The following is a 68,871-nucleotide window of genomic DNA, read 5'->3' on the forward strand; positions in this document are numbered from 1 at the left end:
GAGCACCTGCTGTCTGGTTTACATCTGTGACGGTGCCTGTGCCTGACCATTTGTGGGCTGAGGAAGGGGCGATCAGGTGTGGCTACCCAGGACCTACTCTGCTGTGCTGACTCCCCCGTCCCCGATGCCAGGTCCCTCTAAGGCCTACCTCCAACTGACCCACACCACCCCAACTGCTCCCAGCCTCTCCCCTCCTCCCACCTTAGCTCTCCTCCCCCCACCTTCTTCTTCTCCGGAAGCTCCTTGTATTTCTTGGACAGAATCTTGGTTAGGTCCAGGTTGCTCATCTCAGGGTGGAGTTTCGCATATTTGGCCCGCTTCTCCATGAAGAAGCGGAAATAAGGGGTCAAGGGCTTCTTTGGGAAGTCTGGGTGTTTCTGGAAGGAGGGACAAGGACACAATGGAGGTCATGTACCATCTGTTCTTTGGACCTTTCCTCCCCTACCCCTCATGCGCCTCTTCCTGGTAACTCACCTTGAGTTTTTTGCCTTTGTAAGGATTTTTCACATGTTCCTGAGCATCAAGGATCAATTCTGTCAATGTACGGAACTTCCTCACCTGGAGGAAGAGGGGAGGAAAGGAGGGCAAGTTGAGAAAAGGAAAATGCCACCCAGTAGCATATCCCTATCTTACCACGGGTACCCCCACCTTGCAACGGGTCTCTTCTACTCTTCACTAGACTAAATTTACCAAAGAGCAGAGGCCAACAGCCAAATGAAGCAGGCAGCCTGACACCCAGGCACTGGCCCATGCCTACTGCAGAGGCCCAGGCAGTCAGTGCACACCAAAGGCCAGCAACAAGGGGACTACATGACCTCTACCTAGCTATCCATGCCAGCACCTCCTTCAATCTCGGCACAGCTCAGGCCATTCGGCTCAAGACCAATAGAAAGTGGCATAACTCTAAGCCAGTGCTGTCAAACACGCCACCTCCCAAAGTGCACAAGGGCAGGTAGACAGCTAACAGCGACCACATGAACACCTCTCCTGGTCTCTTTCCTTCCTGTTTACAGCTGGCTGTTTCACTTCCCCCCACCAGGGCTGAGGTGGGTGGACATGGAGATGTGTATATCTGTGTGTCAGGAAGGGGATCAGTTACCTCGTTAGAAATCTCCACCCATTTGAGCTTGCACATGTCTCCAGAAAAGTCCTTAAATGCTACTTTTTCCCAGTCCATATGTGATTCAGTGGTTTTGAACTTGGAGCTGTCATTGGATGGAAGGTTGTTCTTCATGCATTCCAGCAAAGTCAGCATGTCTTCCTGGGACCAGCGGTCTGGTGAAGGGTAACAGAGGCCGTTGTGCCTGGCTCATGCTATCCCCCTATTCTGTTCCCCAGTTATTGAGTGCTCAACCCTTTTTCCCTAGGAAATCCCAGCCCCTGGTTGCTTCCCATCTGAAGGCAGAGATAAAACATAACTCGGCTCTAAGGGAACCGTGGCCATATTGGATCAGGGCAGGGACTCCAGTCCAGAGCATGCCATACCTAGAAAAACCCTGTCTCTACTAAAAACCCAAAAATTAGCTAGGTGTGGTGGCACGTGCCTGTAATCTCAGCTACTTATGAGTCTGAGGCAGGAGAATCACTTGAACCTGGGAGGTATAGGTTGCAGTGAGTGGAGATGGTACCATTGCACTCCTGCTTGGGCAACAAGAATGAAACTCCATCTCAAAAAAAAAAAAAAAAGCAATCCTCGAACACAAGTCTGGCTTGCTTCAAAGCTATTATCATTTCTCCCGTGCCAGGCTGCTACCAGCAGCTATTTGTTGTAAGGGAAGTGGAAAGGAAGGTATAGTGATTCAGGGCTTTGTGGGAAACAGGTAGCTTGTCAAAGAAGGAGGGAAGCAGGGAGGCAAAATATCTAAACGTGTGGTCAAGTTCAAGTTCTGAGTTTAGGATACCCTAAATGTGCAAGGACTGAGAATGGGGTGTGGGCAGTAAGGAAAACCCATGCAGATGTCTCTCCTGTATGGATGGAAACCAATGTTAGAGACACCCTCCAGTCCCTGGACCTCAATGTAGATCAAGGAAGAATTTCTGGCAAACAAGAAAAAGGGAACAGAAACAGCAGCATACAGAACAGCTCTGAGGTAAGGTAGGCAGGTGCACAAAAGCTCTCAGGGCCCTGCTCCAGGGAGAACCCCCAGAATAACAAGCTGTCTGGTCAGCCCAACTCCCCAGGGAAGCAAGACCAGGTCTGGACTAGCTATTTTCAGTCACGGAAATGCAGCTCCAGAGAGAGCTCTGGGCTTCTGTGGATGGGCTGGGAGAATAGCCACCCGAGGCCAGAAGTCAAAAGGGCTCCTCTCCATTTTCATTTGCATCTCCTAACCTGGGCCAGGGTTTCTGCAGAGCAGGTCACATGGACCCATAATCCCCACTCCTCTCAATGTCCCACAAGCATGGCCAGCTGCTCAGCTTCATCCTACCCTCCACCCCCATACAGACGACCACTGCTGAATGAGGCAGAGGTCTAGGTGAGTACATAGAGCCCATGGCTTAGGGCCTTAAAACACCTTTTTTTCTCCACCTACCTCTATAAAAGCCTCATCGTCTTAAAAAGCCTGAGACGACTTCCCCAACCCCTTCCTCTACACTCATTCTTCCTCCCATTCCAGGACACTGGGCCGGGACACACTTCAGGCTGAATGGCAACCCTAGAAGGCATGCCTCCTCAAACATAGGGGGCGAGGGACAGGAGAGATGAACCATTCCAGGCCAAATAATATGGATTCGACCAGACCTCAAGTGTGGGAGATGCTTGATTCATAAATACTTAAGGCACTTTCTTGCCCAGTTCAGAGTATGGAGAAGCCCTTGAGACGGGAGTGACCCCGCAGCCATGAGAAATAGAGGATTTAACTCTCAGAAGGCTGGGGGTGAATGCCCCTACCTTGGCCTTTGGGGGCGGCCATTTCCAGGTCTGTGGGGCAGTCGGCTTCTCCGTTCATCCTCCAGCTGTCCAGCCACCTCCTTGGTCGTGCTGGCCGGGCAACCCGGGGTCAAAACCACCTCACCCTTTGGAAGACATACCAGTTCCCACTCAGGCAGGCTGAGAGATGAATGACTTTCTATCCCTCCCTACCCAGAGTGGAGGGGGACAGGTCCACACTCTGAGTCCCAACCATGACCTTACTGGACTTAAAAGGTCTGTGGGAGTGGGAGTGAGCCCCTCCTCTGCTTCCTGATCCCCTCCCCCAAACCCTGCAGCCCAGCTCCGCGGCGCGCGCCCTTCTCTGCCCACGCGAGAGCCTGCTCCAAGCTCCCGCGTACAGCAAGCGCCCGCCCTCCGCCCTCCTTCCCCAACCCCGGCCAAAAAAAAAAAAAAAAAAAAAAAAAAAACCACAAAACTCCTCCTCCTCTGAGCGCCCGCCCCGGGGAGGCCCCAGGCTGGAGGGCGGGGGAGGAGGAAGGGCGGGTAAAGGGCGCGCGCGGCCACGGAAGCGGGCACGCGCCCCAGTCTCCTCCTCCCACCTCCCCCCGGCCGGTTCCCCCCGCCTCCGCAACCCGGCGGGGACCCGGACGCAGCGCAGCCGCCGCCAGCCCCGGAGCGCAGCGGCCGCACCGCCCCCGGGGACCGGATCCGGATTCCCACTGCTCCCCCCTCCCGGGCTCTCATCGCCTTCCCCGCCCGCCCAGGCGGGCGAGCAGCTGGAAAGAAGCGGCCTAGCGTGCCCCCCGCCCCGAGCCACCTACCCCGGCCAGAGGCGCCGCCGCCGCCCAGCCACCCCGACTCGCACGGAGGAGCCCGGCGCAGAGGCGCGACCGCGGCGGGAACCGCCGCCTCCTCCCCCGAGCCTGCAGCCCAGCCCCGCCGGCGCCCCCGCCCTGGCCTCCGGGGAGCGGAGCCAAGCAGAGGGCGGGAGGACGGCGGCCGGGAGGCGGGGGCGCAGCGCTCACCGGCCCCGCCGCCCCCTCCGGCGGCCGGGGAGAACTGCGCCTGCCGGCTCCGAGAAGCGCGGGCTCCTCCGCCAGCGGCCGGGGCTCGGCTCGGGCCTCGCTTCCTGCCCTCCCCTCCCCCGGCTTTCGGCATCCTCCCCAGTGCCCTGGTCTGCTCGCGCCCGGTCCCCTGCTCGGAGGTCGCTCCGGGTCCCAGCCGGGCGCCCACCGCACCCTGCGGTTCGCTCCCTGCCGTCAGGCCCCGACCCCAGCGCGCGTCCTCAGCCGCCTCGGTTACCCGGCGCAGCGCGGCCTCCGGGCTTCCCGCTCCGGCGGCTCCCTCCCCGGCTCTGAGCGGCGGCGCCCTCCCCCGCTCGGCCGGGCACAGCCGCAGCTCCCTCCCGCGGCGGCAGCGGCTCCTCCTCCGGGCGAGGCGGCGGCGCTGGGGCGGCGGCTGCTGCTGCTGTGGCGGCGGCGGCGGCTGTGGCTGCTGCCTGCTGCTCCTCGCGGCGAAAAGCACAAAGCACAGCGCCCTCCGCCTGCAGGCAGCCCGCCCGCCGCCGGCCCCGGCCTCAGCTCGCACACCCCCCGCCGCCGCCGCAGCCTCAGCCACCGGAGCGGGGAGGAGGAGGGAGAAGGGAGGAGGAGGAGCGGGAGGGGGGGCGGGAGAAGCGGGGCAGCTAGCGCGTCCTTCCCCGTAGAGCGCACACCGACCCCCGGGGAGCGAGCGCCAGCCCGCCCGCCTCGCCGGCTCCGCTCCCTCCCACAGCCTGCCCGGGCGGGCTCCGCGGGGGGCAGCTGGGAGGAGGGGCGGGAGCTGGGGGGACCCGGGCGGCCGAGGCGGAGGGAAGGAAGGAGGGGAGGGGGGTGGTGGTGGTAGTGGTGGTGGCGGCGGCGGCGGCTGCTGCTGCTGCCGCCGCCGCCGCCGGGGAGAGGGGGGGCCGGGGCAGGGAGACACGCAGCCGCCCGGATGGCGGCGGGGCTCGGAGCCGAGGCGGGCGGGCGGGCGCCGAGAGCGACCTCGCCAGACCCGCGGGGGAACTAACATGCTCCGCCGGCACTGGAGGGAGGGCCGAGGTGCGGCGTCGGAGAGGGTGCCCAAAGGGGCCCCCGGCGGCTGGAGTGACTCGGGGGGCGCCCACAGCTCTGCTCCGGAGCTCTCCCCCAAATCCTCCCAGCTCAGACTAGGGCTTCCAGGCCAGCCTTCTCCCGCCTCCCGGAGCGAGCGATCCGCGCCCACCCTCATCCCCCGGAGCGTGGCCACTGGCTTGGGGCGCACGCACGCCGATCGCGGCGCCCGGCTTCAGTGCCTACCTCGCGGTCCTCTCACTGCCGAACGGCACATACGAAACTTAAAAAAACCCAAAAAAACTAAAACTAAAACCTCTGCATTAAAAAAAAAAAAAATCCCCATGCCCTTTACACCCCGGAAACGGCGAAGGAACGACGGGCTTCGGCTGAGGAGCCGCTCTGGGAGCCGGTTCAATCCAGCCCGGCATGGCTCCCCAGGCCTGCCCGGGCGCATGGAGATCGGCGTCGCCGCCACTCGTAGCGACCCCTCTCCCCCGAAATCCGCGGCGCCCGGGCTCACTTACCGAGCGTGTGTAGATGGGAGCGCAGGCCGGGGACACCTGGGGGCGCGGCGGGCCGAATAGCCGAGCCGCAGCTCTGCTGCAGCCGACTCCGGGGAAGCAAGTCGCCAGACAAAGCCCGAGATGGCGAAGCGGAGCGACGGCTAATGGCGAGCCCCACGCGCCGCGCTCCGCCCGCCCCGCTCCGCCCGCCCGCCCGCCCGCCTCGGCGCAGCGCAGCGCCGCTCCAAGCGCTTGCCCGTCAGAGCCGCCTCGGCGCCGCCGCCTCCCGGGCCACCGCGGCCTCGCCTGGCCCCTCCGCCTCCTCCGGGCTGCTCAGCCTCACCCCTTCCCTCCCACTGCTCTAGGGGTTGCACAGAAAAAAAAAATTTTTTTTTAAGAAAAATGCTTTTTTTCCTTTTTTTCTTTCTTTTTTTTTTTTTTTTTTTTTTCCTTTTTTGCAGGGCGGGCGTGTTGAGACTTTTGGATCTTTCTGCCCCCAGCTCGCACTCACCTGCGGAGCCGCCAGGAGGGCTAGGGGTGGGGGGGGTGCGCGGAGCTGGAGCCGGCGAGCGCGGGTTGAAAGCCAGCCAAGCTCTGCAGCGCCCGACCCGGGCGTGTACGCCGCCGCCAGTCCCCGCAGAGAAATCGTCCTCCTACCCCCGCCTCCATCGCTCTGCGTTTCTCTTCCAATCAGCCGGTCGCTTGGTGGCTCCTCCATTCTCCGGCCAAGCCCAGCTGCCTAGAGCGAGCTCCACTCCTCCATCTGTTCGCCCGGCTCCTCGCTCCCCTGCCGGGGCCGGCGAGACGGCGTGAGGCCGGAGGGGGATTTGCGAGAAAACCTGCCTGCTTCCCGCTCTCATTGCTCCATCCCCGCTGCCTCCTGCCTCCTGCTTCTCTCCTGCGTCTTTCCAACTCTCTCCCCTGTCGCCACTGGTGTGTGTCTGAGTGTGTGCGCGGTTTTTTTTTTTTTTTTTTTTTTTTATTGCTCTTTGCTTTTGCAACCCAGAAGCAAAAGGGGTGGGGGGAGTTACAGGAAAAAAAAAAAGCGAGAAAGAAGCTCTTAGATTTGCAACACATCGGAAAACCAGGGGAGCACCCCCGCCTTATCCGATCTCCGTGCTCTGCGAGGGCCTTCCGGGTTTTGGGACGAGCTTCTCAATGTTCCCCTCTTCGCTGGGTTTAGGATCCGAGGAGTCCGAGCAAAAAGTTCTCCCCCTGGGTCGTAGTGAGGGGTGTCAGGGTGGGAGTTTCGGGATTTTTCAAGAAGCAGCGGCTATCCTTCCTACCCCGGCATCGGCCACTGGGCGGGGGTGGGGGAAAGAGCAAAATCCCAGTGGGTTTGTGCGAGGAATCTTCTGGGGTTGGGGCGTAGGGTAGTCGGAACCGCGAGAGACACCGCTTCGCGAATCTCCTCCTCGGTCTCTACCTCCTGTCCTCTGCCAGCTCCCCCTTTAATTTTTTTCCTCTCCTTTAATCTAATTTCTTCCAACTCCACCTTTGTTGTTACCGGCGTCACGCCCGGACCAGCCAATCCCCGCCACGCAATCAGTTTGTCAAAAAGGTTTGGCCAGCCCTGGGAAAGCAGGCCGCAGGCGCTGCCCCCCCGGCGGCGGTGGCGGGCAGCCGCGAGGGGAGCTCGGCACCCCGGCCTCGCTGCCCGGGCGGCAGCGGGGCAGCCTCCACCGAGACCTCCCCCGGTTCGCTATCCTGCAGGCCGGTGATGAAAGGCCTGGACGGGGTCCACCGCCCACCCTTGCACTGCCAAGACCGTGGTTGTCTGTCTTTGCCTCCCCTTCTCAGAGGAAAGGTTATCAGGACAGGACGCAGAGAGCCAGAAGACCGTCTGAAGGAAGCTTGCTTCCAACAGGCCCAGCCTCCAGCCTGGGCCACAGCTCCTGGGGCAGCGCCATTGCTCCTGGCTCTCGGGCTACCAGGCTCCCACACCGACACTCTACTGGCCGAATCTCGGCCAGCTGGGTCACCCAGCCCCTTTCTATTCTCCCCTGGCACGCAGCCTTCTCCTTCACTCGGTCTGCCTCGCTGCTGCTGTAATTCCTCTTGTCTCCTGGGAGAAATGATATTCCTTTCCCAGGACTTCCACATCCCAATTCTGTCACGTTTCACAAACAGGAAGGAAACGCTGTGAAGATCTGGTGTGTCCTGTTCTGTTTTTTTGTTTTGTTTTGTTTTTTGTTTTTTGTGTGTGTGTGTTTTTTTTTTTTTTTTTTTTTTTTTTTTGAGGGCATTGGCATGTAGAAGAAGCGGATATACCACTAGATGCTAATGAAATTCGGCTTCTAGGCCCCTTACTTGCAGGGTCTGAGGAAGGCCCTGAACTTAATTTTGTTTTCATCATTTGGCATTTTTTTTTTGTCAAAGAGCCACCGACCACCTCCACCTCACCGAGGAATTGCACGTTTCTGGCCCTTCAAACCCAGATCGGCCCTTGGAACATACACAGGGCAATTTGTGCAGATTCACACTGGGCTAAAAGTGAGGCTTGGTGGGCCAGGCTCACACTTGTAATCCCAGCACTTTAGGAGACCAAGACGAGAGGATCACTTGAGGCCAGGAGTTTGACATCAGCTTAGACAACATAGCAATACCCTGCCTCTACAGATACACACACACACAATTATAATATGTTAAAAAAAAAAAAAAAAAAAGCAAAAGTGAGGCATAAAACTGATTTTATTATTTTGAGTAGGAAAGAGCAAAGGGTTTGGAATCAAAAGTCCCACCTTTCCCTCTTCTTAATAGTGTGTGAATCTGAGTGTCTTTTTTTTTTTTTTTTTTAAGATGGATTTCATCATGTTGGCCAGGCTAGTCTCAAACTCCAGACCTCAGGTGATCCCCCCCGCCTTGGCTTCCCAAAGCGCTGGCATTACAGGCATGAGCCACTGTGCCCCGCCTCTGAGTGTCTTATTAACCTTGCCTGATCTCAGTTTCCATATCTGCAAAGTTAGAATAGCAATCCTATTTATTTTGCTTCTCTCACCAAGGATGAAGGTCAAATGAGATGATGTATGTAAAACTGTGAAATCCTCTGCAAATGGCATTACAGAGAGAACCTGGGATCCCCCCAAGAACGTTCCAAATCTTCCACATGCAGATCTGGAGTCCGGGTGTCCTGGCTCCTAGCCCTGAGCTTTTTGTCTGGGCCAAGGGGCTTTTCGGTAAAGTGCTTTGGAATAAAACAGGATGAACATGAATCATAAGAATGAGTATTATTGATTCCTTGGGAAGCAAAAATTATGGCTGGCACCCTTCCCACTTGGACACCAATTGGCTTGTTTTACATCTATTTTGTCTGTGGTGAGGTCAGAAGTCCAAGAGTTGGGCGAAGGGCCAGAGTGTGAGGGAATCTGCCCTTGGCCCTTTTTCTTTGCCCCCTTTCCCAGTTCATCTCCCTCCCCAGCCTCCAGGCTTCTGGCATGTGCCTTGAAGCAGAGCACTGGCATTCAATAACCCCAGCCCAGGCTGGTGACAAAGCAGGATCCTAGCTACACAATTTCCACTTGGCCTCAGCATTTCTCCAGGTTGCCAGCATCCAAGCACCAGCTTATATAAAACCCCCAGAGTGCCTGGAATGCATTAACCAAAGTGTGGTACTTAAATTCTTGGTCTACAGGGAGTAATTTTAGATGATATACCAATATTTTCAGATTTATATATTTTAATGTATGTTGGAAATGTTCTGCTTTAAAATTTTTATTTAAGATGATATAAATTCACACATTTTGGGGGCAAGAATGTTACCGTCCCTTGTTATTTTTTTGTTGCTGCATAAGTTAGAGAGAGTAAAGTACACACTTTAAGTATACAACTTTTTTTTTTTTTTTTTTTTTTTTTGAGACATAGTTTCACTCTTGTCCAGGCTGGAGTGCAATGGCATGATCTTGGCTCACTGCAACCTCCACCTACCCAGTTCAAACAATTTATCTTGCCTCAGCCTTCTGAGTAGCTGGGATTACAAGCATGTGCCACTATGCCCAGCTAATTTTTTTTTTGTATTTTTATCTTATTTATTTATTTTTAGGTTTTTTTGTTGTTGTTTTTTTGGAGACAGAGTCTTGCTCTATTGCCTAGGCTGGAGTGCAGTGGCTCGATCATGGCTCATTGCAATTTCCACCTCCCGAGTTCAAGCAATTCATCTGCCTCAGCCTTCCCAGTAGCTGGGACTACAGGCACCCACCACCACTCTTGGCTAATTTTTTATATTTTAGTAGAGACAGAGTTTCACTATGTGTCCCAGTCTGGTCTTGAACTCCTGAGCTCAGGTAATCCACCTGCCTCAGCTTCCCAAAGTGCTAGATTACAGGTGTGAGCCACCGTGCCTGGCCTTTTATTTTTATTTATTTTTTGAGGGGGAGTCTCGCTCTGTTGCCCAGGCTGGAGTGCAGTGGCATGATCTTGGCTCACTGCAACCTCTGCCTCCCGGCTTCAGGAGATTTTCCTGCTTCAGCCTCCTGAGTAGCTGGGATTATTGGTGCCCATCATAATGCCCAGCTAATTAGTATTTTTAGCAGAGAGGGGGTTTCACCATGTTGGCCAGGATGGTCTTGAACTCCTGATCTCAGGTGATCCCCCTGCATTAGCCTCTGAAAGTGCTGGGATTACAGGCATAAGCCACCACACCCAGCCTAAGTATACAGCTTGATGAATTTTTAGGGATATTACATATGTGTTTACCATGTAACCAGCACCCAGATTAAAATACCAAATATTTCTAGCAAGTTTACTCAGTCAATATTCCCCTCCAAATACCATCAGTATTCTGAGCACTATCGCCATAGTTAAGTTTTGTCTGTTTTTGCAGTATACCCAATATAAAAATATACCACAATTTATCCATTCTACATCTATTTATGTATTTATTTATTTATCTTAAAGATGAGGTCTTGCTATGTTGCCCAGGCTGGTCTTGAACTCTTGAACTCCTGGGGTTTGTTTTGTTCTGTGTTTTTTTTTACTAGCCTGGCCAAGATGGTGAAACCCCATCTCTACTAAAAATACAAAAATTGGCTGGGCATGGTGTCACGTGCCTGTAATCCCAGCTACTCAGGAGGCTGAGGCCGGAGAATCGCTTGAATCCAGGAAGGGGGGGTTGTGGTGAGCAGAGATCATTCCATTGCACTCCAGCCTGGACAACAGAGCAAGACTTCATCTCAAAAAAAAAAAAAAAAAAAAAAAAAGAAGAGTTGATTTTTCAGTTTGTTCAGCTTTTTACTTGTTTGAATGTAGAAGTGATTTCCAAGCCCTTTACATGCTAGACTGAAACTCTTCTTTTTTTTTAAGAAACGAAGTCTTGCCCAGGCTGATCTTAAACTCCTGAGCTCATAATCCCAACTCCAAAGTGTTGGGATTATAGGTGTGAGCCACCATACCCAGTCAAAATCCTCTATTTCTTTTTGAGTGAGTTTGGCTGTTTGTGTCTTTCACTCTTTAAAAAATTATATGTGGGCTGGGTGTGGTGTGGTACCTCACACCTGTAATCCCAGCATTTTGGGGGGTTAAGGCAGAAGGATTGCTTGAGCCCAGGAGTTTGAGATCAGCCTGGGCAACATAGCAAGTCCCTGTCTCTACAAAAAATACAAAAATTAGCTGGGGCTGGTGCCCTCATACTGTGATCCCAGCTACTGAGGAGGCTGAGGCAGGAGGATCACTGGAACCCAGGAGGTTGAGGCTGCAGTGAGCCATGATTGCTCCACTGCACTCTAGCATGGGTACAGAGTGAGATCCTATCTCAAAAGAAAAGAAGAAGGAAAAAAAATTCCCACACAGCACGGAAGATAGAAATTTTTTAAAATCTTGATGTATAGGAATTTCACCTTTTAGTTTAATTAATTAATTATTTATTATTATTTTTTGAGACGAACTTTAGCTCTTGTTGCCCAGACTGGAGTGTAGTGGTGCAATCTCAGCTCACTGCAACCTCTGCCTCTCAAACTCAAGAGATTCTCCTGCCTCAGCCTCTTCAGTAGCTGGGATTACAGGGACGCGCCACCACGGCCAGCTAATTTTTGTACTTTTAGTAGAAAGAGGGTCTCGCCATGTTGGCCAGGCTGGTCTCAAACTTCCAGCCTCAAGTGATCTGCCTGCCTCAGCCTCCCAAAGTGCTGGGATTACAGGAGTGAGCCACCACGCCTGGCCAGTTGGAATTTAAAAATTTTATTTAAGTTGTCAAATGTGTGGGTATTTATGTTTGTAGTATTTCTTTGTTATTCTTTTAATGTTTTTACAGTCTATAGTGATGTCTTCCCATTTCTGTTATTTATAGTTTGTGTCTCTTCTCTGTTTTTCTCATCAGTCTGAGCAAAGGTTTATCAATTTTACTGATTTTTTTTCCTAAAGAACTAGATTTTGGCTTTTGGTTTCATTGATTTCCTCTATTGTTTGTTTTCAATTTAATCTCTCTCTCTATGTATCTATCTATCCATCTATCAGTCATCTGTCTATTTTTGAGTGACTCACTCAGTAACTCAGGCTGGAGTGCTGTCTCAGCTCACTTCAACCTCTGCTTCCCGGGTTCAAGTGGTTCCAACATCTCAGCCTCCCAAGTAGCCGGGACTACAGGCGTGTACCACCATGCCTTGCTAATTTTGTATTTTTTGTAGAGATGGGGTTTCACCATGTCGGCCAAGCTGGTCTCGAACTCCTGACCTCAAGTAACCCACTTGCCTTGGCCTCCCAAAGTGCTGGGAATTACAGGCGTGAGTCATTGCACCTGGCCAATTTCATTGATTTCTCTTCTATCTTTATTATTTCCTTCCTTTTGTCTGCTTTGGGTTTAATTTGCTCATTTTTTTTCTAGTTTTTTTTTTTTTTTTGGATGAAGTCTCTATCGCACAGGCTGGAGTGCAGTGCTGTGATCTCGGCTCACTGCAACTTCTGCTTCTCTGGTTCAAGCAGTCCTCCTGCCTCAGCTTTCTGAGTAGCTGGGACTACAGGCACCCACCACCACACCCAGCTAATTTTTTGTATTTTTAGTAGAGACGGGGTTTCACCATGTTAGCCAGGATGGTCTCAATCTCCTGACCTCGTGATCTGCCCTCCTTGGCCTCCCAAAGTGCTGGGATTACAGGCGTGAGCCACCACATCCGGCCTCTAGATTTTTATAGCAGGTGTTTAGGTTATTGATTTGAGATCTTTCTTCTTTTCTTTCCTTCTTTTTTTTTTTTTTTTTTGAGATGGAGTCTCACTATGCTGACCTCAAATGATCTGCCCACCTCAGCCTCCCAAAGTGCTGAGATTACAGGCATGAACCACTGTGCCTGGCCTCTATTTTCTAATCTAAAGTGTTTAATGCTCTGTTTCCCTCCAAGCACTGCTTCACTGTGTCTCACAAATTCTGATACGTTTTCATCTTCCTTTAGTTCAAAATATTTCCCAATTTCACTTATGACTTCAGCTTTGGTCCATGGGTTATTTAGAAGTGCATTGTTTTACTCTCTAAATACTTAGGGATTTGTGGCCGGGCATAGTGGCTCATGCCTGTAATCCCAGCACTTTGGGAAGCCAACGCAGGCAGATCACTTGAGGTCAGGAGTTTGAGACCACCTGGCCAACATGGTGAAACCTCATCATCTCTATCAAAAATACAAAAATTAGCTGGTCATGGTGGCGCGCGCCTGTAATCCTAGCTACTCCAGAGGCGGAGACAGAAGAATCACTTGAACCTGGGAGGCAGAGGTTGCAGTGAGCTGAGATTGTGCCATTGCACTCCAACCAGGGTGACAGAGTGAGACTCCATCTCAAAAAACAAAAACAAATATTTAGGGATTTGCCAAACGTCTTTCTTTTTTTTTTTTTTTTGAGACGGAGTTTCGCTCTTGTTACCCAGGCTGGAGTGTAATGGCGCGATCTCGGCTCACTGCAACCTCCGCCTCCCGGGCTCAGGCAATTCTCCTGCCTCAGCCTCCTGAGTAGCTGGGATTACAGGCACGCGCCACCACGCCCAGCTAGTTTTTTGTATTTTTAGTAGAGACGGGGTTTCACCATGTTGACCAGGATGGTCTCGATCTCTTGACCTCGTGATCCACCCGCCTCGGCCTCCCAAAGTGCTGGGATTACAGGCTTGAGCCACCGCGCCCGGCGCCAAATGTCTTTCTGTTACTGATTTCTAATTTAATAATATTGTGAACGTAGGCTATGTTTTCTGTGATTTCTATTCTTTTTTTTTTTTTTCACAGGGAGCAGAGGCCTTTATTGGGGGTCATGGGCTGGCTGGTTTCAGTCAAAGGCCACACACTTGATCTTGAAGTCACCGTCAGCTGCCATGTAGTTGATGGCCTCCAGGTTGAGGCGGTTGGGGAACTTGAATTCGTATCCATCTGGCAGCTTGATGGTCAGGTCTGCCTGGTCGAAGCTGATACACACCTCTGCGACACTCCCAGGCTGGAAGGGAAAGGTGGCCTCCCGCTGCTCGGCCCCCCAGGCACCGCCGTCCTTGCTGTTGCACACGATGGTGTTGGCGTCCCCGTGGGCGTTGAAGCGAGGGTTGAAGTGCAGGCACAAGTTGTTGCTGTCTTTGCCCAGGTTCAGCACGAAGCTCTTGGCGTCAGGGGCCACCTCGCCCCGCACTCGGAGGCACTCCCCAGGTTTGAGATTCAGGTTGCTGGCCTCGAGACCACAAGCCATGATTGAGGGCAGAAGGATGTTCGCGGGACAGGCGCACCAGCTCTCTGAAGGCTCCACCCGAGAGCGATTTCTATTCTTTTAAGTTTGTTAAGGTTTGTTTTGTGGCCCAGAATGTTGTTTATTTTAAGGTGAATGATCCATGGGCATTTGAAAAGCATATGTATTCTGCTGTTATTGGGTTGAGTGTCCCTGAAATATAAATCAGGGCAAGTTGGTTGCTAGTGCTGTTTAGGTGTTGTATTGCCTTCATGATTTTCTGTCTACTTGTTCTATTGATTATTGAGAGAGTAGTGGTAGTTTCCTGCTATAACGGTAGATTTATCTATTTCTCCTTTCAGTTCTATTGGTTTTTTGTTTTTTGTGTTTTTTTTTTTGTTTTTTTTTTTTACACGGAGTTTCGCTCTTGTTACCCAGGCTGGAGTGCAATGGCGCGATCTCGGCTCACCGCAACCTCCGCCTCCTGGGTTCAAGCAATTCTCCTGCCTCAGCCTCCTGAGTAGCGGGATTACAGGCACGTGCCACCATGCCCAGCTAATTTTTTGTATCTTTAGTAGAAACGGGGTTTCGCCATGTTGACCAGGATGGTCTCGATCTCTCAACCTTGTGATCCACCCGCCTCGGCCTCCCAAAGTGCTGGGATTACAGGCTTGAGCCACCGTGCCCGGCCCAGTTCTATTGGTTTTAACTTCATGTATTTTGAAGCTCTGTTTAAAACATTATATAAGGGCCAGGTGGAATGACTCACGCCTATAATCCCAGCACTTTGGAAGGTCGAGGTAGGAGGATCACTTGGGCCCAGGAGTTTGAGACCAGCCTACGTGACATAGGAAGACCTTGTTTTTACAATTTTTTTTTTTTAATTGCCTGGGCATGGTGGTGGGTGCCTGTAGTCCTAGCTACTCCAGAGGCTGAGGTAGGAGGATTACTTGAGCTTGGGAGGTTGAGGCTGCACTAAGCTGTGATTAAGCCACTGTACTCCAGCCTAGGCAACAGAGCAGGATGCTGTCTCTGTATAAAATTTAACACATACACACACACACACACACACACACACACACACACAGACATGCTCTATTTATTTATTATTTATTTATTAATTATTATTTTTTTTGGAGATGGATTTTGCTCTTGTTACCCAGGCTGGAGTGCAATGGCGCAATCTCGGCTCACCACAACCTCTGCCTCCTGGGTTCAGGCAATTCTCCTGCCTCAGCCTCCTGAGTAGCTGGGATTACAGGCACGCACCACCATGCCCAGCTATTATTATTTATTTTTAAGATGGGGTTTCACCATGATGGCCAGGCTGGTCTTGAACTCCTGACCTCAGGTGATCCACCCACCTCAGCCTCCCAAAGTGCTAGGATCACAGGCGTGAGCCACCGCGCCTGGCTCAACATGATCTATTTTAAAATATATGTAATGTAGGCCAGGTGCAGTGGCCCATGCCTGTAATCCCAGTACTTTGAGAGGTTGAGGCAGCTGAATCACTTGAGTCCAGGAGTTTGAGACCAGCCTGGGCAGCATGATGAAACCCCATCTCTACCAAAATTACAAAAAATTAGCTGGGTGTGGTGGCACATGTCTGTAGTCCCAGCTACTAGGAAGGCTGAGGTGGGAAAATCACTTGAGCTCAAGAGGTAGAGGTTGCAGTGAGCCAAGATCGTGCCACTGCACTCCAGCCTAGGAGAAAGCACGAGACCCCATCTAAAAAAAAAAAAAAATATATATATATATATATATATATATATATATACACACACATGTAGATTAGTGTTCACATATAAACAAATCTGAAGGAATATACTCTAAATTGTTAACAGTAGTTACTGGAGGGTTTTTTTTTTTTTGTTGTTGTTGTTGTTTTTTGTTTTAGAGACAGCCTCTCACTCTGTCTTACTCTGCTGGAGTGCAGTGGTAACATCATAGCTCACTGCAGCCTCTAAGTCCTGGGCTTGAGTGATCCTCCCACCTTAGCCTCTCGAGTAGCTGGGACTACAGGCGGGCACCACCACACCTGGCTAATTTTTAACTTTTTAGTCTAATTTTTTTTTTCCAGGAACACCTGCACTTTATTGAACAACATTGTAGAAAAGTGTGTGAGGATAAAGGGCTGGACAGGACTCGGCTCAGGGGCAGGGCGAGGAATGGAAGGTAGAGTACAGGGAAGACAGGTCACGGGCAGGGCCCCTGGCCTGGACGATTCTTCTCGATCTGTTGATAGGTTGCAGAATCAGTATTGGGGGTTGCAGAATCAGTACTGGAATGATGATCAGCAGAATGGTCATGACGATGCCCACCATCAGGGCCCAGATGTTCAGGCACTTTGCGGTGGAGGCATAGGCTTGGGCCCAGGTCACCAACCATCTTTCTGTCCCTAGACTTCATGGAGTAGGTGACCGCTATGAAGCCAAGGCAGCAGGAGTTCATGAAAAGGGTGTTGAACAGGGACCAGACGACATGGTCGGGCACAGAGGTCTCACTGCAGATGTGGATCATGGTGGATGTTGGGGGAGCAGGGTTGTGGGGCGTCCCCAGCACATTCACCGTGTGTTCCTCCTTCAGCATCTCATAGCTGGGGGGACGGTTAGTGTTGGTGGAGTGCAGAAGGTTTGAACAGTATGGTTCATGGTGTCCAGGGAAGACCAGCTGTGGTCGGGTTGCTGGGATGGTTCTCCTAGTCTAATTTTTAAATTTAAACACAAAGTCACCATATTGCCCAGGCTGGTCTTGAATTCCTGGTCTCAAGTGATTATCCTGCCTTGGCCTCCCAAAGCACTGGGATTACAGGCATTAGCCTTCACATTTGGCCAAATAACTGGAGATTTTTATTTTCTATGATAAATCATTCTGTGATTTAAGTGTCTTATACCTGTATCATTTTTGAAATCTGAAAATACAAAGATATGTTTTAGAAGAAAGAGAGAGACAATTTGATGTGTGTGAATTGTCCCCCGAGCAAAGCAGTCTCTGGTCCATCTTGGGAAAACGTCGGCTGAGCACTCCTACTAGACTCTCAGACCATAACCCACACCTCCTGCTGCTGCTTCCTCTCCCAGCCCTTCCTTCCTCACCTCCTGTTAGCTGGCTTTGGGCCCAGGTACATGGGAAAGAAATAACCTTCTGAGGTCACCATGTGGTCTGCCAAACCAGCAGGCTTTCCATGATGTCACTTGACTTTGGTGAGCAAATTTCACCCATTTTATCTTCAGGCTACTTCTCAGATATATTTCATCTCCAGATTATATTCCTTCAAGACATTCCACCTATCTCATCACTGGGACAGTTCCTGCTTGAGCCTGAGGAGTCAGATCAAATGTCTCTGCCTCCAAGAAGCCCTGCCTAACTCCAGCTCCCTCTGCTCCTTCTGCTCCCTGCACAATACTGGTATTTTGTTTTATTTTGTTTTTGAGACAGGGTCTCACTCTCTCACCCAGGCTGGAGTGCAGTGGCATGATCATGGCTCACTGCAGCCTTGACCTCCTGGGCTCAAGTGATCATCCTGCTGCAGCCTCCCAAATAGCTAAGTCTGTAGGTGTGTGCCACCACATCTGGCTAATTTGTGTGTATGTGCGTGTGTGGAGACAGGGTTTTGCCACATTGCCCAGGCTGGTCTCAAACTCAGATGCCTGAGTTCAGGCATCTGCCCACCTCATCCCCTCCCAAAGTGCTGGGATTACAGGTGTGAGCATCATGGCCAGCCAGTGCTCACTCTTGTTGAACGTCCGGCCCCCAGGCTGACTGCAGGTCCTGTGAGGGCATGAGCTTTGTCCACCTACCTCTGCTAGGGACTCGCTGCCATGCAAAGATTCCCAATTTGCCTCCTTACAGCTAATTCCTCCTGTATAAAATCACTTCCAGGTGAATCACTTTAATTATGTCACTTCCCAGCCCAAGAACCTGCAAGACTCACTAGTGCCTCCTGAACCATACTGTTCAAACCCTTCTTGGCAGTTAGGATTCTTCAAACCTGACCTTGCTTTCCCCATTTTATACGAACCTGTTCTCCTAGAAGGATCCACCTCTGCCGTCAGGCCTTCCCTGTGCTGTCCATGCATCATTCCCACCTCCCTGCCCTTGGCCAAACCACTCTCCTACCTACCCGGAAGGTACCCCACCCGCTATTCTCCCTGATCCTCTAAAACTCCTTTTTTTTTTTTTTTTTTTTTTTTTTTTCCTGAGACAGTTTTGCTCTTGTTGCCCAGACTGGAGTGCAGTGGCATGATCTCCGCTCACAACCTCTACCTCCCAGGTTCAAGTGATTCTTCTGTCTCAGCTTCCTGAGTAGCTGGGATCACAGGTGCACACCAACACACCTGGCGAATTTTTGTATTTTTAGTAGAGACAGGGTTTTCATCATGTTGGTCAGGCTGGTCTTGAACTCCTGGCCTCAGGTGATCTGCCCACCTCAGCCTCCCAGAGTGCTGGGATTACATGTGTGAGCCACTGTACCCTGCCCCAACTTGAATTCTATCCAGTGTCCAAAATCCAGTTTCTCTTCTCCACAAGCCTGCTGTCTCTGGACTACATAAGCTGGATGGCATAGAGGTGTGGAGGGCACCAGGCACTTTGGATCCCACTCTGTCTCTTAGAAGCCATGTGACCTAGAGCGAGTTCCTTATCTTCTCTGTGCTTCAGTCTCCTTAGGAGTAAAATGGGGCTAGAATTGACCTCATAGAGTTATTGTGAGGAGGAAAAGAGTGAGAACATGGGAAGCATCTGGAACTGTCCCTAGCACATAGTATGTGCTCAGTAAGTACTAAAAGTGACTTCTTCAGCCCGTTCTGATCTCTGTTCTCAATTTCCACAGCTCATATCCCTGAAGCCTGCCAACCCTGGGTCGCATCCTGTACACAGCCCTGGAACTCTTCCATATGGTCATCAAAAATGAGAACCCACACCCCCCCATTTACAAAGAGACAAAAACAAACCTCTCACACGTTGTTAGCCCCAGCCAGGGAGTGACACCATCCCCCACCCACCAACTCTCAACAGCTTTTTAGGGTTGAAAGAAGGAAGACAGAGCAGAAGAGAAAGGTGAGGCTGGCCAGGCGCAGTGACTCATGCCTCTAATCCCAGCACTTTGGGAGGCCGAGGCGGGTGCATCACCTGAGGTGAAGGAGTTTGGGACCAGCCTGGCCAACATGGTGAAACCCCATCTCTACTAAAAGCACAACAGTTAGGCTGGGCACAGTGGCTCATGCCTGTAATCCCAGAACATTGGGAGGCTGAGGCAGGCGGATCACAAGATCAGGAGTTCAAGACCAGCCTTGTCAATATGTTGAAACCCTGTCTCTATTGAAAATACAAAATTAGCCAGGCATGGTGGCAGGCGCCTGTAATCCCAGCTACTCAGGGGGCTGGAGGCGGGGAGCACCTGTAGTCCCAGCTACTCGGGAGGCTGGGGCTGAGAAATCACTTGAACCTGGGAGGCGGAGGTTGCAGTGAGATAAGATCGTACCACTGCACCCTGGCGTGGGCAACAACAGCGAAACTCCGTCTCAAAAAAAACCCCAAACCAAAACAAAACAAAGCAAAAAAAACTGGAAAGGTGAGGTCTTTAACAGATGATAGGGATCTTAAGGGCTGCCCTCATGAATGAATTAATTCATTCATAATTAATGGTTAATTGAATAGATTGATGGGATATCACAGAAGGGGCACTGATAGCTTTATAAGAAGAAAGTCGGGCTTGGTGGCTCACACCTATAATCCCAGCACTTTAGGAAGCTGAGGCGGGTAGATCACAAGGTCAGAAGTCAAGATAAGCCTGGCCAACAGGGTGAAACCCCATCTCTACTAAAATACAAAAAAGTAGCCAGAGTGGTGGCACGCACCTGTAATCCCAGCTACTTGGGAGGTGGAGGCAGGAGAATTGCTTGAACTCAGGAGGCGGAGGTTGAAGTGAGCCGAGATCACGTCACTGTACTCCAGCCTGGGTGACAAAGAGAGACTCTATCTCAAAAATAAATAAATAAATAAATAAAAGAAGAAGAGAGACCTGAATTAGCATGTTCGCAAGCTTAGCCCCTGACCATGTGCTGTGATGCCCTGAATGGCCACAGGGCACCATAGAGAGTTTCCAAGTTCCAGGCTCCGCCTCTCTCCAACAAAGAGAAGGGGGGTTCCTATCTTTGGTTCTTATCCTTCAAGACCTCTCCCAAATTTCAACCCCACTCTGCCCTCAACACTGTCTTAGGGTGCAGTCTTTCCATAAACTGTGCTAGGAACATTGGGGTGGGGCTTAGGTGGGAGGAGGAAAGAAATGCTCAAGCTTCAAGTCCCTGCTTCTGGGATCTCCCACTTAATTGGGAGAGATTAGACATGCGTAAGCAACCAAATTCAAAATGGAGAGTGCTACACGATTGTAAGAATGAATAGGCTGGGCACCGTGGCTTACGCCTGTAATCCCAGCACTTGGCGAGGCCAAGGCGGGCAGATCACTTGAGCTGAGAAGTTTGGGACCAGCATGGGCAATGTGGTGAAACCCCGTCTCTACAAAAACATGGTGTCAGGTATCTGCAGTTCCAGCTACTCTGGAGGCTGAGGCAGGAGAATCGCTTGAACCCAGGAGGCAGAGGTTGCAGTGAGCCAAGACTGAGCCACTGCACACCAGCCTGGGCAGCAGAGACCCTGTCTCCAAAGGAAAAAAAAAAAAAAAAAAAAAAAAGAATATAGGCCTGCATGGCGGCTTACTCCTGTAGTTCCAGAACTTTAGGAGACTGAGGCAGGAAGATCGCTTGAGCTCAGGGGTTTGAGATCAGCCTGGGCAACATGGTGAGACCCCATCTCTACAAAATATGCAAAACTTAGCCAGCCATGGTGGTATGTGCCTATAGTCCCAGCTACTTGGGAGGCTGAAGTGGAGCATCCCTTTAGCTTGGGAGGTGAGCTGAGATCACACCATCGCATTACAGCCTGAGAAAGAGAGCGACAGAGTGAGATCTTTTCAAACTAACTAACTAACTATAAACCTAGGGCTTGGGAGGCCAGTAGTGGGAGCCTTCAGGGACGTAAAGGAAGAGGCAGGATTTCAGCCTCAGCCTTTGGACTCGTTAGGGTAGATGGTCTTTCTCATAAAATAAGACTGGGCTTGGTGGCTCATGCCTGTAATCCCAGCACTTTGGGAGGCCAAGGTGGGCAGGTCATTTGAGGTCAGGCATTTATGCAGCCTGGTTAACATAGTGAAAACCCATCTCTACTAAAAAAATACAAGAATTAGCCAGGTGTAGTGGTGCATGCCTGTAGCCTCAGCTATTTGGGAGGCTGAGGCATGAGAATTGCTTGAACCTGGGAGACGGAGGTTGAAGTGAGCAGAGATGGCGCCACTGCACTCCAGCCTGGGCGACAGAGCAGGACTCCATCTCAGAAATAAATAAATAAGTAAATAAAAGATGTGTGAATAGCATAAAAACATTTAAGCAATCTCAATCAAATTTCCAATTGAATTTTTTGAAAGACTACAATAAGAGTAAGAATAAGGGCCCTCATTATAGCTAAATTAACTTTATAAAAAAGAGTGATTAGGGGTTTGGTTGGAGACATTTTAGCTGCTTTGAATATTCCTGTGCTTTTCCCATTTCGGGGCCTCTTTGAAGTTAGGCGAGGCTACATGACTAGTCTGGTCCATGGCTGTGAGCACTGTGACTTTGTCATTGCTCAGCTCAGGCATTTAAGAGCATGTGTGCATCCTCCAGCCCTTTCTTCTTCTGCCAAAGTGAACTGGAAGTCATGTCCCTCAGTTTCGCCACAGATACAATCAGCTTGAATTCACGAGCCTCACACGAAGGAAGCTGCCCCAGAGAAATGTGGTGGATCTTGTGTAAGTGGGAAATACACATTCATGGATCAAGCCACTGAGATTTGGGGTTATCACAAGATAGCCTACCCTGTCCTAATATAAAGAGGACTTGGACTACCAGATATGAGGGCATTCTCTTAAAACTTTAGCAACGAAAAAGAGCTGTGAAATAGTCTGAAGAAACAAAGGGAAAGGACAGAGACAGGACTCTATATGATAACTTAATATATGCCAAATTTGATTCCCAGGAAGCATTAGGGAAAGGATCGGTTATGGTTTGAATGTCCCCTTCAAAGCTCATGTTGAAACTTAATCCCCAGTGTGGCAGTATTGAGAGGTAGGGCTTTTTGTGTGTGTGTGTGTGTGACGCAGAGTCTCACTCTCTCGCCCAGGCTGGAGTGCAGTGGCGCAATCTCCGCTCACTGCAACCTCCACCTCCTGGGTTCAAGCGATTCCCCGGCCTTAGCTTCCTGAGTAGCTGGGACTACAGGTGTCTGCCACCATGCCCAGCTAATTTTTATCTTTTTAGTAGAGATAGGATTTCACCATATTGGCCAGGCTGGTCTTGAACTCCTGATCTGTGATCCGCCAGCCTCGGCCTCCCAAAGTGCTGGGATTACAGGCATGATCCACTGCAACTGGTGAGAGGTAGGGCTTTTATTCATGGATTAGTGAATTAATAAGTTAATAAATTAATGGGTTCATGGATTAGTGAGTTAGCATGGGAGCGGAACTGGTGGCTTTATAAGAAAAGAAGGGCCAGGAGTAGTGGCTCACGCCTATAATCCCAGCACTTTGGGAGGCCAAAGTGGGAGGACTGCTTGAGCCAAGGAGTTGGAGACCAGTTTGGGCAACATGGCAAGACCCTGTCTCTACCAAAAATACAAAAAAAAAAAAAAAAAAAAATTTAGTTGGGCATGGTGGTCTCTGCCTGTGGTCCCAGCTAGCAGGGAGGTTCGGTGGGGAGATCCCTTGAGCCTGGGAGGTGGAGGCTGCAATCAGTGGTAATTACGACACTGTACTCCAGCCTGGGTGAGGGTGAGATCCTGTCTCAAGAAAAAAAAGAAAAGAAAAGAAAAAAAAAACAGGCTGGATGAGGTAGCTCACGCCTGTAATCCCTGTACTTTGGGAGGCTGAGGTGGGTGGATTACCTGAGGTCAGGAATTCAAAACCAGCCTGGCCAACATGGTGAAACACCACCTCTACTAAAAATACAAAAATTAGCTGGGTGTGGTGGCTCGTGCCTGTAATCCCAGCTACTTGGGAGGCTGAGGCAGGAGAATCACTTGAACCTGGGAGGTGGAGGTTGGAGTGAGCTGAGATCACGACATTGCACTCTGGGCAAAAACAGCAAAACTCAGTCTCAAAAAAAAATTGATTATGGATTGGATATGAGATAATACAAAGGTATTACTGCTAAGTTTGTTGGGTGTGATAGCATTGTGGTTAGGTTCAATGATGGGGGATCCATAGCTGAAGAATATAAGGGTGGAATGGCATGAAGTCTGGGATTTAAAGTATTTCAGCAAACGGAAAAAAAGAGGAAGATGAAGCAAATGTATTTAAGACAAAGATTTAAGCAACACTTCAAGGCACAATTTTTGATAATTTTTTTTTTTTTTTTTTTTTTTTTTGAGACGGAGTTTCGCCCTTGTTACCCAGGCTGGAGTGCAATGGCGCCATCTCGGCTCACCGCAACCTCCGCCTCCTGGGTTCAGGCAATTCTCCTGCCTCAGCCTCCTGAGTAGCTGGGATTACAGGCATGCGCCACCATGCCCAGCTAATTTTTTGCACCATTAGTAGAGACGGGGTTTCACCACGTTGACCAGGATGGTCTCGATCTCTTGACCTCGTGATCCACCCGCCTCGGCCTCCCAAAGTGCTGGGATTACAGGCTCGAGCCACTGCGCCCGGCAAGTTTTGATAATTTTTGTTTTTATTTTATCATTATTATTATTATTTTTTTCTGACCCAAGCAAGATATTTTTTATTAAAAGCTTTTTCAGCATGAAATAGATTATAACTTTGGGAATAAATATTTTATTTAATGAACAAGTAGAAGGCATACTTGACTACTACTATAGTTCTTTTGTGTACACTGCTTCTAGGTAACGCAAAAAGCTCAGAAAAGGACATCAGATAAGGTAAAATGCTTTATTATTCAGGATCAGCTCAGTCTGACACTGACATAGGCAGGGATAATTATCTCATTATAGTTGAACTTTGGCACCCATTTAAAGCACTAGTTTTCCACGTGGGACATGTTATGCCCAGTAGACTCTCAGTATAGTTTCTGACAGCCAAATTGATCCCAATTTCACTCAGTAGTGCTGCCAGAAGATGTGAAGGGATACAAACAAAATCATCTGCTTTATCACTCTTTTTCTTTTTTTTTTTTTTTTTTGAGACAGAGTTTCGCTCTTGTTACCCAGGCTGGAGTGCAATGGCACGATCTCGGCTCACCGCAACCTCCGCCTCCTGGGTTCAAGCAATTCTCCTGCCTCAGCCTCCTGAGTAGCTGGGATTACAGGCATGCGCCACCATGCCCAGCTAATATTATTATTATTTTGACAAAATCTTGCTCCGTTGCCCAGACCGTAGTACAGTGGTAAGATCTTGGCTCACTGCAACCTCCGCCTCCTGAGTAGCTGGGACTACAGGTGCACACCACCACACCCAGCTAATTTTTGTATTTTGGGTAGAGATGGGGCTTCGCCATATTGGTCAGGATGGTCTTGATCCCTTGACCTTGTAATCCGCCCACCTCAGCCTCCGAAAGTGCTGGTATTACAGGTGTGAGCCACCGCACCCAACCTGTATTTTTTAGTAGAGATGGCGTTTTGCCGTTTTGGCCAGGGTGGCCTTGAATTCCTAACCTCAAGTTATCCTCCTGCCTCGGCCTCCCAAAGTGCTGGGACTACAGGTGTGAGTCACCTCACCTGACCTATTTTATTATTTTTTAAAGAGAACAAGTTTTGACTCTGCTGCCCAGCCTGACATTGCAGTGGAATGATCTTAGCTCATTGCAGCCTTGAACTCCTGGGCTTAAGTGATCCTCCCTCCTCAGCCTCCCACAGTGCTGGGATTACAGGCATGAGTCACCATGCCCATGATAATTTCTGAATTTGACAGCTGAGTATATTGGGATGCATTCTCTACTTTTGTGTATATACTAAAATTTTTATAACAAAATTTGAAACAACACGTATTTTGAAGAACGCATTTATATAAAAAGATACAAATTAAGCCGGGCGCGGTGGCTCAAGCCTGTAATCCCAGCACTTTGGGAGGCCGAGGCGGGTGGATCACGAGGTCAAGAGCTTGAGACCATCCTGGTCAACATGGTGAAACCCTGTCTCTACTAAAAATACAAAAAATTAGCTGGGCATGGTGGCACGTGCCTGTAATCCCAGCTACTCAGGAGGCTGAGGCAGGAGAATTGCCTGAACCCAGGAGGCAGAGGTTGCGGTGAGCCGAGATCGCGCCATTGCACTCCAGCCTGGGTAACAAGAGCAAAACTCTGTCCCCCCTCCCCCAAAAAAAGATACAAATTAAACAAGTTAGAGTGGTTGCTGTGGAGGGAGAAGAAAATAGGAGTAGGGAATGAGGACAAAAGAGGAGGAGGTTGGGCGCGGTGGCTCATGCCTGTAATTCCAGCACTTTGGGAGTCTGAGGGAGGCGAATCACTTGAGGTCAGTCAGGAGTTCGAGACCAGTCTGGCCAACATGGCGAAACCCCATCTCTACTAAAAAATTCAAAAATTAGCTGGGCATGGTGGTGGGCACCTGTAATCCCAGCTACTTGGGAGGCTGAGGCAGGAGAATTGCTTAAACCTAGGAGGCGGAGGTTGCAGTGAGCTGAGATTGCACCACTGCACTCCAGCCTGGGTGACAGAGCAAGACTCCAACACAAAAGAAAGAGGAGGAAGAAAAAAAGAATGGAATGAGAAAAGGAAGAAGGAAAGAAGAACAGTTGATAGCCTGCCCTGACCTCAGGAGGATGACTAATTTAACCCTCTGCACCTAAAGTCCGCAAGAAGGAGAGAAATAAAGTGATACCTCCTATAACTCTGCCATGGTGGCATTTAAACTTTTTCTGTCTAAGCCTCGAACCCTCACTTCTGTCCATCCTACTGTGTATGTTTCTATGTGGCTGTCACCAGGAGGAACACATCACTATCAATTTTTGCCTACGAAAATGCCAGCACTGGGCCAGGACTTGTGGATATAAGATATCATTTTATCCTCTTAACATTGTGAGCTAAGTATCATTATCTCTATTTTACAGATGCATTTAACCTCAGAGATCAGGTTGTTTATCCAACTCCTACTATTAGTAAATCACAAAGCCAGCACTTTGGAAGGGCAAGATGGGACCATTGCTTGAGGCCAGGAATTTAAAACCAGCCTAGGCCACATAATGAAACCTCATTTCTACAAAACAAAACCAAACAAAAAAACGAATCCCAAAGCTGGTGTTCCAAACACCTTGGCTTCGAAGGCCCAGGGTCATGTGATGCCATTTAGCTGGTCCAATAGCTTCCTCAGAATTATTCTTATTAAGGTCAGCCTAGTGGTCCATTATATTGATGGAGGGTAATTTACTAACTGCGGTTCTATTTCTGAGTATTTTGGCTCTTTCTAGCTTTCTGTTAATCCTGTTAAATTATCTTCAAGTCCAGAGCTTTTTGAATCTGTTGATTTACTTCCTTACTGGGGTGGGATTACTTTGTGGTGACACACAAATGTTAACCTCATTACAGCAGTTCATTCTTATTGATGAGGTTGTCACGAAACAGTTGAATGGGTAAGCAGGAGTTAAAACCCAGAGACTGGCTGGGTGTGGTGGCTAATGCCTGTAATCCCAACACTTTGGGAGGCCAAGGCGGGTGGATCACGTGAGGTCAGGAGTTCAAGACCAGCCTGGCCAACACGGCGAAACCCCGTCTCCACTAAAAATACAAACATTACCTAGGCGTGGTGCTGGGGGAGGTGGGGGGGGGGGGCGCAGGTGGCTCCTGTAGTCCCAGGGAAGCTGAGGCAGGAAAATTGCTTGAACCTTGGAGGTGGTGGTTGCAGTGAGCTGAGATTGTGCCATTGCACTCCAGCCTGGGTGACAAGAGTGAAACTCTGTCTCAAAAAAAAAAAAAAAACCAAAAACCCAGAGACTGTGTGTGTGTGTGTGTGTGTGTGTGTGTGTGTGTGTGTGTGTGTTGGGGGATGGGGGTACATGTGAGGTACAGGAAGTTGGGGTGGTTTGAGGCCTCCAGCCGGGCAGGAAGTCAGTCTGGGGGGATTCCTGTGTCCCCCACATTTGCCTAACGCCTTCCTGGCTCAAGCAGTTCGGGGTCTGAGGTGCAGTGCAAGGGGGATTAGGCAGCTTGTGGTCCAGCCTCTCCCTCTTTGTCCTGAATCCCTGCCCCCACCCCAAGCTCCCTCTACTCCCTCCAGAAGGCCTCCCAATCTTCTCTAAGGGTGAGAGGGGTGGGATGGGCAAGCAGAAGCCTGAGGCCTGCACACCCTCGCCCTGCACCCGCTTCTGTTCCTAAGGCCTGGCTTCCCATGCTGGACATCACCTGGGGATCTGTTTAAAATGCAGATTCTTATTTCTCAACTCTGGGGCAGGGCCTGAGCTCCTGGATTTCTGGCAAGCTCCCTAGAAATGGTGCTGCTGCGGGTCCCAGAGCCCCACTAACGATGCCCTAAGGATTCCAGCCAGGGTCCCAGCCTCCCCTGCTGCCCAAGCTCCAGGGACAGTTTCAGAACTGTGATAAAAACATGGAGAGGGTGCTTAACCCTTGGCAGGGGCAGGAAGTGGTCCCTCATATCAAGGCAGCACTTCTTTCCCTAAGTCCAGATATGATGAGCTGGTTCGTCCCTCAGCTGATGGGAAGGATCTGCCAGGAAAAATTGGCCCAGCAGAAAACGCAGGCCCAGAGATGGGACTGGCTTGCCCTGGGCTGCACAGCCTGCCTGTGGCAGAGGCCTGGGGACGCCTGAGGCCTGAGCTCTCTGCAGGCTTATCTCATAGCCTGACTTCTGAGTACGTGGAGGTGGGGAATAGGGGTCTGGCAAGCCGTGGAGACAGGGCCAGTGCTGTGGGATCTGCAGCTGCTGTGTGTGGGAGGTGGACAGTGGGACGGCTCTCCCCTGGCAGAGTTAGCTCTTGGGCCCTTTGGCAGCTGCCCTGGCCAGCCTGGGAGGGGTCAGCTGGGGATAGGCAGTAAATATAGATCCAGGGCAGGAAGCCAGACGGCCCAGCCCTGCACTGACCTCTCGTTGGAAGTCTGGGGAGGGCAGATGTCCAGTCCCAGCACCCTCCTCTCCTGGGGTGGGGACAGCTAGCCTAGCAGCACCCTAGAATTGCTGGAAGTGGTTGGGGGGAGGGGACAGAGCCTCCAAAGGGGACCAGGGTGAGGGTAAGTGGAAAGCTGGCCAGGAGATGCTATGCCTGTGTGACCAAGTGCCCTCTCTAGGCCTCTGTTTTCTTCTCTGGTTATCTCTGTCAAAGGAGCTGTCCAGCTTCCTGGTAAGGGGCCCACTCATCAAAGGGAATTGGGGGCCCATAAGTACAAGGGCCAGGGGGCAAGATCTCCTTACAGCCCCTCCTCCCACCCCCTCTGGTCTTGCTTGTTCAGGAGAGGAAGGATTCTCAGAGCGTGATCTCATTTCTTGCTCCCCACCCACTCTCTGGGTGCTGGTCTCCCACCCTAGGGCTCAGGGTCACACTTCAGCCTGGCTCCCCTTGCTGCATAGATGCAGCCCTGTGCTGGGTCCATGCCACATACACCATGCCCACCTAGTTCAGCCAAGACCCTGGGGACCCCCGAGTCTGGGAAGGGGAATTCAAGCAAGGCACCCACTCCAACGCAGATGCATTTATTGGCAAAACCTATTCCCAGGCATCCAGGGGAAGGGTGCTAGCAGAGTGAATGATTTTTGTTTTTCACTTTCCTTGGCCTTGTTCAAGGAGCAAGGGGAGGGCGGGGCAGGGACATCCCAATCAGGATAATGATTCCAGCAGCTCTGCTCCAAGGTTGGGCTCTTCACTAGGCAAGGCCTTTACTTGCACTGTCTCCTTTAATCCTTATAACAACCCTACAAGGTAGGTGCCATTATCATCTCCATTTTACAGATGAGGAAACTGCAGTGTAGCATGGGGAAGTGGCGGAAGGTGGGTGTCAGCTTTTAGGGGCACCTGGAAAGCCTCCCATGGACTGAGCTAGCTTGGGAGGTATAAACAATGACACCCAGTGTCGGGCTGGAACCCACCACACACACACACGAGTGTGTGGCCCCAAGGCTAATGCTTCCTTGTGTGTGTGTGTGTGTGTGTGTGTGTGTGTGTGTGTGTGTGTGTTTTGAGACAGGGTCTCTCTCTGTTGCCCCCCTGGGTGCAGGTAATTCTTATGCCTCAGCCTCCCGAGCAGCTGGGATTACAGGTGCCCACAATGACCCCCAGCTAATATTTGTATTTTTCATAGAAATGGGGTTTCGCCATGTTGGCCAGGCTGGTCTTGAACTCCTGACCTCAAGTGATCCACCTACCTTGGCCTCGCAAAGTGCTGGGATTACAGGTGTGAGCCACCGTGCCCGGCTGCCTCCTCTCTTTTTTGCCACTCCCTGATTCTGTTTTCTCCATCTCTCACCACTTCCACGTCTTTCAACTCTTTTTATCTTTTTGTTTTATAAAAAAATAAATTTGCCCATGTTCTGGAGAACCCGCTGCTCCCACCCCAATTGGTCAGATCTGGGTTCTCCCCAGGATTCAGTTTAGATGGGGTTGGGGATAGTGGATCTCAAACAAGGGGCCTGGAGGTGTGTGTGAAGCCAAAGTATGATGAAAACTCTTAGAAAATACACAATTAATAAATTACAAACCCCCTCCCTGTCCCACCCCTACTTTCCCACCTTCTCCCACTCCCTATCCAAATCTAAAATCAACTGTACCTTGCCCCCCACCCACACCCCAGGGCAGGGCTTATCTCAGTCCTCTCAGAGTCCAGTGGGTCCAGGGCCCTCAGTAAATGCTTGTGGAATGAATGAATAAGTGAACTAATGAGTGCTTGGAGGGAGGAACCAAACACTTAGGAGGCCTGAGTCCCAGCCCCAATCCCTGATCATCCTCACCAGGATGCTCTCTCTGGGCCCAGAGAAGAGGGTCTCAAGGAAGGGGCTGGGAGCAGAGTAGGGAAGGGAAGGTGGACGAATGACTGACACAGGACAGAGCTCTGACCTCGAAGTCAGAAGGCCTGGTTCAAATCCCAGCTGTCCGGCTCAGTTCAAACCCCAGTCATGTGACCTTGGTCAGGTTCAAAGACAAATGATGACTGCTGTAGAATAGTCCCTGAGGAATGTACAAAGCCCTGTTTTACATGTGTCTTTGGTCCTCAGTGACCATCCTGTAATGTGGATATTATCATCAATATACCCATTTTACAGAAGAGGAAGTATAGGCCGCAAAGGTCAAGGAACTTGCCCAAGGTCACACAGCAAGCACCACCCCCACCCACCTCCCACCTTTGCTTCTACCCCTGCCTGTGCTGGGAAGAGGTAGGGCTCAGATCTGTCTTCCGGCGTGGGGTCCCCAGTGAAAGTGTGGCAACAGGAGGGACTGTGGAGCAAACACCTAATGTGGGCTCCATCAGCCATCTCCAGCCAGAAAAGCCAGGCTGCCCTTTGTGGTGGGTCTCCTGGACACCCCTTCCTTCTCCACCCACCACAGCCCTGGGGCCTCAGCTGCTGCTCCAGGAGGAGTCTGGACTCCATGAGGTGCCCATGAACTTCTGCTTTTCCTGGGAAGGTGGGGAACTGGAATGGCGGAGGAGGGTCTAGGGCCTGGAACTGCCCCTCACACAGGCATGGGCACTTCGTCGTATTCATCCTGACCGTCCTCCTCATCAAAGGCTGCTTTGGCATCATCAGCATCCAGCTGGAGGGGAGCGACAGGATGGAGAGAGGGTGAGGGACCCTGGGGCCAGGTAAGCCCTCCCCGGGCATGAAAGGCACCTCTGGAGTGGGGATTGGGTGGAGCTCTTGGGAAGAACCTTGGACCTGTCCTATTCTATCCCCCCAGCCTCTAGGACCGGCCTGAATGAGTGACTGTCAAAGCAGGAGGCAACCCTGGGGATGTGGACCCTGGCAGGGGAGCCACTGAAGAGGGGGAGCAGGGGACCTCTTCACCAGGGCGGTCCCACTGTGACCTGAGTCACGCTGTGGAAGAATTCTATTAGAGGAGTGACTCTGTCCCAGATGACTTGGCAGACGGCAGGACTTGCTGCTCAGGGGTCCCGACGGCTCACGCGCAGTACACCCTGTCCGCCTCTCGATCCTCTCCCCAGCCCTGCCGTCATTCCTCCCTTTACAGGTGAGCAAAATGAAGGCACAGAGAAACGAGACCCCGTGCTCCAGAGTGTATGCCAGGACACGGCAGGCCAGAAGCTGGACCCCAGCCCTAGCCCCAGACTACCCTCGACGCTGTCCTGCCTGTCCTAGCTCTGAGACTCGCCCCTCACAGGCTCCCAGCTCTTGTGCCCCAGGCCCAGGCAGCCACTCACACACTGAAGCTCCAGGTTCCTGAAGATGAGCGGCAGCAGGACGCGCCGCAGGGGCACGGTGAGGATGAGGACGAAAGGCAGGGCCAATGAGGCTGGCGTGGACTTCACCACCCACAGCACCACCAGGCAGATGAGCTGGATGCCCGTGAACAAGTGCATGCGCCAGGTCTTCACCTGCAGGCGAAGGCTGGGGTCAGTGTCCACTGTGCTTGGCACCCTCCACCACCCCAGGCTGGGCAGCCAGAAAAGGGCCCTGTACCCGCTTGACGTAGGGCACATCCGGGTGGTACTTGGGTGGCTTGAGCAGAAGCAGGATGCGGTCAAAGAGCTGGATGCCGCTGAGCGAAGTGACCCCCATGTAGAGGAAGATGCCAAAGAGCACAGCCAGCGGGATGCGGGACAGGATGGGTTCCATGAGGATGGACAGGCCTGTGGGAAGCGCACGCTCAGCCCAGGCTGCCTGAGCCCTGGTGCCGGTGGGGCTCAGGCCCCTATCTGGGGCTGGGAATAAAACACAGGCACCATATGGAGCTGTTTCTTTTCTTTCTTTTCCCTCCTTCCTTCCTTCCTTTCTGCTTGCTTGCTTGCTTTCTTCTTCTTCTTTTTTTTTTTTGACAGGATTTTGCTCTGTTGCCCAGGCTGGAGTGCAGTGGTGTGATCTTGCCTACAACAGCCTTGACCTCCTGGTCTCAAGTGATCCTCCCGCCTCAGCCTCCCTAGTTGCTAGGACTTTTTTTTTTTTTCTTTAATTTTTAGTAGAGACAAGGTCTCACTATGTTGTCCAGGCTAGTCTTGAACTCCTGGGCTCAAGTGATTTTCCTGTCTTGGCCTCCCAAAATGTTGGGATCCCACGCCTGACCTGGAGCCATTTCTATGTGTCATTTTTTGCTTTTGAGAAGGAGTCTTGCTCTGTCGCTCAGGCTGGAGTGTAGTGGCATGATCTTGGCTCACTGCAACCTCTGACTCCCAGCCTCAAGCAATTCTCCTGCATCAGCCTCCCAAGTAGCTGGGACCACAGGCATGCGCCACCACACCTGGCTAATTTTGTATTTTTTTTTTTTTTTTTTTTTTTTGAGATGGAGTTTCGCTCTTGTTACCCAGGCTGGAGTGCAATGGCGCGATCTCGGCTCACCGCAACCTCTGCCTCCTGGGCTCAGGCAATTCTCCTGCCTCAGCCTCCTGAGTAGCTGGGATTACAAGCACACGCCACCATGCCCAGCTAATTTTTTGTGTTTTTAGTAGAGACGGGGTTTTATCATGTTGACCAGGATGGTCTCGATCTCTTGACCTTGTGATCCACCCGCCTCGGCCTCCCAAAGTGCTGGGATTACAGGCTTGAGCCACCGCGCCCGGCCAATTTTGTATTTTTAAGAGACGTGGTTTCACCATGTTTCACTCGTGGACCATCGTGAGGTCTCCAACTCCTGACCTCAAGTGACCTACCTGCTATAGGCATGAGCCACCGCACCCAGCCTCTATGGGTCCTTTTTAGAGGTATTACCCCAATTTTACAGATGAGAAAACAGGCTCAGAGAGGTAAACAACCTGCCTAAGGCCACACAGCTGCAGAAAGTCAAACCCCTCCTGCCTTGACTTAAGCCCACTCCCTTACCCTAATGGAGGTCACAGAGGTCAAAGACAGGCATCTTTCTCCTCACCCCAGTCCAGAATGCCATCAACTTTGCCTCCTTTAAGAAATTTCCCCGAACCATTCTATCTGCAGCCATGGCACTGCCCACACCGAACCCAGCTCGACTTTTGGCTCTTCCAGAACTGACGTCAACCCCAGTGACCCTTCTTTCTTCTCCCCACACCTCCATACTATGCCTGGGGCACCGCCCCTTGTATCAGTCATGGAGCAGCTGAGCTGGAAGAGAACTTGGGGACATCTGAGGAACCCTCCAACTGTGCAGACAGGGAAACTGAGACCCAGAGACAAGGAGGGATACTGGATTAGCAGCAGGGCAGGGCCGGAACCCACAGTTCACTGGACTTCCGTTGGGTAAGGCAGAGGTGGGGTCTGGTCTGGAGCAGGCTCGGGAGTGGAGCTCCCTTCCTTCCTGCTCAGACGCCCAGCTCAGTGTCATGGCCTTTCCTCCAGGATGCCCTCATGAGTAGCAGATGCTGGGGAGATGAGGGGAAGTGGTGCAGGTTGGGCGAGGCTGGAGGATCAGCTGGGTCCGAAAGGGAAGGGGAAGGGATCGGGGGTGGGGGACTGGGCTGGGGCAGGAGGATGGTGGAGAGCCGACCCAGCTTTCACTCACCCACAAGCACAGAGACCAGGAGCCCGCTGATCCGCTGCTCTTTGACCTCCTGGATCTGGGCTGCAGCCCCTGGGGTGCTGGCTTTGCCCATGACAGTGAGGGCATTGGCGTGGGTGACGGAACGCACAGTGGTGGCACTGAGCCAGGGCATCCCAAAGAGGGCGGCCACCCCGCCCATGCCCACTACCAGCAGCAGGTCCAGGTGGAATCCAGAGCCCTTGACCATCTTGCGCTCGGGTTTGCTGACAATCAGCCTGGGGTTGGGGAAGGTGAGGGGTAAGCGGGGTTCTCCCCTGCCTCCTCCACCCCTCCTTCCTTCTCCATACTTGGTGTCCTCATAGCTCCGTTTTGTCTTCTGTGCCCCTCCCTCTTTGAGTTCCTGGCTCTCCTCCCTCCACCCTATCTTGAGAATCCAGACTCTTAAGAGCAGAAATGTCTTCAGAACATCCAAGGCTGATTCGCAGGCAATGAAGCTTCAGCTTCAGGGAGCTTTGCTTGTACGGGCCCCTCCAAGATCTAGCACCTAATTTTGTAGTTGTCATTTTGCATTCTTTTTTTTCTTTCTTTCTTTTTTTTTTTTTTTTTTGGAGTCTTGCTCTGTTGCCCAGGCTGGAGTGCAGTGGTGCAATCTCAGCTCACTGCAACCTCTGCCTCGCGGGTTCAAGTGATTTTCCTGCTTCAGCCTCCTGAGTAGATGGGACTACAGGCACACGCCACCACACCAGGCTAATTTGTGTGTTTTTAGTAGAAATGGGATTTTTACCATACTGGTCAGGCTGGTCTCAAACTCCTGACCTCACATAATCTACCCACCTTGGCCCCGAAAAGTGCTGGGATTACAGGCATGAGCCACCATACCCGACACATTGTTTTTTTCCTTAAAAAGAGCTCTCCAAATTATACAACCTCAGGTCCCACAAAACCTGGACCTGCCCCTGGCTAGTCACCATTCCTGCCAGTCGGGAAGGCCGCACGCCCACCAGGACTAGCTTGCAGTCCTGGGTCTCTTGCCTGCCTGGGAGACTGCCAGGGAAAGCTCCCACCCTCCCAGGCCCAGTCCCCACCCTGTCACTCACGTGGTGATCTGAGACTCCAGGAATATGAGGATGAAGACCAGCAGAGCAGGCAGGGCGGAGGCAAACATCATCCAGATGGGAAAGTGGGAACGCAAGCCCAGCGGGTGGATGACCCAGCCCCGGGCTGAGGAGTTGGACACCTGAAGGCCATCAGGCACTGAGAGTTTCTGTGGGAAGGGATAGAAGGTAAGAATGTCAGGGGCAAGGGGATGGGGAAGGGTGGGAGCAGGAGGAGCCAGAGTCCTGGAGGTTGGGCAGTTGGGTTGGGGGCACTTGGGAACTTAGTTACATTGAGTACTTGCTCTGTACCTAGTCATTGCACTAATCCCTTTACATCCATCTGCTCGCTCCCCACTTTATAGATGAGGACAGAGAATCAGAGAGGTTATGTAGCTTGCCCCACATCACACAGCTGATTGATGGCAGAGCTGGAATTCATGCCTAGATCTGCCTGGCTTCAAAGAATATTTCTTCCTACTGTTCTGGGTTAAGGAATGAAGGCAGCAACCTGGCCCAGCCACTTGCTTTGGCCAGAGGGGGTCCTCTGGGGCTATAAGAAGTACATGGGGCTCCCAGAGGAGGCAGGGATAGCGTAGAGGTAGTTCTAGCTGGCTTCAGGTTGGGGAGAGCTATTAAGGGGCATGCTGGGGGGTAGAAATGAGGATCTGGTGCATATCATGGTCTGAGGGCTGGGAGGAGGGGTCACCTGAGTGTAGGTATCTTCAATGAAGAAATCCACCAGGACCATGATCAGGATGGAGATGGGGACCCCGAAGTCCCCGATGACTCGACGTAGCTGGAGGCAGGTGAAAGGACCAGAGGTCAGTGCCCAGTCACTCCCGCTCCTGCCTCCCTCCTGCCCTGTATTCACCCGGTGGGCCCTGCTCTTCCAGGGGGTGCACCGGCATCTCATGCCCTGACCTACACCTCAGCCACGTCTGCCTTCTTTCTTCTTCCCACAGCAGTTCTCATGCTGGGCATGCCATGAAAGGGAGAGGGGCTTCCCAGCAGAATTAAACCCTGGGTAAGCCGGGGCCAGGGGAGTTTGGAACTGGGAATGGGAATCTGATAAAGAAGGGAAGCTAAGGGCACTGGGGAAGCTGGGGTGGGATAGGACAGTGTTGGCAAGGACAGGTGAGGAGGGAGGGTGTGCTGACCTTGCCCGGGAAGTAGGAGCTGTTCTTGAACTTGCGCAGCATCATGGCAAATAAGAAGGTACCAGCCATGAGCACAAGGGAGAGGAGGGCTGTGTTGGGCAGGGGGCCCTGAGGTTTGGGCTCTGTCGTCACGTTGTAGTCATAATTCTTCCGTAGTGGGTGGTCCTGGAAGATCTGCAGCAGAAAACCAAGGCATTCTGTTCTCTCCAGCCTTGGCTTGGGCTGGAAAGTACCACCAGCTAACTCTACCTGGCACTACCATCCATTCATTCAGCCATCTATGAATTAATCATCCATCCATTTATCCACCTCTCCATCCGTTATCCATTGATCATCCACCGATTATTCATCCATTCATTCATTATCCATCTACCCATCCATCCACCTATCTATCATCTATCTATCCACGCATTTATCCATCCATGCATCCATCCATTCATCTATCCATCATCCATCCATTCATTAACCATCAATCAGTCATCCATCCATTATCTCTCTATTCATCCATCCATCCGTCTGTCTTCTTCCTCAATTGACATGATAACAGAGGAGAAACAGGATTCTACAGCTTGGTTTTCAGGAAGACAGCCTAGCTTTGGGTGGGGAGAGTCATGGGCAGCAATGAGTGCGTGTGTATGCACATATGCATACCAGGACCTGGGAGACATAAGGCTGGAGGTGAGGAAACAAGGGTCAGGAAAGTGTCTAAAAAGAGGTTAAAAGATCTAGACACAGCCGGGCGCGGTGGCTCAAGCCTGTAATCCCAGCACTTTGGGAGGCTGAGGCGGGTGGATCACGAGGTCAAGAGATCGAGACCATCCTGGTTAACATGGTGAAACCCCGTCTCTACTAAAAATACAAAAAAATTAGCTGGGCTTGGTGGCACGTGCCTGTAATCCCAGGTACTCAGGAGGCTGAGGCAGGAGAATTGCCTGAACCCAGGAGGCGGAGGTTGCGGTGAGCTGAGATGGCGCCATTGCACTCCAGCCTGGGTAACAAGAGCGAAACTCCGTCTCAAAAAAAATATATATATATCTAGACACAGAAAGACCGTCCACCCAACAAAATCAAGGGACAACACTTAGGGTCCACTCTTCCATATAATATGCAGAGCTTAAGATGACGGAAGGCAAGCCAAGGAGCTGGGCCCTCCATCCGCAAGCCCTCTCTTGAGGACAAGCGCAGGAGAGAGAGTGGGGGACTTCAGAGGCTCCAGAGTCCCCCCTGCTCTCCGTGTGCATGTACTTTCACATGCTCAGCATCACGCCCATACTTACCCACTGCTCACATCATGTATGATCACGAACTGGACATGTGCACACAGAGACACCCTCCCATGCCTCAGCAAGAATGCTGGCCACAGGCAGCAGGTGCCAACACATACGTGGTCACAGTTAACACAGCTGCACAGTCCTGTGTGCAGACATGTGACCACACAGACACATAGGCGGCCACAGTCATATGCACAGTCACATGGTTATCTACACAGGTGGAAGCAAAGCCACACAAATGCTGCAGAGACATGTGTGAGGACACACACTGGCTCAGTCTTTTTGTTTTTTTGAGACGAAGTCTTGGTGTGTCACCCAGGCTGGAGTGCAATGGCTCGATCTCAGCTCACTGAAACCTCTGCCTCCCGGGTTCAAGCAACTCTCCTGCCTCAACCTCTCAACTAGCTGAGATTACAGGTGCATGCCACCACGCCTGGCTGACATTTTTTTTGGAGAAAGAGTCTCACTCTGTCTCCCAGGATGGAATGCAGTGGTGCGATCTCGGCTCACTGCAACCTCTGCCTCTCAGATTCCAGCAATTCTCCTGCCTCAGCCTCCCAAGTAGCTGGGACTACAGGCGCCTGTCACCACGCCCAGCTAATTTTTGTATTTTTAGTAGAGACGGAGTTTCACTATGTTGGCCAGGATGGTCTCGATCCCTTGACCTTATGATCTGCCTGCCTTGGCCTGTCAAAGTGCTGGGATTACAGGCATGAGCCATTGCACCTGCGATTTTTGTATGTTTAATAGAGATGGGGTTTCACTGTGTTGACCTGGCTGGTCTTGAACTCCTGACCTCAGGTGATCCACTCGCCTTGGCCTCCCAAAGTGCTGGGATTATGGGCATGGGCACCATGCCCGGCCAGTGGCCCAGGCCCAGTCACATACACAGCCTCCCATATGTGTTAACATCCCCATAAGCCCCCACCTTGATCAGCTTGGAGAAGGTCTCATAGATGAAGATGAGGGAGATGAGGAAGGAGAAGATCTCCTGGGTGTAGCGGGAGATGAAGCGGACCAGGAAGCTGCCCTCGAAGGCCACCACTAACACCACCAACAGGATGAGCCAGAAGCCGATCCACACGCGGCCCACGATGTACTCCAGACCATTGATCTCACAGAACTGCAGGTGGCCAGAGGAAGTCAGTCAGACAAAGAGGGCCTCGGGGCAAGGCACTGGGCATGAGGCAGGTGGGGCAGGGGACATGACAGGGTCAGGGTCCGTGGGGCGAGGACAGAGCTACCGAGAAGAAGGCTTCCTCAAACACCAGCAGTGGTCCTGAGAAGCCGACCACGAGCAGGGGCTGAGCCCCCAGCAGGGCGAAGAGAATGCCCTGCACTGCAGTGGAGATCAGCAGCTCCGACACACCCATCTGGTTTCGGGTCTTTTCTCCTGTGGGTAGAGGTCACAGTGGGGTCAAGGTCAGGAGATCATTTCCAGGGGCTCATAGAGCAAGTCAAGGGTGGGCTAATGCAGGGGTCTAGAGGATCAGATAGAGTCATAAGTCAGGACCGAGACAGAGGCCAGAGGGTCACAGGTGAGAGTTAGGGAGACAGGTATCGGTACTAACCCAGGAGGCCACCGAAGGTGATGGCAGGTGACAGGGCAGCAAAGTAGATGAAGATGACGGCAGCCAGGACCTGGGGGCTCAACGCATCTGTGATGTCACTCAGGTAATAGGGGTAGCGGCGCCGGATGTCACGCACCAGGCCCCCGAAGAACTGGCCTGTCTGCTGCAGAGGATCGTCTGGGCCCTCGGGGCCCCCTAGGCCCCCATTTAGGTCTGTGGTGGAGGATAAGAGCAAGGTCAGAGGGAGTAGCTGGAGGAGGTGAGGGGAGAGGGGACTGGAAGGCATAGCGGAGAGTGTCTGATGGGAATGGGGTGGCCATGAAGGCTGGGCGATGTGGGCGGAGAAGCAGTTAAGAAGAACACATGATGGGAGAGAGAGGCTGTGCTGAGGCATCTGGGGGCCAATGGGGGCTCAGAAAGTCTTGGCTGGGCAGGGCAGGTACCTAGGCCCTTGTAGAAGCTGGAGTCTGGCTTGGCAGGGCTGAGCTGGTAGCGCCTTCGAAGAAGCTCCCTCTGCACGGGCACTAGACTGAGCAGGGCCTGCTCGGAGGGGGCGTCTGTGGGAGGCAGCACGAGGCTGCAGTCCAGGAAGCCCTCCAAGGAGCGCACCAGTTCCCCTCGGCTCTGAGCCACGTAGGCATCGACGCGGAACACCTAGGGGCAGGAGAGAGGGTCAGGGCTGCCCGGACCTACGGAGGGAAAGGACCCCGGAGCCCACGGCCGGGGCCTCCAGGGACCAGAAGCCCCTCATGCAGCTCCCATTGCCAGGAACTGCTTTTCCTGACCCCTCCCACCCCTACTCCCCACTAAGAAAGGGCTCTGGGGGGACAGACAGCGGCCCTGGGTGGGGAAAGCAGAAGGAACGGCAGCTAACCTGGTGGGTTAAGCAGATTAGAAGTAACTACAGCTGCCCAGGCCCGACCAAGCCAGACCTGACCAGGCGGAACCAGGTCAGAGTGGACTGGACTGGACCCAGCCAGGCCAAAGCCAACCACACGAGACCAGGCCAGGGCAGACAGAGCTGGGCCGGACCGCACACACTGACTGCCCGCCAGGTGGGATAGCAGCAGCTGGATTAGGCTGAATGGGTCAAAGCAGTGAACGTAGAGCAAGCCAGGTCAGGCTGGAGAGCGGGCCTCAGCCACTGGCCAGCTCCGAGCTTCTCCAACCCAGCCTTCTCCGGCCCTTCCTCACCCTCTCCGACATGAGGGTAGCAGCAGCCCGGCCGAGCTGGGTGTAATCAATGTGGGGGTCCTCGGGTCCCAGCAACACAAAGAGGAAGCGCACGGGCACGGGCAGCTCCACCGCCTCCAGCTCCGCCGCCTCCTGCAGCCGCACAAAGCCCAGCACGGGCCGCTCCAGGAAGGCGGCACGGCCTGTTGGGGACAACAGGATCAGGCCAGGCAGAGGGGCCCAGGGTGGGTGTGCTGAAGAGATGGGGCTGCCGGGCTCCAGGCTGAGGGAAAGACAGGCTGGGCCAGGACCCAAGGGGTGTGGAGGGCTGAGAGTAGAGACACCTGTTCTTACCCACTAGCACCAGCGTGGCCTCTGAATCCGGGGGAATCTTTTCCAGAATTCCAGATGGTGCCCGCCCTTCTGCGTCCCCGTCTCCCTGTGGGAAGGAGGGTGGTGAAGGGAGTCCTTGGTCTCCTCTGATCCTGGGAGACCTGGGCCTCCTCCCCTTCCTTCCCTTCCCATTCTTGCTTGCCACCATGTTCAGGTGGGGGGGCTTCCCAACTCTCCTGGCACACCCCAGGCGCAGGGGTGCTTCTGGTCCCCTGCTTGTGGCCAATTGATCAGGACCTCTGCTGGTGTTTGAGGAAGCTCTCTCCTTGCCCCCACCCTGACCCTGACCCTATAACTGACTCACCTGCTCACAGAAGAGCTGCGTCTCCAGTGAGGGGTGTTGGGGGAGCAGAGGCTGTGAAGGATCCCCAGAGCGCGTCAGGACTGCAGGCTTCACGCCCCCTAGGACCTCAAGCTCTCCAGCATGGCTGCAGGACGGACAGGGGACGTGGGCTGAGTAAGCTGCTCAGGTTGAGCTCTCAGTGCTGGGAGGGATCAAGGGTGAGCATCAAGTGACTAGGGTAGACATCAAAGGTAGATATTTGGGATGTTCCAGACCAGACCAGAGAGAGCCTGGGACGGAAGGCGAATCAGAGCCTCCTCTCCAAGGATGATGCAGATGTGAGTGGGTGCCTCTGTCTGGAAGGACTAGGCAGGATCAAAAGAGTGTCTAGAGAAAAGGGCCTTGAGGATCTGTCCACCTGTGGACCAGCAGCCCCAACTCAGCATGGGACATGGCCATCCCTTTCAAGGTGTCAGAGGTGGGAGCCATAGTAGAGGAAAAGTGGGCCCCTGGGCCCCAGAGGAAACCTTGGAGCAAGTGGGCTGGAGAAGTGGGCTGTGGGATATGGAATCCAGGCCCTGGCAGGCAGCGCACCTGTGTATGAGCAGCAGGGCCCGGAGCAGCGTCTCTCGGTCCTGAGGCCGGATCTGCTCCTCATAGATAAACCTGTCCAGCAGTTGGTTGGCCACTCCAGCCAGGGAGGTCTCTTGCAGGTCCAGGAGAACAGTACCTGCAGGCAGTGGAGGAGTGAGCTGGGAGGCTGGGCCACAGCCGCTAACGACAAGCCTCACCTACAGGGGGCCAGAGGGGCCCAGGAGGCTCACCCTTGGTGAAGACTCTGTGCAGCTCCAGGAGGCTCCAGAAGGTGAGGTGAGAGAGGTGCGGGCGGCCCCAGGCCCCGTTCTCTCCCAGGTTCTCCTCCAGTCGCACCCAGCGCACCGCCTCCATCCATCTCAGCTCCTGGTTCCTTTCATCCATCACCAGTTCCTGCAGCTCCACATAGACCTGTGGCCCCGTAGACCTGAGTTAGTCCATCAGGCCCCGGGCATGGCCGTGGGGAGCCTGAAACCCCAGGGCAGAGTGGGCACCCAGCTGCTCTCGAAAGAGACTCATGCTTGTGGGGCTTGGATCCCTGTGCTGAGGGGGTCCCTAGATACAGCTCACACCCCTCCCCTATGTCCCAACTTCTTGGCCAGGCCCTCACCCCATAGCAGAAGGTATTTGGAGAACCCCGACCCAAAGGGATGCTGGAGAGGCCACGGGGAGGGAAAGGAGTGGGAAGCGGGGGCCTGGCAGGCTGAGGCTAAAGGGGACTTTGGCGTCATCGGTCAATCTCCAGCCTCTGTGATTGTTGCATGGATGCGCCTCAGCATGTCCCTGGGGCCAGGTGACCGCTCCAAGGGCCATAGCTGAGGGCTGGCCCGAATTCCTAACCAGCTAGACGGTCCTGCACCCAGCGGGGAACTGGGGGGCCTGGGCAGAGGAGAACAAGTCTTTAATTCTATGCTTCCCCAGTGACAGCAGACAGGGCCTGAGGGCCTGGAGACTCGGCCCTGGGCAGTCAGGTTATCTCTGCCCATGGTGCTCCTGGAAGGAGGCCCAGGCCTCACCATCAGTGGGGTGTCCTCTTCCCCCCCACCTATTTCCTGGGACCTTCACTCCTCTGTCTGCTGCAGAGTCTCCCCCAGCCTGAAGCTGCCCCCATCCCCTCGCTCTTCTCTTCCCCTGGTCAAATGGTGGGTCCCAGAGCCAGCATGAGAGACAAGGGGGAGACTGGGGTCCTCACCTCGTGGGTACCAGGGCGTGGTGATGTGGTGTGGTAGTCTGTGGCTGTTGCCTCGGTGTCGTGAGCTGAAAACCGGAGGTCGGTCAGTGTCGCCCTGACTGTCCCCCCGCCCGAGGCCCTTCACCACCCACCGTGAGCCTTGGAGACCCAGGCTTGGGCGGGTGCCCCTTCTTTCTCAGTGCCCCTGGCTGGGCCTCTGGTGCCCTATCTCACACTGGCCACTCAGAAGAATGGGGCTCCCCACACGTGTGCTGGGACCAGCCTGGGGCTCCCCATCTGAGCCTTGTGGAGGACACCTGAGACTCAGCCGGGGTGGGACGGGGGCGAGCCCCTCCACAGTGATGAAGTGAAGGGACCTCTCAAAGGTGACTGCAGAGCCATGAATGGCAATTTTCAGGACTCTCCAAGGACCTCCTCCCTCCCCTGCTGCTCTGAGACCAGACCAGACTCTGTTCCCTCTTCCCACCTGCTTCAATGAGCCCGCCAGCCAGCGCCGTGTCTCACTGAGCTCAGGAACCAGGGTGGGTCAGCCCCTTATATTCCCCCGCCCCACCCCCAGCCCTCATTTCCCAGAGGGGCCTCTTAACTTCAATCCCAATTGCCAGCACTTAAGTCCTGTTGACAGTAAACAGGTCCTGCCTGGGGCTTCCCACCTAAGACCTTGGGCTGGCCTGGGAAGGCAGGGTGGTTCCTGGTGTCCTTCTGCCCAGGAGGGTCCCCACAAGCCCCTCGTTTCTCAGGACCTCTTTCCCCAAGAACAGGCCCGGTTTCTGGCCTGGAAGCTGGCATTGGATGGGCACAGATGGCATGTGGGCTAGCGCCCTTGTCCCAGACGGGCTGCCCGCCCTTCTCACACATCGCAGGGGCACTGGATGGGTGACTGCCCTGCTCTCCCAGCCACCTCCTGTGGTCATTTCAAACAAAATTGTTTATCCTTCAATCAGCTGGAATTGTGGGGAGAGCTGCCTGTGGGGTTTGGGAGGAGGACTGTGGAGAAGGGGAGACAAGTGCCCCTCTTGCTCCTGTCTAGGGTTCAGCAGCTCATCCCGGCAGAGGGAGGGAGAGGGAGCTCACTTGCTGGCTCCTCCACCTGAGGCTCGAGGACTCCTGGGTCTGCATATTCCTCCTGCTCCAGATTCTCCTCCATCACGTCTTCGTAATCATCCTGCGGGAAGTGGTCATGGAGCCTGGGCTGTGAGGGGCTCTTCAACCCCCCAGGAAGATAGGAGGCTAGGGCCGGGTCCCCAGAGCCTCCGGGCGGGAGTGCTGCGACGCCAGGAAACACCCACCTGCAGCTCATCCATGGCGCAGTCCCGAGTGTCCAGTTGTCCACGGTGATCCAAGCCACCAGCATAACCCGCACCACGGGTCCCTGCAGCAGAGGGCACAGGCTGAGTGGGGCACATTCCAGAGTCTCCAGGTCCATGTGGCAGAGGCTGGGATCCACGTGTTGGAGGTGGTAGGGTTAGAAGTGTGGAAGGAATGAGAAGGAGCTGGATTTGCAGGTGTGAGGTAGGTGGGCAGGGGCCATGAGAGAGGGGCAGTGCAGGGAAGAGTAAGTCTGGCTGGCACAAGCAAAGGATGTTTGGGGAAGACGGGCAGGTGACCTTCAGGTCCAACTCCTCCTTCATTCTCCAGTCTTCACCTGGCCTCTTCCTACCCACCCCTGGGACTCAGGCAATGCCAGGGTACATGACTGGTCCCTTCTTCAGGGGGCTTAGCACCCCTGAGGGGCTCTAAAAGCATGCTCTTCTCTTAGAAATAGCGGCTGCCCACTGGGCACAGCTGCAGCATCCTTGGGAGCAGGCACAGGTCTGGATGATGTGGTCCTACTTCTCTCCCTGGCCCCATCTTGGACCCTGTCTCTCTTGCTCTCTCGCCAACTTGCCCATATGGTGACCTCCTGTGGCTCCTAGAACTTGCCAAGCCCTTTCCTGTCCCAGGGTCTTTGCACATCCAGCTGTCCACATCCTGGACACCCTCCCACAACACCTCAGCCCTTCGCGCGTCTTGGCCCAGATGTCTGCTCTTCAGAGGCCCTCCCTGACCACCCTGACCCAATCTGTCATTTTCTGGTTTCTTTTCTTCCTTCTTTTTTTCTCCTTTCTTCTTTCTTTCTTCCTTTCTTTCCCTCCCATCCTTCCTTTCTCTTTCTTTTTCCTTCCTTCCTTTCTCTTTCTTTCTTTCTTTCTTTTTTTTTTTTTTAAGAGACAGAGTTTCACCATATTGGTCAGACTGGTCTCGAACTCCTGACCTCAGGTGATCCACCTGCCTCGGCCTCCCAAAGTGCTGGGATTACAGGCGTGAGCCACTGCGCCCGGCCCTTCCTTCCTTCCTTCCTTCCTTCCTTCCTTCCTTCCTTCCTTTCTCTCTTTCTTTCTTTCTTTCTCTTTCTCTCTCCTTTTTTGCAACAGGGTCTCACTGTGTCACCCAGGCTTAGAGTGCAGTGGCATGATCATAGTCACTGCAGCCTTGAACTCCTGGGCCCAGGGGATCCTCCTGACTCAGCCTCCTGAGTAACTGGAATTACAGGCAGGACACAGTGCCCAGCAAATTTAAAAAAAATAAATTTTTTTTTTTTTTTTTTTTTTTTTTTTGGTAGAAACAGGGTCTCACTGCCTCAGCTTGGGCTGGTTTCTTTCTTTCTTCTTCTTCTTCCTCTCTGCCTCCTCCTCCTTCTTTTTTTGAGAGAGGGTCTCCCTATGTTACCCAGGCTGGAGTACAGTGGCATGATTACAGCTCACAGCAGCCTCAAACTCCTGGACTCAAGTGATCCTCCCACCTCAGCCTCCAGAGTAGCTGGGACCACAGGCACACACCACCATGCCTGACTAATTTTTAAATGGTTTCTTGGTTGGCTGTGGTGGTTCACACCTGTAATCCTAACACTTTGGGAGGCTGGGGTGGGCAGATTGCTTGAGCTCAGAAGTCTGAGACCAACTGGGCAACATGGTGAAACCACGTGTCTACAAAAATACAAAAATTAGCTGGGTATTTTGGTGCACAACTGTAGTCCCAGCTACTTGAGAGGCTGAGGTGGGAGGATCACCTGAGCCTGGGAGGCAGAGGTGGCAGTGAGCTGAGATGGCACCACTGCACTCCAGCCCGGGTGACAGACTGAGACTTTCTCAGAGGAAAACAAACAAACAGCAACAACAACAAAATGGTTTCTTGATTGATTTGTGTTCACGTCTCAATCCCCATGAAATTCCCCACTCCTAGCATAGTAGTAGTAGTGGTAGCAGCATTCCCCACTCCGCACATAGTAGGCACTCAATAAACATTTGCTGAATGACTGTAAGAATAGCTCCCTATTGCAGGCTTGGGCTCTGGGACTGGGGAGCCAGGAAGACTAGGCCCCAGCCAAGAGGCCTCTGAGCTCTGGGGCTCCGTTTCCTTAGTTGTGTCCCTAGCAGAGAGACGGTGGCCCTTCCCAGGAATGTGAGGGCAGGCCCAAGGGGAGGACAGGGTCACCTAAGGTGGCCCCAGACTGGGTGTGGAGGTGACTCCTTTCCCTCTCGCCCACTGACGCGCAGGGCATTGTGGTGGCAGGGAATTGGGTTGGGCCAACAAAGGTTCTCACTCTGTGCCTGGCGTGCTGAGCACTGGGGGCTCAAGGGAAGGGTGCTGAGCTGAGCGAGGCCCATTACTGCTCTCAAGAAGCTTCTAGCCCTGACAGGGAGGCAAACCAGGAATACGGGGCAGCCTCAGTGCTTCCGAGGTGATGTGGACCCCAGGGGCCGAATGTGCTGAGTGCCAAGGATCTGCATGGCAGGAGGAAGAGCAGGACCCATTGGCGGCTCCCAGGGGCAGGAGAGACCCTGGAGGAGGCAGTCACTGGAGCTGGCCCTAAAGCACCGGTGAGATTTGAAGGGCTGGGAGCCTAGATGTGAGGCATGGCTTGGCAGAGCTGCACAGGTGGACTGAGCGAGGTGGGAAAAGGCCACTTGCGGGCACGGGGTGGGGAGCAGGATACAGAAGGGGCTGAGCAGGCTGGGCACAGTGGCTCACGCCTGTAATCCCAACACTTTGAGAGGCCAAGGTAGGCGAATCTCCCGAGGTCAGTAGGTTGAGACCAGCCTGGCCAACATGGTGAAACCCTGTCTCTACTAAAAATATAAAAATTAGCTGGGCATGGTGGTGGGCGCCTGTAATCCCAGCTACTCAAGAGGCTGAGGCAGGAGAATTGCTTGAACCCAGGAGGCGGAGGTTTCGGTGAGCCGAGATCGCGCCATTGCACTCCAGCCTGTGTAACAAGAGTGAAACTGTCTAAAAAAAAAAAGTCGAGCTTGGTGGCTCACACCTGTAATCTCAGCACTTTGGGAGGCCGAGGTGGGTGGATCATGAGGTCAAGAGATTGAGACCATCCTGGCTAACACGGTGAAACCCTGTCTCTACTAAAAATAAAAAAAGATAAAAATAAAAAAATTAGCTGGGTGTGGTGGCACACACCTGTAGTTCCAGCTCCTCAGGAGGCTGAGGCAGGAGAATCGCCTGAACCCGGGAGGTGGAGGTTGCAGTTAACCGAGATCGTGCCACTGCACTCCAGCCTGGGCAACAGAGTGAGACTCCATCTCAAAAGAAGAAAAGAAAGGGTTGTGCGGAGAACCTGCTTTCTGAGGAATGGGTGACCTGCAGTCCTGGAGGTAGGGTGGTGATTACTGGGTCTCACCAGACTGGAGAAAGGGAGAGGTCCCTGCCTTGGCAGGTGGGGCAAGTGACGGGGTGGGAAAGAAGAGTCCAGGAGCCTAAAGAGGGGGTAGTGACCTACTGCAGGGCCTGGCTTTCCTCCTGAGGACCCTGGTTACCCACCTTTTCTCTCTCCCTCTTTACCTCCTCCGTCTCTGCTTCTCCCAAAGTTTCTCTTTCTCTTCCATCTTTTTTTTTTTTTTTTTTTTTTTTTGGGATGGAGTCTTGCTCTGTTACCTAGGCTGGAATGCAATGGCACAATCTTGGCTCACTGCAACCTCCGCCTCCTAGGTTCAAGCAATTCTCCTGCCCCAGCCTTCCAAGTAGCTGGGACTACAGGCGCCCACCATACCTGGCTAATTTTATATTTTTAGTAGAGACAGGGTTTCTCCATGTTGGTCAGGCTGTTCTCGAACTCCTGATCTCAGTTGATCCTCCTGCTTCCGCCTCCCAAAGTGCTGGGATTACAGGAGTGAGCCACCACACCCGGCCTTCTCTTCCATCTTTATTCACTTTCTTCTTTCTCTGGACTTGCCCATGCACTTTCTTAGGCCTCAGATCCTGAGTGGCCTCAAGGGCGTCTAAGGCTTAGGTACTAAAAGTCTCACCCATGGGGCTGGGACTGTGGTCTTGGTTGCCCATCCGAGGAGTGGATGGTCAGAGGGGCCCTCAAAGCTGGAGAATCCAGAGGTCCAGGCTGCCTCTCTGCCACTGACGTGCTGGCAGCTACCAGTCTCTCGGCCTCAGTCACCCCATGTGTATAATGGGAGGGCCTTCCTGCCAGGGTTCTGAGACATCAGTGAGAAAGAAGAGGGGAAAACGGAGGTGCCTTTACCTCAGCTGGAGACGTACAGGGTGCGCCCATGACCCAGATTGCTACCCGCCAGCCCGGCTGTCCCCTAGCTGCAGGCCTTGTGCTGCCTACCACTGATAAGGGCCTGGACCCAGATCGCTGCCCCAAGTTTGGAAGTGCACCAGACACCTGGCCAGCCAGCCAGCTGGCCAGGGCCAGGCCAGATAAGGGTGAGCAGGACATCTGAGCCTCGAAGGTATAGCACAGATGGGAAGACCCTGGGGGACGGGGGTAGTGGTTAACCAGATGACAGGGACGGCTTCCTAGTGGTGTGACACCACCTTTGTGTCATCAGCTTGAACCGCACAAAGGACTGTGCTGCCTTAACTCTTAGAATCCGCAAAGCTCTCTGTGAAGTGGTTTGGGGATTCTAAGAGGAAGAAGAGTAATGTCATTAGTCCATTCTCCAGATGCGAAAGCTGAGGTTCAGAGACGTTTGCCTGTTTTGGCCACCCAGCAGGTAGGGGTCAGAGGCAGGTCACAGCCTGTCCTACCTGACTCCGCCACATCCCTAAGCACTATGCTTCCCAGTTGCTTCCCAGAAAACAACTGTTAGCCGGTTTAGAGTTAGTGGTTAAGAGCACGGACTCTGCAGCTGGACTGCCTGGGTTCAAAGCCCAGCCCTGCCATTTACTAACTACAAGTGACTTCAACTCTCTGTGCCTCAGTATTCTCATCAGTAAAACGGGGGTGATAATAATGACGGCCACCTGACAGACCTGTTGTAAGCATTAAGGAAGTTTACATCTGTCAGGCGCTTAGAACAGTGCCTGGCATACAAGGGGGTCCATGAAAATGTTGCTGTCATCATCCCTGCTGCTGGGGTTAGGGTCAGCCTTGTCATCCTCATTCCCCCTCTGATCTGCCCTCAGTTCCCAGGGAATTAGCCTGAGCTAAGGGTTTTAAGATTCTCAGGTGGTGGCCGGGCGCGGTGGCTCACACCTGTAATCCCAGCACTTTGGGAGGCCGAGGCGGGTGGATCACAAGGTCAAGAGATCGAGACCATCCTGGTCAACATGGTGAAACCCCGTCTCTACTAAAAATACAAAAAATTAGCTGGGCATGGTGGCGCGTGCCTGTAATCCCAGCTACTCAGGAGGCTGAGGCAGGGGAATTGCTTGAACCCAGGAGGCGGAGGTTGCGGTGAGCCGAGATCGCGCCATTGCACTCCAGCCTGGGTAACAAGAGCGAAACTCCGTATCAAAAAAAAAAAAAAAAAAAAAAAAAGATTCTCAGGTGGTGGGAGTCTCCACAGTTCCCTCCAATACTGATCGCTCTGGGCATGGAGCCAGGTGCCCAGGTAAACCCCTGGAAGTGTCCCACAGGGGATGCTGTGTCAGCTGACATACTGCTTCCTAGGTGGGAGGTGGGGTGGCCTGAGGACCCCGATGAGGAAGGAAGGAGGAGTCTGGGGTGGATGAGACCTGAGCCTGTGGGATCCAACAAGCTGACCGAGGACTCACGCCTGGAGGATATCAGATACCCTGCCCCCTGCAACACACACACCAGAGCCCGCACACCTCCGCTGCCGTGAGCCACCTGCCACCTTCCTCTCTTCAGGTGCCAATGGACCTGTTCCCCCTTAGGGCCAGCACAGGAATGGTAACATTCTCACCCTACCCACCTGCACCCCTTTGGACGTCAGGAGCCTTGCCCACCTGGGCATAGATTCAGGCTGGGCACCTGCAGAAACCCTCAGGGCAGGCACCAAGGGACCCTCCCAACCCCTCCCTGCCCTGCCCACCTGCTCACGAGCCTCAGGGTCCCTCGGCGAAGTCCTGCAGCCGCCGGTGCCCTCTGCGACCAGCTACGTTCCCACTGGTTCTGACAGCACCAGTGCCCTGGGGGCAGCTCACAAACCCCTGACTCATTCCCCCGCCTCCTAATCTGCCCGCCCCACTGGCCCTGGGAGCCCCTTCCCACCCCCCACCCCCCGCCTGCTCCCACCGGGTGCCCAGTAAACAGAGTTATCTCTCACCCACATCTGGACAGCTGTGAGTGTGGCCCACCCCACCCGCCTGGCCAGCCCCCAAGGCCTCCCGGGGCCCTCCTGGTCCCCAGGGTTCTCTCTGCTCTTCCTTTACGGAGGAAGGTTTGATCGCTGTGTCCTCAGAGCTCTCAGTTCCCCCGGCAGGAAGGCACTGGCCTCCAGAAGTCCCTGTCCTGCCTCTGTCCATCCTCCACTCTGGCCAGGCCTTTCTGCTCTGGCCCCAGGGTGCAAGGGCGCCTGCTCCTGTCGCCTCTCTTGGTGTCTGTGCTAGGATTCACTCCTCCACTGCAGTCTTCTCCACAAGGACCCGCTCAGCGCTCACGGGGCACAGGAAGCCCCTCCCCTCCTTGATCCAGACCAGGACTCCCTGGCCACACTCTCCCTAAGACCCTGGCTGGCTCTAAAGAGCTGGCTCCTGGACACTAAGACACTGACATGCAGTCAACCTGAAACAATGTGAGCTCAACAAAACAACCATCCCCACACTGAGCCCTTCAGCGCACAAAGCCCTAATGTCTGGGCACACTGGCTCCTCTGTAGGCAGCCCGGCCCAGGCCCCCGGGCCAGAGCAGCAGCATTCTCAGCCCCTGCTGTGCCCCTCCCCTCAGTCCCCACCCACACCCCCAGTTTCTCTGCTCTTGGGGGATGACCAACGCCTGGTCACCTCTTCATAGGTTCTGGTTTCCGTTTTTTTTTTTTTTTTTTTTTTTTTTTTTTGAGAGGGAGTCTCGCTCTGTCCCTCAGGCTGGAGTGCAGTGGCGCGATCGAGCGAGGCTCACTGCAACCTCCACCTCCCAGGTTCAAGCGATTCTCCTGCGTAGGCTCCGGTTTCTAAGGAGGCAGAGACTGAAAGATGAGCACAGACCAGCAAGAATGAAGAGGGGTTTCCAAGCAGACAGGAAGGGGAGTTGTGGCCATCAATCTGGGCGCACAGAGGAGAGTGTCCCAGCACAGCTCCAGCATGGACCGGCTGTGGGAAGCGGGGCAAGTCCCTGGCCCTCTCCAGACTTCGGTTTTCTCATCTGTAAAGCCAGAGTGTGTTGGGTTCTATGGCCACCAGCCTGAAGTTCAGACTCAAGTAAAAGAGACTCAAGGACAGGGACACAGAAGTGGGCATATTCCGCCACTGCAAAGCCACTCACGGCCTCCAACACAAGCCTGCAGGGGGCTGAGCCCTGTGAAGAGAGAAAAGGGCAGGGACTCGGAATCCGAGCCAGAATCCTGTTTAGGGAAGACCTCGGTTCCAGGAACTATGCTGAGGCCTTCACCTGTGGTCACGCTGGATTCCTACAAACCCCCACTTTGCAGAGGAGAAAGCAAAGCCGCAAAGAGGCTTTCCCAGGAAAAAGAATGCCCAGCGGACCAGCACCTGCCCCAGGCGGCACACTGCCACGGCTTCACACGCGCTCTCTCGCCAAGCTTCCTGAGCCCATCTGAGGACAACACTCTTCATGATGTTTATTCACCTCTCACAAAGAAAGGGCAGTAAGAGGGGAGCAGCGACTTCCCCAAGGCCTCTGGGCTGGTACAGCCAGAGTGGGCACTCTGACCTGGCAAACTGCCTGCACAGCTGGCATGCTGCCGGATCTGAGCCCCTCCTGCCACCCAGGCCTTCGTGCTGGTCAGGAACAGAAAGAGGCCCTGGCCAGAGGGGGCTGGAGGTGCCTTCTCCTGCTCCAGCTGGTGGGATCTGTCCCAAACCCTGGGCCCATACTGGGTTGACTTCCTGTGACCTGTGGTGGTGAGTGCTAAGTGAAAGCCTTGATTCCCTGACCCAGCCACTGCGCCCTGTTCCCTTGCCCCTCTGCCTGCCCCAGGAGTCAGAGGCAGCTGAGTGCAGGGGGCACTAATGGGGCACCTCTCCTGGGGCCCAGGAAGAACTGACAGCTGGCTGGCGGTGGGACAACAGATGGCATCATCTGGCGTAGGAGGAGAATCTGGCCAGCTGTTTGGCTCTTCTGCAGGCACCACCCCCTGGCAGCCCACCAGACACCCAGGCACAGCAGCTTGGATGCTGGTCCTTTCCACTCACACCACATGTTCTAGATCATTCTCGTTGCCCTGGTTGCATGTGGTTGTTTCTTTCCTAACTCTGCTCAATGTCACTTTTTTTTTTTTTTTTTTTTTTTTTTGAGACAAAGTTTTGCTCTTGTCACCAAGGCTGGAGTGCAATGGCACGGTCTTGACTCACTGCAACTTCTGCTTCCCGAGTTCAAGCCATCCTCCTGCCTCAGCCTCCCAAGTAGCTGGGATTACAGGCGCCCACCACCACACCCAGCTAAATTTTACATTTTTAGTAGAGACAGGGTTACTCCATGTCGGCCAGGCTGGTCTTGAACTCCTGACCCCAGATGACCCACCTGCCTCGGCCTCCCAAAGTGCTGGTATTACAGGCATGAGCCACCGCACCTGGCCTCTTCTATTTTTTGAAATGGAGTCTCACTCTGTTGCCTAGGCTGGAATGCAGCGGCTCAGTCTCAGCTCACTGTAACATCCACCTCCCAGGTTCAAGCAATCCTCCTGGAGTAGCTGGGATTACAGGTGCCCGCCACCATGCCCACCTCATTTTTGTATTATTAGTAGAATTTCACCATGTTGGCCAGGCTGGTCTTGAAATCCCAACCTCAAGTGATCCGTTCACCTCGGCTTCCCAAAGTGCTGGGATTACAGGTGTGAGCCAATTTGCCTGGCCCACATTTACTCTTGTTTATGATTTTCCAGGAATAGAAGAGGGCAACTCTCACTCATTTTCTTTCAACTTGGATTCATCTGAAGGCCTCCAAGCACCTGGTATTAGGCCGTCCTCTGGGGAAGCAAGGCAGGAGAGTCTTGCCTCCCTTTGGCTATGCCCTGGGCTAGACAGAGAGGGTCAGAAAGACTGGCATCTGGGGGACTTGAGCAGGGCCCCAAGATGCCTTGAGCTGTGCCCTGAGTGGTCCTTCACATGCTCACAGCCCATCCTCCTCTTTCCTTGGAGTCCCTCTTGTCACTACTGCTCTACCACTTCCTAGAGCACTAAGGGAGGAGAGATCAGATTCCCCTCCCCAAGATCCATATGTGTCCTCATTCAAATTTATGCTTGCTTAGGAGAAAGTGGGGAGCCCAGGCCAGATGTCAGGAACCAAGTGAGCCGAGGGCAGACCTCGTATGATATTATTTCAGACCACACAGCTCAGATCACGGGTTGGGGCCGGTTGTCCCAGAGGGAGACTTTGTGAGCAGAGGGCGGAGTTCTTCTGCAAGGACAAGACTTTCTCATTTTCTTTTCTCTCTCCTTTTTTTTTTTTTTTTTTTTTTTGAGACAGAATCACACTCTGTCGCCTGGGCTGGAGTGCTCTGTGCGATCTCGGTTCCCTGCAACCTCCACCTCCCTGGCTCAAATAATCCTCCTACCTCAGCCTCCTGAGTAGCGAGGACTACAGGCGCACACCACTACACCTGGTGAGTTTCGTATTTTTTGTTGAGATGGGGTCTTGCTATGTTGCCCAGGCTGGTCTCAAACTCCTGGCCTCAAGTGATGCTCCCACCTCGGCCTCCCATAGTGCTGGGATATCAGGTGTGAGCCACTGGACCGGGCCTGACTTTCTGAGTTTCAGTCATCCTGGATGCAGTCAGCCCTCAGGTGAGAAGTGACGACTTGGCAGGGGCCTTAGAAGGGCCAGCTGCTTTCTGTCTCTTACTCTAAGGAGTTGAAGCTGTGGGACAGGGGTTCAGTGGTGTTTAGGGGCGCAATCTTTTGCAATGAGCTTGGCGATGAGGTGTCAGCTTGGCCTGTGACCGAGGGCAGACCAATCCCATGTGAGCAGACCCTCACATCCGCTCTTTCATGTCCAGCCGGTAATTCTCAGCTGCTATCCTGAAGTCTGCAGCAAAGCTTGCTGGACTGAATCAGCTGCCTCTGCTACCCCATGGGGATGGTGGGGAGGGTCTGGGACCATGTTTGGGGCAGAGCAGGCCATGGTTTGCGGTGGTAGCTAAGGTGAGTGGACGTCCAGATGGCATGGGGGAGCCACTGAATGGAGGCGTGGTGGCTGGAGCCTGGAGGCTGGAGGAGGGGATGTGGACTGGCCAAGGTGGCCTAGGGGGACCTATGTCCATTGCCTGGTGAAGATACGGCTTCCTGTGCTCTCGTAGACTAAGGACTCAGACCCCTGGGATTTTGCATTAAAGGAAAGTGTCCCGCTGGGTGTAGTGGCACGTGCCTTAGTCCCAGCTACTGGGGAGGCTGAGGCTGGAGGATCGCTTGAGTCCAGGAGTTCTGGGCTGTAGTGCGCTATGCCGATCGGGTGTCCGCACTAAGTTCGGCATCACTATGGTGACCTCTGGGGGCAAGGGACCACCAGGTTGCCTAAGGAGGGGTGAACTGGCCCAGGTTAGAAATGGAGCAGGTCAAAACTCCCATGCTGATCAGTAGTGGGATCGCTCGTGTGAATAGCCACTGCACTCCAGCCTGGGCAACTTAGTGAGATCCCGTCTCTTAAAAAATAAAATAAATAAATAAATAAAATAAAATAATAAAAAAAGGAAAGTGTCCCAAGGCTGGGACACATGGACTCTAGAGGACCTACTGGTGTTGGAAGCCCTGCCCCTGGGCTGTGTGACCTTGGGCCGACCACACTCTCTTGATCTTTTTTCCTCTCTGGGCTGTTGTGACCAAATGGGATGACAGGTGGAAAGGTGCTTGAAAACAGCCTTCTCTGGATGCAGGCAAAGGGCTGAATAGTGAAAGGGGAGAAGGAGCCACGGGGCTCGTGCATTAGGCGGCCTGCGTCAAGGCAGCAGGGCAGGGGCCACACAGCGATAAGAGTTTCGTGTTCAGTGGGGAGCATATACAAACCTCAGAGGGAGGATAAGGGATGTAAACAAAGGTTGGGCCCGAAGGGACAAGCAATGCCGGAGGCGTGAGATGTCCCCAGGGAGGCCATGCTGGTGGAGGGCCCAGAGGTGTGAGGTGCAGCGCTGAGCAGTCCGGGAGGGGGATGGAAGTGGGGCAGGGTGCACACACCTTAGGAATAAGCCAGTCATCACTATTGCCTGGTGAGGGAGTGGGGAGCTTCAGGGTTGGGCAGGAGAGCCGGGGTTTGGGGCTGGGACTGGAAAAGCCCTCAGAGCTGAGCCAGTCCAGTCCCCGTACCCTCAGAACCCTGTGCCAGGTGATCCTCATCACCAGCACCCTCCACTGGGCCCTGGGGAGTCCTGGGAGGAAGGAGGCTTCTACAGTCTGAGGGCAGCCAGGCCAGATCTGTGCAAAAATAACTTATCCCAAGCATCCCTCCAGAGATGCACACTGGGAGTTCCACAGGGTCCCCTGGGAGCTGGGGAGGAGGAGAGGGGAAGTGGGAGCTCCAGCAGGGCTTTGAAGGATGCGGGTGGTTTCTCCAAATGGGAGGAGGGAGGTCAAAGAGCAGATTTGGGCCAGTATGGTAGCTTAGGCCTGTCATCAGCACTTTGGGAGGCCAAGGTGGGAGGATTCCTTGAGGCCACGAGTTCAAGACCAGCCCAAGCAACACAGCAAGACACCATCTCTACAAAGAGTAAAAAAATTTTACCTTTTTAGCTGAGTGTGGTGACACAGGCCTGTAGCCCTAGCTACTTGGGAGGCCGAGATGGGAAGATTGCCTGAGTCCAGGAGTTTGAGACTGCAGTGAGCTGCGATGGCACCACTGCTCTCCTGCCTGAGTGACTGAGTGAGACCCTGTCTCTGATCAAGGACATAAAGACTATTTCAGTGGCTCGTGCCTGTAATCCCAGCACTTGAGGAGGCTGAGGCAAGCAGATCACTTGAGGTCAGGAGTTCGAGACCAGCCTGGCCAACATGATGAAACCCTGTATTCTACTAAAAATACAAAAATTAGCTGGGTATGATGGCGGGCACCTGTAATTACAACTCCTCAGGGGACTGAGGCAGGAGAATCGCTTGAGCCCAGGAGGCAGAGGTTGCAGTGAGCTGAGATCGTACCACTGCACTCCAGCCTGGGCAACAGAGGAAGACCCTATCTCAAAAAATAAATAAATAAATAAATAAATAAACAAAATAATTAAACAAAACAACAACGCAGGTTTGGAGAGCTGTGGGGTGAGCTGGCCCTCTGGAGAGCTGTGTGCGGGGTATCCTGGGAGGAGCATCTGTTTGAGGCGCTCAAGGCAGGCTGTGAGTCTCTGTACTGACACAGCCCTTCTCTGAATGTTCTCTGTTGTCTTCATTTCTGGGTCTTTCCACGAACTGTTCCCTTGTCCTGAGACGCCTTTCCTTTCCAAACTTGCTGGACCAAAGCTTTGACCTTCAAGTTTCACTGTTTGCATTCTCAACACTGTGAATTCCTTCTCTCGCGCCAGCCTTCCACCCCGTGAGGATTGAGAGGGCTCAGCCCAGCGCCCGCCTGTGTCACTGCCTCTCTGCGCCCTACTGGGATGGCCCATGGTCCTGTGTGTCTCCTCCACAGATCATGTTCCCAAGGACAAGGACCATCGCTCAGGTCCTTACACCTGACCAGGGCTCTGGTGATAGTTGATAATTTATATGGGTTTGTTGACTTGTGTAAATCAATACAAAATTCCGTTCCTCGGCCAGGTGCAGTGGCGCATGCCTGTAATCTCAGCACCTTGGGAGGCCAAGGCAGGAGGATCACTTGAGCCCAGGAGTTTGAGACCAGTCTGGGCAACATAGTGAAACCTTGTCTCCGTTAAAGCAAACAAACAAACAAAAAACCTCTGTCCCTTACCTCACTGCCAAAAGTATAGGTGAGAAAACTAATATTTGGGCAGGATGCAGTGGCTCAGGCCTGTAATCCCAACACTTTGGGAGGCCAAGGTGGGCAGACCTCAAGTGATCCTGGTCAACATGGTGAAACCCCATCTCTACTAAAAATACAAACATTAGCCAGGCATGGTGTCACACACCTGTAACCCCAGCTACTCGGGAGGCTGAGGTATGAGAATTGCTTGAACCTGAGAGGTGGAGGTTGCAGTGAACCAATATCGCACCACTGCACTCCAGCCTGGGTGACAGGGCAAGACCCTGTTTCAAAAAAAAAAAAAAAAAAGAAAAGAAAAGAAAAAGAAAACTAATGTTTGAGAAAGGTCATACAAGTGACACATTACCAGTCTTATTGAATTCTAATCCTTTCCCTAAACACAAGCTAGCAAAGAAACAGGCCCTGAGCCTCCTCCGGTCCTCTCCACCCACCTGGTTCCTCAAGTCCCCAAACCCAGTTGCTTCCTTGCTTCTTATTTTTCCCTCACTCCCAATCCCCACATTCAATCACAGCCCATTCTACTGGATCCAGCTCCGTGCTTCCATCGTCTTCTCTCCATCTCAGCTGCCCACTCCCAGAACCCCCATCATGTTCCTCCACCACCCCAGGAGTCTCCCACCTGGCCTCCTGGCTTCACGGAGGCCCCCTACAATGCCGTTGCCACAGAGCAGTCAGAGTAGAGATCTTTTTTTCTTTTTGAAATAGAGTCTCACTCTCTTGTCCAAGCTGGAGTGCAATGGCACGATCTCAGCTCACTGCAACCTCTGCCTCCTGGATTCAAGCCCTTCTCCTGCCTCAGCCTCCGGAATAGGTGGGATTACAGGCACGTGCTACTGTGCCCAGCTAATTTTTGTATTTTTAGTAGAGATGAGGTTTCACCATCTTGGCCAGGCTGGTCTCAAACTCCTGACCCCTCGATCCACCCGCCTCGGCCTCCCAAAGTGTTGGGATTACAGGTGTGAGCCCCCATGCCCGGCCCAGAGTGACCTTTTAGAAACATACATCGGGGCCAGGCGTGGTGGCTCACGCCTGTAATCCCAGCATTTTGGGAGGCTGAGGCAAGTGGATCACCTGAGGTCAGGAGCCTGGCTAACATGGCAAAACTCCATCACTACTAAAATACGAAAATTAGCTGTGTGCGGTGGCAGATACCTGTAATCTCACCTGCTTGGGAGACTGAGGCAGGTGAATCACTTGGACCTGGGAGGCAGAGCTTGCAGTGAGCCAAGATCTGTGCAAGATCATCTCTAGCCTGGGCGATGAGAGTGAGTCAGTCTCAAAAATAAATAAATAGGCCGGGCGCGGTGGCTCAAGCCTGTAATCCCAGCACTTTGGGAGGCCGAGGCGGGTGGATCACGAGGTCAAGAGATCGAGACCAGCCTGGTCAACATGGTGAAACCCCGTCTCTACTAAAAATACAAAAAATTAGCTGGGCATGGTGGCACGTGCCTGTAATCCCAGCTACTCAGGAGGCTGAGGCAGGAGAATTGCCTGAACCCAGGAGGCGGAGGTTGCAGTGAGCTGAGATCATGCCATTGCACTCCAGCCTGGGTTAACAAGAGCGAAACTCCGTCTCAAAAAAAAAAATAAATAAAATAAATAAATAAATAAAAATAAAAAAGAGCATTTGGTCTTGGAAAAAGCCCCAGCCCAGGGTGAGAGGCTAAAATCTCTCCCCAACTAGCAACATCTGACCCTCACCTTCGTCATCCATACAAAAGACTTAATGATCACACAGCACAAAGACCGTCCGCAGTAAGGGGTGCTGTCTTTACACGTTAGCCTGCACTCAGTTAATCTTCCTAAAACTTGAAGAAAGTAGGGTACAGAGAGGTGAAGTAACTTTTCCAAAATCAAACAGCTCATAAGCAGCAGGATGGACTGGGACTGGGGATTCGCACACTGAAGCTTGGGATGGGGGTAGGGAGGGGAAACTCTCCAGGAAATGGCTTTTTTCAGTCAGTGAGAGAGTTCGAGGTCAAACCGGCCAGAGGGAGCCAGGCTTTGGCGGGGCTGCAGCAGACCGGAAACCACAGCCGACTAAGACTGACCTTGGCCTGGAGGGCTGGCGGGCTAGGGCGGGGGCGGCCTTGGTTCCCAACCTGATTCACTACGTCATCGTCATCGGAGTCCACGGCTGAAGGCCTCATCTCTGCCTACGCTGGCTTAGGTGGCTGGGACGAAGGCCAGGTGGGCAGCTGGGCAAGGAGGGGTCCTGGAAGGACCCGCACGCAGGTGAGAGAACAGGCAGGGCCTGGAACCTGCGTGGGGAGAGTGGCTGTCCTATCTCTGGGAGGATCTATGCTGGGGACCCCTGTGGACGAGGACCTATGGCCAGCGGCCCCTCTTCCTTCCCCTGATCCTGTACTCCTGGCTCCCTCCCACTGCTGACCCTTCCAGCTATTCCATGCGGCCTCAGGATAAAGTCCAGATTCCTCCTTCTGACCTGGCCCCAGCTGTAACTTGCTCTCGGTCCCCGGCCTGCCCTGCTGGTCCTGTCTCGTTACACTCCCTTAGCCTCATTCCCTTTAAAATTGAGCTCAGTCCTCTCTGCAGTCCAGCTTCCACCCCTTCCTCAACTTGGCCCTAGTGTTGATGACCGACCCTCCTCTCCTCTCTCCTGAAGCCACTCAGACCTCCACCACGAAGGCTTCCCCTTCTTCTAGGTCCTGAGGACCCACTTGTGACTCAGTCACCCTCTGCTTTCAGGGTGGCAGGCACACAGTGGCTCAGGACAAGGTGTAGCAGGGGCTGCCTGTGGCCACAGCTGGGAAAGCTGCCTCTGCCCGCCCCAGCCCCCAGCAAGGCATGATCCTTTGAAATATCTGGAGCCACAGAGCAACCTCCTCTGCTGTGGGGTCGGGGTAGAGGTGGGGGGTCAGCTCCAGGCAGCATTCCAGGGGCCATCAGAGGGCCCCCTGATGCCTGGAGCCAGAGCAGGGAGCTGCTGTGTCTAGGCACTTGGGTTCTCCTGGACAACACTGGCTGTGTGAAGGGAACCCCAGCATTAAGGAGGGGTTCCCCCACCCCTGCTTTGCACTTTATTTAAACCCAAACACTGTTAAAATATGAATCACCAGCTAGGCGCAGTGGCTCATGCCTGTAATCCTAGTACTTTGGGAGGCCGAGGTGGGCGGATCACTTGAGGTCAGGAGTTCGAAACCAGCCTGGCCAACATGGTGAAACCCCATCTCTATTAAGAATACAAAATAAATCAGCTGGGCTCAGTGGCGGTCGCCTGGAATCCCAGCTACTCAGGAGGCTGAGGCAGGAGAATCGCTTGAACCCAGGAGGCGGAAATTACAGTGAGCTGAAATCAGGCCACTGCACTCCAGCCTGGGCGACAGAGCAGGACTCTGTCTCAAAATAAATACATAAATATATAAAATAAGATAAAATATGAATCACTGCAGCTGTGAATCCACATCAACCCAAAACAGCAACAAGTGACTGGACCACCCACTCTCCCAGCGAGGCCTGGGCTGGGCAATGGAAGGGTGGAGGTAAAGCGAGAGTTTCTCTCGCATCTGTGCCCGACATGCCTGTGTGTCCTATGGCATGTCTGCATGAAAAGGCAGGGGCTGGTGCACCCGAGGGGCGAGGAAGGCATTGTGGGCGATCCACCTGGCTGGCCCCTATCTTGTCTCCCCTACAAATTGCCTGGTTCCGGGTTCCCTGTGACTGACCCACCCTTCCTTAGGGCACGTAGCTCTCTTGTCAGTCCTGGCCTCCCATTCCAGCCCATGAGAGCCCCTTCTTTGCTGGGAAAACTTTGTGACCGCCCTGGAGGAGGGAACAGATGGTTCCCCTGTCCTCCTCCGTTGGGGAGCGCCTCCAGCCTTTCTTGGTCCCTCCTATCTGCTAAGCCAGATGTTTGGGGCCTCCACCTGACAGCTGATGGCAGGGTCTGTCACAGGGCCAGGGCTATGGGTGTGTCCCCCACTGCATATGTGTTTGGCAGGGTGGCGGGGGGAGTTAAGCCAATGGCTTTGAGAGGGTCTGATGTCTTACTAGCTGTGCGACTTTGAGTAGTTCCCAGAGGTCTCTGAAGTTCTTCATCCTTATGGCCGGGTGTGGTGGCTCATGACTTGTAATCGCAGCACTTTGGGAGGCTGAGGCGGGTGGATCAGTTGAGGTCAGGAGTTCCAGACCAGCCTGGGCAACATAACAAAACCCCATCTCTACTAAAAATACAAAAAAATTAGCCGGGCATGGTGGCAGGTGCCTGTAATCCCAGCTACTTGGGAGGCTGAGGCAGGAGAATCACTTGAACCTGGGAAGCTGAGGTTGCAGTGAGCTGAGATCATGCCACCGCACTCCAGCCTGGGTGACAGAGAGACTGTCTTTAAAAAAAAAAAAAAAAAGTTCATCCTTTACACCCGACTCCTAGAGAGGTTGTGCTGGTAGGATGATGGTGCACAGGCAGCCCTTCGCACCGCTCCACGCACACAGTTACGCTTGATAAATAGTAGCTCTTGTTACTTTTAGGAGAAAACCCCAGTGAGCATGGGGGCTGCTGTGGGAGCCTTCCCTGTGCTGAGCCCTGAGACCGGGGGCCTCTGCCACCTTCAGGATGCTCCCGGCAGGGAGTTGGAGGCCCAGAGGCCTGGCAGATGGAGCACAATCCCCCCTGTGCCCCACACCCCTGACCCTGGCTTTTCCTCCTTTGTGGACTGTCCCAAGCGGGGCACTTGAGATGCCCACTCCCAATCCCAGCAGTAAGGTTGAGCTCTGGGGAGACCTCACAGGGAAAACCCCTGAAACATCTATTCTCCCCTGTGCCTCAGTCTCCCTGTGCAGTGGGAGGCCAAGCAGGCCCCAGCTGACTCTGCTCAGACTCAGCCGTCCCTCCGAGAGCCTGAAGAAGGACAAGGAGCCCCCAAGTCCAAGCTCCCCTTTTCTCTGGCTCCTTGTTTCTTTCTTTCTTTTTGTTTTTAGTGACAGAGTCTGGCTCTGTCACCCAGGCTGGAATGCAGTGGTGCGATCACAGCTCACTGCAGCCTCGAACTCCTGGCCTCATGTGGTCCTCCCACCTCAGCCTCCCAAGTAGCTGGGCCTACAGCCACGCACCACCATGCTGGGCTAATTGTTGTTGTTGTTGTTGTTGAGATGGGGTCTCCCAGTATTGCATAGGCTGGTCTGAAACTCATGGATTCAAGTAATCCTCTCTTTTCAGCCTCCCAAAGTGCTGGGATTACTAATCCTCTCTCTTCAGCCTCCCAAAGTGCTGGGATTACAAGAGTGAGCCATCACTCCCCAGCTCCTCTTATGTTTTTGGTTTTTGGGTTTTTTTTTTTTTTTGAGATGGAGTCTCTAACTGTCACCCAGGCTGGAATGCAGTGGCACAATCTCAGCTCACCACAACCTCTGCCTCCTGGGTTCAAGTGACTCTCCTGCCTCAGCCTCCTGAGTAGCTTGGATTACAGGCATGTGCCACAATACTCGGCTAATTTTTTGTAGTTTTGGTAGAGAAGGGTTTTCACCATGTTGTCCTGGCTGGTCTTGAACTCCCGACCTCAAGTGATCCGCTGGCCTAGGCTTCCCAAAGTACTGGAATTATAGGTGTGAGCCACTGTGCCCAGCCACCTCTTGTTTCTTTTTGAACAGACCTTGGAGCAGCCAATCAGGACCCAGAGCCACAGGCTTGTCACTGCACTGGTTAATTCCAATTGGCTGTGGCCCAGTCATGTTGAAGGAGCCCTGGGTGGGGTTCGGTGGGGAGTAGACAGTGGTGTCTATGGGCCCAGACCCGTATCTCAGAACCCAGTGCTGTCAGCTGAGAGACTTGGGAGGGGCAACATTAACCCATCTTGCGTTGGAAGAAACATACTGGTTCTGATATCAGCCTGGAGCGGGGTGGGGTTGTGGGGTTTCCAGTCTGTGCTTCAGTTTATCCTTTGGAAATAGGAAGAATGGAGTTTCCTAGCCTCCACTTTGAGAAGATGGGGAAGTTGGTTAATTTATTCATTCAGATAGTCAATCTACAAACATTCAATTTGTACCCACTCTGCACCATCCATGTGTCAGGTACCATGATGGCCTCCTGGGGATAGAGAAGTTTGAAACCCAAGCTGAGGGACCTGGAAGCCTCCAAGTCTAGGGGAGAGTAAACACATCCAAGCCTGGGTCTGTGCAGAGAGACACGGCAGCGCAGAGCCTGCAGGAGCCTCCCGTGCACCGAGTTACATGTAGTTTTGGCCAGAAAACCCCAGGAGTGAGCAGGGATTTCCTCCTGTGATTTAGCAGAGAGGTAAATGTGCTGGAAGCCTGGTAGCAGGTGTGTCAATGATGAAATAAGCTGGCAGTTTGGTGGCTCTTGCTATTCCTTCTTCATCTCAGACAGGAAGGCTTGAAGGGCAGATGCCACGAAGGACTGCCAGTAGCTGTGATGTATAAACACCTCAGTCTTCTGCCTCATCTGCCCAGCAGACCCTGAATGTGCAGGACCCCACATAGGGGTGTTTGCTCGCACCAGGACTCTTCGACACTGGAGGCCACTGTTCAGACTAAATGTGACCCCACTTCCAGATGTTAATCTCTGATACATTTCCCTCTCAAAGGAAATAAGATTCTCAGGATGATAATGGATTCTCCATCTTGGGATGTGGAAAAGAAAGTCAAGTAGGTCCTGGTGCTATGGCTCACGCCTGTAATCCCAGCACTTTAGGAGGCTGAGGTAGGAGGATTACTAGGAGTTCGAGATCAGCCTGAGCAACACAGTGAGATGCTGTCTCCACAAAAAAAAATTAAAAATTAGCTGAGCATGGCAGGCACCGTGGCTCATGCCTGTAATCTCAGCACTTTGAGAGGCCAAGGTGGGTGGATCGCCTGAGGTCAGTAGTTTGAGACCAACTAGCCCAACATTGTGAAATCCTGTCTCTACTAAAAATATAAAAATTAGCTGGGTGTGGTGGCAGGCACCTATAGTCCCAGCTACCCAGGAGGCTGAGGCAAGAGAATCTCTTGAACCCAGGAGGCAGAGGTTGTAGTGAGCCAAGATCACTCCACTGCACTCCAGCCTGGGCGATAGAGTGAGACTCCATATCCAAAAAAAAAAAAAAAAAAAAAAAAAAAAAGCCAGGTGCAGTGGCTCATACCTGTAATCCCAGCACTTTGGGAGGCCAAGGTGGGCAGATCACAAGGTCGAGAATTGGACACCAGCCTGGCCAACATGGTGAAACCCCATCTCTACTAAGAATACAAAAATTAGCTGGGTGTGGTGGCACCTGCCTGTCATCCCAGCTACTCAGAAGGCTGAGACGAGAATTGCTTGAACCTGGGAGGTGGAGGTTGCTGTGAGCTGAGATCCTGCCATTGCACTCCAGCCTGGGTAACAACAGCAAGACTCTGTCTCAGAAAAAAAAAATTGTGCCAGGCGCGGTGGCTCAAGCCTGTAATCCTAGCACTTTGGGAGGCTGAGACGGGTGGATCACGAGGTCCAGAGATCGAGACCATCCGGTCAACATAGTGAAACCCCGTCTCTACTAAAAATACAAAAAATTAGCTGGGCATGGTGGCGCGTGCCTGTAATCCCAGCTACTCAGGAGGCTGAGGCAGGAGAATTGCCTGAACCCAGGAGGCGGAGGTTGCGGTGAGCCGAGATCGCGCCATTGCACTCCAGCCTGGGTAACAAGAGCGAAACTCTGTCTCAAAAAAAAAGAAAAAAAAATTGTTTAAGGTGTTTAAAGTGTTCAGATAAATCATCCATAATTTCATTACAGTGTGTAATTGAAGCAACGTCTCCAGGGACTGAGTTCAAATCCCGATGCTAACATTCACCAGCTGCGTGACCTTGGGCAAGTAACTTCACCTCTCAGGGCTTCAGTTTCCTCAGCTGCAAACTGGGAACTGGATGATAATCACATGTTCTTTCTGGGGTGGTTGTGAGAATTAAATGAAGAATATGTTTAAAGCACTTCAAATAGTGCTTGGTGCATAGTAAATGCAGGATAGTATTTTTATTGTCATTGTTTAGGTAATTCATGCTTTTAAAAATACAAATATAAACATGAGTTCTTTTATTTATTTATTATTATTTTTTGAAACAAAATGTCAGTCTGTCACCCAAGCTGGAATGCAGTGGCACAATCTCAGCTCACTGCAACATCTACCTCCCGAGTTCAAGTGATTCTTGTGCCTCAGCCTCCTGAGTAGCTGGGATTACAGGCAGGTGCCACCATGCCAGGCTAATTTTGTATTTTTAGTAGACGGGGTTCCTCCATGTTGGTCAGGCCAGCCTCGAATTCCCAGCCTCAGGTGATCCATCTGCCTCAGCCTCCCAAAGTGTTGGGATTATAGGCATGAGCCACCATGCCTATAATATATATATATTTATTTATTTATTTTGAGATGGAGTCTTGCTTTGTTGCCAGGCTGGAGTGCAGTGGCACGATCTCAGATCACTGCAACCTCCGCCTCCCAGGTTCGATTCTCCTGCCTCAGCCTCCCAAGCAGCTAGGACTACAGGTGTGTGCCACCACACCCAGCTAATTTTTTGTATTTTTAGTAGAGATAGGGTTTCACCATGTTGGTCAGGATGGTCTTGATCTCTTGACCTCATGATCCGTCTGCCTTGGCTTCTCAAAGTGCTGGGATTATAGGCACGAGCCACCGTGCCTGGCCGAATTTTTTTTTTTTTTTTTTTTTGAGGCAGGGTCTCACTCTGTCACCCAGGTGGGAGTGCAGTGGCACCATCAACAGCTCATTGCAGCCTTGACTTCCTGGGCTCAGGCAATCCTCCTGCCTCATTTTTTGATTTTGGTAAAGATGAGATCTCACTATGTTGCTGGTCTTGAAATCCTGAGCTCAAATGATCCTCCCACTTCTGCCTCCCAGAGTGCTGGGAATATAGGCGTGAGCCACCATGCCTGGCTCCCAGGTGGATTTCTCTGTGGCATTTGACACACGCAACCTGTGCCTTCTTGGAAACGTCTGCACCCAGGTCCTCTCCTACCTCTTCGGTGGTTTCTTCTTTATCTTCTGGGCTAGCTACTTGTCCTCCTGTCACCTCCCCCTACTTCGGTGCTCAACAAAATCAGTCCCTCCTGAGCTATGTTCTGCCTCCACTCTGCACTTTTGTAGTGCACTCTCACAACCTGGCTCTCCTCCAGGGTACCCTATCTCAGCCAGCTATGCCCCTTCCAGCCATCGCTCACGCCAGAAAACAAGGAGTGACGGCCAAACTTCCTCCTTATCTGGCCAATCTCCAAAGAGCCAACCATTGGCTTTCCTATGGATGACCTTCGAAAGCTCAAACGGGAGCTTGCCACTTCCTACTAGCGTTCATATGCTGATGTTCAAATACTTCTAACTTCCTGTTTCATTCCTCTTCTTTATTCCCTCCCACTGTGTGTCCATCCTGTATGATTAGCACAGGACACGGTACACAGTAGGTTCTTAATTTTTATTTTTATTTTTTGAGATGGAGTTTTGCTCTTATAACCCAGGCTGGAGTGCAGTGGCACAATCTCAGCTCACTACAACCTCTGCTTTCTGGGTTTAAGCAATTCTGAGTCACCCTCTGCAGTAGCTGGAATTACAAGCGTGTGCCACCATACCTGGCTAATTTTGGTGTTTTTAGTAGAGATGGGGTTTCACCATGTTGGCCAGGCTGGTCTTGAACTCCTGAACTCAGGTGATCCACCCAGCTCAGCCTCCCAAAATGCTGAGATTACAGGCATGACCCACCCCGCCCGGCCTCAAATGTTTGTTGAACATGTGTGCTAAAAGGCAAGAGGACGGGAAAATATATACCATGCGGTTCCCACTGGCTAGAGGTAGAACAATTATAGAATTTAAAGTAAAATAACACTACAGTAGCCCCCCCTTATCTTCAGAGAATATGTTCCAAGACTCTCAGGAGTTGCCTGAAACTGTGGATAGTATGGAACCCTATGTATACTATGTTTTTCTTTTCTTTTCTGTGAGACAGAGTCTCGCTCTGTTGCCCAGGCTGGAGTGCAGTGGCACCATCTTGGCTCACTGCAGCCTCTGCCTACTAGGTTCAAGTGATCCTTCTGCCTCAGGCCCCCTAGTATCTGGGATTACAGGCACATGCCACCACGCCTGGCTAGTTTTTGTATTTTTAGTAGAGACAGGGTTTCACCATGTTGGCCAGGCTGGTCTCAAACTCCTGACTGCAGGTAATCCACCCACCTTGGCCTCCCGAAGTGCTCAGATTACAGTCGTGAACCACTGTGCCCAGCCTATACTGTTTTTCCATACGTACACATACCTACAATAAAGTTTAATTTATAAATTAGGCACAGTAATAGGTTAACTACAACAACTAATAATAAGATAGAACAATTATACTGTAATAAAAGTTATACGAATGTGGTCTCTCTCTCTCAAAATATCTTATTGGGTTGGGCATGGTGGCTTATGTCTGGAATTCCAGCTAATCAAGAGGCTGAAGTGGGAGGATAGCTTGAGCCCAGGAGTTCAGCAGCCTGGGCAGCAGAATGAGAATCCATCACTTAAAAAAAGAAAGAACTAAACTGTGGTAAGCCACAGAATGTTAGAAGATACTTATAACACATATAAATAACAAAAAATTAATGTCTGGAGCAGTGTGGTGGCTCATACTTGTAATCCCAACAACTTTGGGAGGCCAAGGCAGGAGGATCCCTTGAGACCCACCTGGGCAACATAGCAAGACCCCATCTCTACAAAAAAAATATAAAATTAGCAGGATGTGGTGGCACTTGCCTGTAGTCCCAGCTATTTGGGAGGCTTAGGTAGGAGGATTGCTTGAACCCAGGACATCAAGGCTGCAATGGGCTATGATGGCGCCACTGCACTCCAGCCTGCGTGACAGAGGGAGATCTATCTAAAAAAAAAATTAATATCTGAAATATACAAAGAACATATGAAGAACTAGTACAAAGCGATGAAAAAAAACAACAACAAAACATCTCAATAGAAAATGACAAAAATACTTTGAAGAGGAACTTCACAGTAGAGAAAACCCAAATGACCAATATGCATTTGATTAATGTTATTATTATTTTTTTAGAGACAGGGTCTTGCTATATTGCCCAGGCTGGAGTGCAGTGGCTGTTCACAGGTGTGATCCCACTACTGATCAGCACAAGAGTTTTGACCTCCTCCGTTTCCACCCTGGGTTGGTTCACCCCACCTTAGGCAGCCTGGTCCCCTGCTTCTGGGAGGTCATCATATTGATGATGAACTTACGGCTCCGCACTGCAGCTCAGAACGGGCCTTAAGCATTCCTTCCACTTCAGCCTCCCCAGTAGCTGGAACTACAGGCTCACGTCACCTCACCTGGGTCAATAAGCATTTGAAAAACCATCCAATCTCATTAACACACACGAACATGCCAACTACAATAAAATGTCTGACAACAACCTTCAAAGTCAGGGACAGAAGAAGTGGGAATGTACAACATCTTTACTGAAGTATAATTCACATGCCATAAAATTCAGCCGTTGAAAGTGCACACTTCAGTGGCTTTTAGCACTCCCAGAGTTCTGCAACCACTGCAGTCTAAGTTTAGAGCATTTCCATCACTCCAAAAAGGAACTCCATGCCCATCAGCCATCACTCCTCATCTTGCCTCCAGCCCTAGGCAACCATTTATATCGTTTCTGTCTCTATATGTTTGCCTATTCTAGACACTTCGTGTAAATAAAATTATACAGTATAGGCTGGGCGCGGTGGCTCATGCCTGTAATCCCAGCACTTTGGGAGGCCGAGGTGGGCAGATCACCAGAGGTCAGGAGTTTGAGACCAGTCTGGCCAACCTGATGAAACCCCATCTTTACTAAAAATACAAAAATTAGTTGGGCATGGTGATGGGCACCTGTATCCCAGCTACTTGGGAGGCTGAGGCAGGAGAATCGCTTGAACCAGGGAGGCAGAGGTTGCAGTGAGCAGAGACTGTGCCATTGCATTCCAGCCTGGGCAACAAGAGAGAAACTCCATCTAAAAAAAAAAAAACACCCAATATAGATTTTCTGGTGGCTGGCTTCTGGCTTCTTTCACTTACCATATTTTCAAGGTTCATCCATGTTGTAGCATGTATCAGTATTTCATTCCTTTTTATTGCTGAATAATCCATTGTATGCATATAATAAATTTTTAAAAAATAAACACGGGCCGGGCGCAGTGGTTCAAGCCTGTAATCCCAGCACTTTGGGAG

The 68,871-nt window shown here is 52.6% G+C and overlaps 3 protein-coding genes and 1 pseudogene across 10 annotated transcripts in view; all 4 read right to left on the reverse strand.

Moving 5' to 3' along the window:
- The window catches only part of UBTF (upstream binding transcription factor), a 16,940-nt gene extending 10,561 nt beyond the window's left edge, over nt 1–6,379 (reverse strand). For 2 of the 6 annotated variants that reach the window (XM_039476951.2, XM_039476948.2), the window contains exons 1-5: nt 5,475–5,658; nt 2,894–3,018; nt 1,100–1,275; nt 475–558; nt 222–377 (exon numbers count right to left, since the gene is read on the reverse strand). In XM_039476951.2, coding sequence (XP_039332885.1) covers nt 222–377; nt 475–558; nt 1,100–1,275; nt 2,894–2,951 — 474 coding nt within the window. In that variant the 5' untranslated portion in view covers nt 2,952–3,018; nt 5,475–5,658. Of the gene's footprint in view, nt 1–221; nt 378–474; nt 559–1,099; nt 1,276–2,893; nt 3,019–3,696; nt 3,767–4,177; nt 4,253–5,474; nt 5,659–5,964 lie in introns of those variants that run through there. The other 4 variants (XM_039476952.2, XM_039476949.2, XM_003943627.4 and 1 more) reach the window with 3 other exon arrangements.
- Nucleotides 6,380–13,607: 7,228 nt separating this feature from the next.
- Nucleotides 13,608–14,155, reverse strand: LOC120366909 (galectin-1). The gene has a single exon (XM_039476953.2). The coding sequence runs from the start codon at nt 14,091–14,093 to the stop codon at nt 13,686–13,688; it is 408 nt and encodes a 135-aa protein (XP_039332887.1). The 5' UTR covers nt 14,094–14,155; the 3' UTR covers nt 13,608–13,685.
- Nucleotides 14,156–16,199: 2,044 nt separating this feature from the next.
- On the reverse strand, nt 16,200–16,720 carry LOC141581935 (interferon-induced transmembrane protein 3 pseudogene; annotated as a pseudogene).
- Nucleotides 16,721–30,593: 13,873 nt separating this feature from the next.
- On the reverse strand, nt 30,594–49,817 carry SLC4A1 (solute carrier family 4 member 1 (Diego blood group)). Of its 3 annotated transcripts, none has more exons than XM_010331488.3 (20): nt 49,708–49,817; nt 43,711–43,793; nt 43,496–43,586; nt 42,422–42,486; nt 41,460–41,640; nt 41,230–41,365; nt 40,657–40,780; nt 40,314–40,398; nt 39,981–40,162; nt 39,230–39,440; nt 38,787–38,999; nt 38,460–38,608; nt 38,144–38,338; nt 35,945–36,118; nt 35,494–35,583; nt 34,788–34,954; nt 33,712–33,965; nt 31,707–31,876; nt 31,448–31,621; nt 30,594–30,822 (listed from the first exon to the last, which is right to left on the reverse strand). In XM_010331488.3, exons 2-20 carry the CDS (start codon nt 43,723–43,725, stop codon nt 30,742–30,744), a joined length of 2,757 nt encoding a protein of 918 aa, XP_010329790.3. In that variant the 5' UTR covers nt 43,726–43,793; nt 49,708–49,817; the 3' UTR covers nt 30,594–30,741. The 3 variants fall into 3 exon arrangements, with proteins under 3 accessions (XP_010329790.3, XP_074245213.1, XP_010329791.1); XM_074389112.1 differs by having other exon boundaries at nt 43,711–43,857; XM_010331489.3 differs by lacking the exons at nt 43,496–43,586; nt 43,711–43,793; nt 49,708–49,817 and adding an exon at nt 42,888–42,948.
- Between the last annotated feature and the right edge of the window lie 19,054 nt (nt 49,818–68,871).

Source organism: Saimiri boliviensis, chromosome 17 (assembly GCF_048565385.1).
Source record: "Saimiri boliviensis isolate mSaiBol1 chromosome 17, mSaiBol1.pri, whole genome shotgun sequence".
NCBI lineage: Eukaryota > Metazoa > Chordata > Mammalia > Primates > Cebidae > Saimiri > Saimiri boliviensis.

What these genes read in the sequence shown, in the direction of transcription:
- LOC120366909 (XM_039476953.2), bottom strand. Translation starts at nt 14,093, where the DNA reads ATGGCTTGTGGTCTCGAGGCCAGCAACCTGAATCTCAAACCTGGGGAG.
- SLC4A1 (XM_074389112.1), bottom strand. Translation starts at nt 43,827, where the DNA reads ATGTGCCCCACTCAGCCTGTGCCCTCTGCTGCAGGGACCCGTGGTGCG. An exon ending in GCACAGAGTCTTCACCAAGG is followed by an intron (nt 41,366 to 41,459) that starts GTGAGCCTCCTG and finishes CACTGCCTGCAG; the next exon opens with GTACTGTTCTCCTGGACCTG. An exon ending in GGAACCTGGAGCTTCAGTGT is followed by an intron (nt 30,823 to 31,447) that starts GTGAGTGGCTGC and finishes GCTCCCCTCCAG; the next exon opens with CTGGATGCTGATGATGCCAA.